Source organism: Schistocerca cancellata, chromosome 2 (genome assembly GCF_023864275.1).
Source record: "Schistocerca cancellata isolate TAMUIC-IGC-003103 chromosome 2, iqSchCanc2.1, whole genome shotgun sequence".
NCBI lineage: Eukaryota > Metazoa > Arthropoda > Insecta > Orthoptera > Acrididae > Schistocerca > Schistocerca cancellata.
In genome coordinates, this window is record NC_064627.1 from 365,239,250 (window position 1) to 365,311,338 (window position 72,089).

Below are 72,089 nucleotides of genomic sequence, written 5' to 3' on the forward strand. Positions count from 1 at the left end.
GACACATCTTGTGATCGAGCAGGCCAAGACAACATGTCGACACTCTGTACAGCGTGTTGGGTTATGACAGCGGTATGTGGGAGATCGTTATCCTGTTGGAAAACACTCCTGGAATGCAGTTCATGAATTTGCAGTCGGGATGCGTGGGATGACCACGAGAATGCACGTAGGTCCAGTGTGTCCAGCAAGCAGACAAGTCGGTTGCAGGTCCTCATCTGAGCTCCTTCTAATTAACACCCGGCGATTCCTAGCAGCGATGTAGAACTAGCTTACACCAGAAAACACAACAGACGTCCACCCTGCCCAGCAATGAACTCTCGTTTGACACTACTGCAGCCGCAAATGGCGATGATTTGGGGCCAATGGAATGCACGCTGCAGGCCGCTTGGCTCTGAACTCACCTTGAAGTAACCGATTTGTAACAGTTCGTTGTGTCACTGTGGTGCCAACTGCTACTCAACGCCATAAACAATGGTCTACCCTCCAGGTACTCCCATAAGACCGTCTGAATCTCGTTCTCCTTGCAGACCGTACATTCTCGTGACCACCACTACCAGCAGTCATGTACAGTGGCCTCATTCTTGCCATGTCTTTCCGCAGTATCGCAGAAGGAACATCGCTTCTCGTAGCCGTATTAGACGATCTCGCTCAAACTCAGTGAAACGTTGATAACGGCGACTTTGTCGCCTTAAAGGCATTCTTGACAACATCGTCACCACTAACAATCTCAAAGATAGCTAATGCACACAACCGTTACAGCGTGTATTCAAAGCAAACCTGATTTGCAGCCTCATAGTGATGCTACTAGTGCCTCTTACGTGACTGGTAATTTTAGTAGACATCTTTCAGATGGAGAAACATGCTCACCAGCTTTCATGTATGTCGCACAACTCCTTCTTGGTGTTTCAAAAAATTTTCCACACTATATACCGGGTGACTACAATCAAACCTTCCCTATTTAACACGTTATAACACGGAAACCAATAGCCGTACGAAAACCAAACTTGGTATCATGGACATGTCAAGGACATGGGGAAGACAAATAATGCAGAATCAGTTCAACTGAAACACTTTTAATGTGCTGCTACGGCACATCATACCATAACGTACTTGTACCATTACTGCTACAAAAGGAGATCATTATGGCACCCATCAGTGTCCAGAAGAGTCTGAAAGTGCAGGACTGCATTCTGTACAGCAGAACGAAACATGTCCGTAGGTATGCTGGCTATCTCTCTTGATATGCTGCGCTTCACATCAGCATATGTGCAAATGTTTCCGTGGTATATCCTGTCCTTCAGGTAGCCCCACAACAAGAAATCACAGGGAGTGAGATCAGGTGATAGTGCTGGCCAAGCGTTCGGAAAGAATCGGCTGATAATTCGATCGTTACAAATGTGTTTCGGAGAAGCAGGTGAACTTCACGAGTGATTTGCGGTGGGGCCCCATCTTGCATGAAAACTCTTGAGTTCAATGCGTCTCTCTGTTGTAGGGCGGGTGTGACAAGCTGGCGAAGCACATCGTTGTAGCGCTGGCCAGTCACACTGCACGTCTTCTGTCCTTGAGCACCAACCTATTCAAAAACGAATGGGCCAACGAAGGGCGTAGCCGTGAAGCTACACCGTACCGTGACACGTTCACCATACAGAGGAACTTCATGCACAGTGTCTGGAGGTGAAGATCCCCATACTCGGCAGTTCTGTGTGTTCACCTCATCCGTCAGAGAAACATGAGCTTCGTCTGTCGATAGGATGCTCCAGGGCCAGCCCTCGTCAACATCAATCATTGCGAGAATATGGTGAGCGAAGTCAACACGTTGTTGTGTGTCCTGTAGTGCAAGCTGCTGCATCTTCTACGGATACCATTTGAGAATGGTTCGAAGCATCTTCCGTACTGTGGACCACGTGATGTTCGACTATCGTGACAAAGCACGCACATTGCCTCACGATCGGGAATTGCGGGCAGTATTGTGTGCCATAGCAACAGTCCAGTCCAGTTGATTCGAACTTCACAGCTGGCGGAGAAAGAGGACCCTTCCATAATCCTTTCAGCCGGCGATATACTCTAAGTGCAGCTGCAGCATTACTGTTGTTTTGATAATAGAACTTCTCCAATAATGCCCTGATCCTTTTGTCCAAGCTCATGTTGACACCTCAATAAGTGCGACTGCTCAGGTGTGTGGGGCTATGAATCACGATGACTGATCATGTCACCTGGTGCCCATGTTTGCAACTAGACGGTGGCGCTGTGATGCTTGGAAATCATTCACCTCGTACTCTGGACATTAATGCTACCAAGTTTGGTAGTCGTACAGTAATTGGTTTCTGTGTTATAACGCGTTAAAGAGGGAAATTTTAATTATAACCACCCAGTATATAGTACGTAACAGGTATTGTACATATATTTCTATTGGTGACTGAGGACGGTGTACTGAATATGATTACATCTGTATTTACGTCGTTTGCAGACTAATTATTATAGCTATTAGGAGTAGTATGTTATTATGTTGGGTAATACCTCTATGTACATGAGTCAAGAGCGAGTCACTAATGCTTATTTTCCCCTGCGGTGTAGGCTAAAATGGTTCAAATGGCTCTGAGCACAATGGGACTTAACTTCTGAGGTCATCAGTCCCCTAGAACTTAGAACTACTTAAACCTAACTAACCTAAGGACATCACACATCCATGCCCGAGGCAGGATTCGAACCTGCGACCGCAGCGCCTGGGGTGTAGGCCAGGTGTTGAAATATGGACACGCGGACGAAAAACGGGTAATCTATACAGAATAGCTTAGTCCCCTTAGTGGTGCAGTTACAACTATGTAGGAAACATCAGGCCGTAAACTTGTGAAGTATTTGTTCAACGTAGGGTTAAAACGATCAACATACTGATGTGTGTACATGTTAAGGCATCATTTTTTTTTTTTAAGAAAAAGCCAGTACTTATACCTGTTGACAGCTGAGTAAAGTCTTCGAAATGGAACAGGGTGAACGAATACCTATTTTGTACAAGGATATTTTCGTCTATCGTTAATGCCAGTGTCCATATACGAGATTGTTTTCTTGCACCTGTGAGTTGTGACAGAAATGTTTATCCCCAGTTTTTTGTTGCCAAGCGGAGGTACTTGGTAGCGTGACGTCCTTGATCTTCAAAACAAGCTCTAGTGCGCAGCATTAAATACTAAAACTCTCCACAATTTCTCTTGACGGATATCCACAATTGTTATTCATCATCAATGATAAAATCCACTACAGTTATTTATTTCTAAAAATGAAACCGGTAAGTGTTCTCCACGATTTATCTTGCAGTGAGGACTCGTCGTAAGTCGCCCGCCCTTCCTCAACTATCTTAGATGTATCCACTGCGCCATCACTGCCTGTTGACTTTCACCATCTCTTTCTCTCTCTCTCTCTCTCACACTCGCTGTCTGTCTGTCTCTCTCTCTCTCTCTCTCTCTCTCTCTCTCTCTGTGTGTGTGTGTGTGTGTGTGTGTGTGTGTGTAATACATAGGCGTGAGAGCATCCTCTACATGTGTTCACAACAATCAACTGTACTAAGAGCACCGACGTGCATCGAGGGACTGAATGACGCCTTGTAACGTCGCACGCTTGTGCCGTGGTTCGAGAAGCGTATAACCGCAGCAGAGATGAATGGGGAATTGATTCTAGCGACGGTATGCGCAGTGAACGGGGAAATCCACTGACATAAACGATTTTGACAAGGGAAGATCGTCACCGCCCGACGTCTGGGAACGAACATTACAGAAACGGCGAACTTCATCGGCTACTGGCATGGTGCTGTGAGCACACCGCTCAGCAGTAATTGTTTTGTATGAGGATCCGCCGCGCAAAACCTACGTGGATGAAACTGCATCGATGATTATGAATGCGGCTGAGCACAAGGCCTTATTGATTGGACCGTGAATCATATCTACACCTGCACGGTTACTCTGCAGTTCACAGTTAACTCCTTGGCAGAGGATTCATCGAACCACCTTGAAGCTACTTGTCTACTGTTCCACTCGCGAACAGCGCGTGGGAAAACAAACACTTAAATCTTTCTGTGCGAGTGATGATTCCTGTTATTTTATTATAATGGTCGTTTCTCCCTATTTAAGTGAGTGCCAACAAAACATTTCCGCATTTGGAGGAGATTGTTGATGACGTCTTTGTTTTAATGACTGTCACTCCAATTTGAATATTATATCCGTGGCTCCCCATTTCGCTATACTATAAAACGAGCTGGCTTTCTTTGAACTTTTTCGATGTCCCCCTTTAATCGTATGAGATGAGAATCCCACACCGCGCAGCGCTACTCCAGAAGAGGATAGACAGGTGTAGTGTAAGCAGTGTCTTTAGTAGACCTGTTGCATGTCCTAAGTGTTCTACCAATACAAAACAGTCTTTGGTTCGCTTTTCCACGCAACATTATCTATGTGATAGTTCCAATTTACGTTATTCGTACTTCTAACCCGTAAGTACTTAGTCGAATCCAATGCCTCTAGATTTGTGTGATTTATCGTGTAACTGAAATTTATCGCGTTCTGTTTAGTACTAAAGTGGATGACTTCACACTTTTCATTAATGTAGAGTCAGTTGCCGCTTTTCTCACCATACAGATATGTTGAATTAATCATCACCAGAACAGGCGGAGCAAATATTACTGAATTCGAATCAAGATCAACTGCCGACATGAGTAACTTAGACACAGATAGCGTTGGTGTAGTGGAACAGCTTGAATCACTTAATAACGGCAAGTCTTCCAGCACAGACTGCAAACCAGTTAAGTTCCTTTCAGAGTTTGCTGATGTAGTAGCTCCATACTTAGGAATCACGTACATTCGCTCACTAGTCGACAAGATCCGCACCAGAAGACTGGAAAGTTGCACAGGTCCCACCAGTGCTCAAGGAAGGAAATAGGAGTAATCTGCTGAATTACAGACCCATATCACTAACGACGATTTGCAACAGAATTTTGGAACGTATACTGTGTTCTAATATTATGAATTACTTTGAACGAAACGATTTCCTGACAAATAGTCAATACGAATTCGTAGAATATCATTCTTGTAAAACATAACTAGATCTTTAATCTCTCGAAGTAACGAGTGCTTTCGGCAGGGGATATAAAATCGATTCCATATTTCTAGATTTCCATGAGACTTTTCAACACCGATCCTCCCAAGTGACTTCTAATCAGATTTCTATCATCTCAGGTCTGCCACTTCCTGTCACAAGAGTTACAGTTCGTAGCAGTTAACGAAAGTCATCGATGAAAACAGAAGTTATATCTAGCGTCCCCCAATGAAGTGTTAAAAGCCGTGTGCCGTTCGTGATCTATATTAACTATTTAGGGGACAATCTGAGCAACCCTCTTAGACTGTCTGCAGGTGACAGTGTTATTTCCAATACTGTAAATTAGAATTATACATTAATACCTTCAGCTGCTGACGGGCGTTAACATATATCAACGGGGACAGGTGAAAATGTATGGCCTGACCGGGATTAGAACCCGGACTCTCCTGCTTACATGGCTGACCCTCTATTCATCTGAGCCACCGAGGGCACAGAGGACAGTGCGACTGCAGAGACTATCTCGCGCACGGTTCCCACGAGACCCACATTCTCACATTATACGTCCACACACTGCATTCGTAGTGTCCCTACCCAACCACACACACTCATTACTCGTGGAAAACATTCTTACCAAGTCCCCTAAGAGTTCGGGTAATATGTGTATATGTGTGCGTCCACACAAAAGAGGAAGGTCACGGCCGGTATTGCCAGAACTATATACTTATGACACCATATCCATATAAGTATAATACTGTAAATGGATCAGTGGAAACGTGTCGCCTGTCACATGACTCATGTTATGGGGGACAGTTACCTTTAGTAACAACTGTAGACCCCAAGAAAGCGGTAGACAACACGAACATTACTCGGGACCACCTGCGTTCCTTCGAACTTGATGACTGCCCCTGACTGCTATGACTACTTCCAGCAGGGTAACTGTCCTAGTTGTAGGACCAGAATATTGCTACAGTGGTTTGAGAAGCGTGGTACAGAACTTAGTTTGACGTCTCGGCTGCCAAATTCGTCTGGCTACCCGACTAAATAAATCCTAGACTCTATCGTGCGACAAATATGCGCCCACATACCCGCGGCTCGTAAATTTCGTGACCTGCGCGGAGACGTCTGGTACCACATGGCTCCTGAGAGCTAACAAGGCTTGCCGAAACCATGTCGTGGAGAATCGCTTTTGTGTTGCGTTCGAAAGACGGATCAATACATTATGAAGTAGAATATCATCAAATTTGACTGATCAGTGCATGTGCACAACAGAAATGTTTTCAGTGAAAATTGCCAGCAATTATTCTGTCCCTGTAGTTTCTTAATCTGAAAACATATGAAGACAAATCTGCAATAGCAGACTGAAGGACTTCGCACTACACATGAATTTATGAAACGTGGAAAGTAGCATCTTTAGAACAGTGAAGTGCTAAAAATGGACAGTAGTATACGTATTTATGGACAACCAAATTTTTTCCTATTAACGAACACAGTTACAAGTTTAGCCAAACACATGGTCCCGTGGTAAGCATCTTACATTATTCTAGGGCAAAGGTAAAGCAGTATTTTCCCTCTATCGTCACTAACTACCTTGGACAAGGCATTCTGTAGTTCGCGTTACCGAAGATAAGAGGTCTCATACCTGTAACTCAGAGCTGTTATTCGAGAATCGTCTCGCGGTCAGTACGACTGTCGCACAGAACCCGTTCTCAGTAATAAAGGAGAGATAGCACTGCAGGCAATTCTCCACGCTCCTAACGGAAGTGCCGGAGCGCCGTAAATCGGAGGGTATGAGGACAGGTCCCAGCTGCGCACACCTACCTCTGGTCCCGTCTGAGTGCTAGTCTCCCGTCTTTAAGAATTGCTCATCACATTCATAAACGCCAACACATTAGAAACGTAAACGTGTAATTCGAGCGTTTTTATTAGTTAACAACCATTTACAGCGTGAACGTGACAATTTACTGCCTACACGTAAATATAAATGCACGACCAGCCCAGCAGTAAAATATCTCAGCAGCGGGAATAGAACAGAGTTTTTATTGTCTCTCGGGCGATGAGCTGTTCATCCGTACACGGTCAGGTGTCTCTTAACTTATCGTTCTCTGCCGACGAGGTCACATTCGATGGGTCCCAGAAATTGTCCGAAGCTGCCGTTGAATCACGCCCCTACTGTGTAGCCTCATAAACATAGCATTGTTCGGTTCTCCAGAGCATTTATGCTCTCTCCTGCCTCTTCAAGATCTTAGCTTTTTCTATGTTGGAACAGCAACCATCCGCAAATAATTTACTGAAATGAGTGAGATTCCGCGATGAACCGTGGTTCGTGAGGTCCAGGACAGTATGCGACAGGTTGTCAGGAAGTGGACACTGCAGGATGTACACAGTGCTTCGTGGTTCTTACTGACGAAAGACTGATGTCTTGTTGATGAGTTAATAGAGAACATAAATGGACTTAAGTTTTGTCATGTGGATGACATTGAGAAAAGACACGTCGCCATTGGATGCTGCTTTATGGCAATAAGGTAGCTGAAGCTCACGGAGAGTTTCACAGATTAACGTTTATTGCGGTCGAAAAATTATTTAATGCTATTAACTGGAAAAAACATTCACCGCATCTAATCAATATTTTAAGAAGTTTTTACGAAAAACATAACAATCTTTCCAGATATTACCAACTTAATAATTGCTCAAGGCAACACACGAAAATGTAACTGAGACGTAGACACCGAAATTTACACACATAAAAAAAGTTTTGCATCACCTCGTTCCGAGGGTTCCGGAACCTGTACACAAAATTAGAACAGAGATCAACATAAGAATCGTTTCCGCTCTTTTTATTGTTCATGAGAACCACCCATTGCATGTTGTACCACCATATAGCGAGACCTTCAGAGGTGGGGTCCAGACTGCACTACACACCGGTACCTCTAATACACAGTAGCACGTCCTCTTGCATGATGCATGCCTGTATTCGTAGTGACATACTATCCAAAAGTTCATCAAGGCACTGTTGGTTCAGATTGTCCCACTCCTCAATGGCTATCCGGGGTAGAACCGTCAGAGTGGTTGGTGGGTCACGTCGTCCATAAACAGCCATTTTCAATCTGTCCCAGGCATGTTCGATAGGGTTCATGTCTGGAGAACATGCTGGCCACTCTAGTCGACCGATGTCTTTATCCCGAAGGAAATCAATCACAAGATGTGCACGATGGGGGCGCAAATTGTCGTCCGTGAAGATGAATGCCTCGCCAATACGCTGCCGATATGGTCGCACTATCGGTCGGAAGATGGCATTCACGTATCGTACAGCCGTTACGGCGTCTTCCACGACTACCAGCGGCGTACGTCGTCCCCACATAATGCCACCCCAAACAGCAGGGAACCTCCACCTTGCTGCACTCGCTGGACAGTCTGTCTATGGCGTTCAGCCTGACCAAGACTGCCTCCAAACACGTCTCATCGGTGAAGAGAACGTGATGCCAATCCTGAGCTGTCCATTCGGCATGTTGTTGGGGCCATCTGTAACGCGCTGCATGGTATCGTGGCTGTAAAGATGGACCTCAGCCAGGACTTCGGGAGTGAAGTTGCGCATAATGCAGCCTATTGCGCTCAGTTTGTATCGTAACACGACGTCCTGTGGCTGCACGAAAAGCATTATTCAACATGTTGGCGTTGCTTTCAGGGTTCATCCGAGCCGTAATCCGTAGGTAGCGGTCATCCACTGCAGTAGTAGCCCCTGGGCGGCCTGAGCGAGGCATCTCATCGACAGTTCCTGTCTCTCTGTATCTCCTCCATGTCCGAAAGTCATCGCCTTGGTTCACTCCGAGACGCTTGGACACTTCCCTTTTAAGTGCCCTTCCTGGCACAATGTAACAATGCGGACGCGATCGAACCGCGGTATTGACCGTCGAGGCATGGTTGAACTAGAGGTGACACGAACCGTGGAATGACTGGAACTGATGGGCTGTCGGACCCCCTCCCTCTAAAAGCTGCTGCTGATGCTTAGTTGATCACATCCTTCGGCGGGTTTAGTGCAACCTCTGAACAGTCAAAGACTGTGTCTGTGATACAGTATCCACAGTCAACGTCTATCTTCAGGAGTTGTGGAAACCGGGGTGATGCAAATTTTTTTATGTGTGTATTATGCAAATATTTGTTGAATCTTATAGTACACGGAATAACCTCTGACGCTCACATGATATCAGGATTTTTTCGAAATATGAAAGCAATCAATAAAAGGTCACCTATCTTCCGAACAACTACACCTGTCTTGCGAAAGTCGGGAGTTAATTTTCAACTGAACTGACAAATAAAGATGAATTATACAATAACAGAGGGTATTGCTTATCATTGGTAACAACGTAAATGATTGATAATTGCAACATTTGAGACAGTCGCGGTCATAAGCTCTTTGAAACGGATACGAAAACTTCGTCCCGTTTGTCCAATAAAATGTTGTGTACAATCATTGCATGACACTGGACTTACGATTACCGAACCGGCAGCCAACTTACAGCTCTTATGTAACGGAAGCAAGGGCAATACTCTCAATATTCTCGAAGAAATACATACCATGCACTACCTAAGGCTACACCCAAACCACACGCTTCTACGAGTAGCCCCCTAATCCCAACTCTTGCAAAAGGATCCAAAATTCTTCTAAATCGTCCATACACCTGCTTACCAGGATAATTTGACGTAAATGTGTAGGTAACTTCTGTGTGTAGGTAATTTCGTGAGGCAAATTCTAATTAACTCAGTTGAGCGAAATACGGTATTGGAGGTGAAAATTCTCACTATTCAAAGTTGTTCAGCATGATTGTACTGTGTTTATTTCTAACTTGCTTTGATTTATACCAGTAGTCAGTTAAAAATTCCTGGTAAAAGTCCTCTTCTGATTGATAGTCTCTTATAATTGACCTCATTCTGACTCTTGGTTCATTTTCTAGGTATCCTCACACTAATTAAAGCTTGTGTTCAAGGAACCAATTTGGTGGTAATGCATAGGTAAATTGATGAAACCACGCCATACAGTAAATGGTATGGTATTAAGCATCTAACATTACTTCCATCATTATCCTCTTGTCCAAAATTATCGCCAGGATCATTGGATAGATCGTCAGTTTCTGATGAATTAAGGAGCTCTATAACTTCTTCTTCTGTAAGTGGCCTTCGTCTATTTAGACTCGGGGTATTGTGAAATCACCATAAAATAAATTGTAAATTTGTGGTAAGATCTTATGGGACCACACTGCTTAGGTCATCGGTCCGTAAGCTTACACACTACTTAATCTAACTTAAAGACGCCTTAGACCGCGCGGCCGAAATCACCGTAAGATGACTAAAAAGACAGCGAAGTAATGTATTAATTTCTATGCTATTACAACCTTTCAATCACAATGTCCTCATTTGGAGACATGTATAAAGTTATAAATATGTCACCTTTCGTTCTGAAAGACACCTTTAGTTTTCACCTTCAAGAATGCACCTTTCTATGCCCAAATATTTTTTTTTACCTAAGCTCAGAGGATATTAACCGGCTGATGGAAGGTACAAGGATTACTGGGAAGCGTCCACGTGACTGTGCGCGTTCAGTTTTGTTTTGTGGTACCACAGAATGACACAAGATGTTGACACCGTTCTCAAATAAACTCTCTGCTTGTGACAATATGAGGACAACAATCATGAATGGTAAAATTTAACGAATTTTAATATACTAAGCATTTATTTAGTATGTCCTTATATGAGGACGCCATGACAGAAAGGGTTAATGTCGGTTTCTGCAACTAGCAATCGGTTAGTAATACCGTCATTCGTAGAAAGTCTTCCGTTATTTCTTCGTTGAGCTAGCCATATAAGCTCTGTATCTTTTGTTGTGCTGTTTAAAATTCTCATGAGTTTGTTCTTGTGACTGTTTACCGTCTTCCCTCAACTGCAGGAACTGTGCATTATTTTGTTCTTGCGTCTGTTTGATCTGTTCGTTTGTTCGTTCATGTCGTAGTAGCGCCTGTTTAAGCTGTTGAAGTAACATTTCAAACATTAGTGTTAGCTCTGATCTGAATTCGTATTGTTCGACCTAGTCACAGAGTTCTATCTACCGGAAACAAACGATGCAAAACCTTAATCTCTATTGATGCTAAACGGTAATTGTTCATTATTAAATGAGTTAAATGATACGCTACTGCTGTGTTGCGTGGGGTTCTGTTGCTGCTCGTCACTACGCTGAAACGCTTCTGCCATACATTGTTGTAACAACGTGAGACTGACGACAGTTACCAAAGATACTAAAATCGCAATCTGAATTATCGCTCAGAATAAATTTCTAAGACTTGCACTAACTGAAAAATTGATGTAACTGTTGCCTAAGAGGAAAATCCAATAATCAAACTTTTACACGCAATGAAACTTCATTACAGTGCCGGTCGCTGTGGCCGAGCGGTTCTAGGCGCTTCAATCCGGAACCGCCCTGCTGCTACGGTCGCAGGTTCGAATCCTGCGTCGGACATGGATGTGCGTGATGTCCTTAGGTTAGTTAGGTTTAAGTAGCTATACGTCTAGGGGACTGATGACCTCAGATGTTAACTCCCATAGTGCTTAGAGCCATTTGAACCATTTTTTGAAACTTCATTACACGTACAGAATATTTGTCATGTGTAATGAATATTCGTCACATGCCAATTACTTGAAAACATAGAACATTTCACACATAACAATTACACAAAAAATAGCTGTAAAGCAAGGAACATCAAATAATTACTACGTAGACATGCGCTGTGCTGTGTTCTGTATCAAAAGAAAAACATGTTATCTGGCAGCTTTTCAGAAGTGTCAGAGGGCAGTCCGAAGCAGTGGTAGACAAATGAAAGTTATTGGTTTTGCCTTGATCGTTCGTTCGTTTTTATTCAAAAGTGAATCTCTGTCTTCAGTTGTAAAAAGGCTGAAATGAAATTAGTATTGAGAAGAGCGTGTCTCAGTACACACATTTACATTAAGACAAAACTAACTGGCGTTCACTGTGCAGGAGATCAAATTAAAACTCTTACTCAAAAAGCACTACCAAAGTTAAACAGTGCACTGCCTAAAAAAATTGAAACCCTGAAATTACGTAGCAACACTATGAAAAACACACTATTCAGTAGCCCATCAAAAATTTATTTACGAACGAAATGTTTTTATTTTCGCAATGGAAACTTGAGATGGGTAACTAAAAAACCAACAATATATGAAAAGAACCTCGCCTAAAACATTACAGCATAGTCAGCAGCAACAGCACAACATGAGGAAATCGCGCCAGCTAAAATATGCTAAAGTAAGACTAAACTACTGGGAGAAAGATTGGGATGATTTTCTCATAAAAAAACTTCTCACTTGATGTAAATACTCATCTGTTCATTATAATGACAATACGGTGTGTTAAACTCTTGTTTCACAAGAACGCAAAACTCACAGAAAACCAAAGACTTTACTTTCCTTACAAAAGTCTAACAAGGCAATGATTTACGATGAAGCAAAATGAAATGAATTAAACTGAAACGACCAAAACTGCGGCGAGTGGGTGGACTGTTATTTTGCAAAAATCGCCAACGTTATCAGTATGCGCCAGCAAAAATTATTACCTTAAAAACGTATCCATAATGCTAATCCATTCTCACTGTTCCATAAATGCTGCGTCTGTAAGTCTTCCCATCAGATTGATAATTCCTAACAGTTTTCTTCAGCAAAATCCTCCTCCATTATGTTACCTTACTCCAAGTCCACCACTCCACTACACTCCGCTTTACCACTGAACCAAGGAAACACAAGTTCAGAGATATTACTGTCACTGCCGGAAGTCGACTATTCTACAGATGTCACAATCAACTCCTTCGCTCTCGTAACGTAAAATTTCCACTCATTCTGAAACTACCCGTAAATAAACGTACAGTCCACAATATACATGTTCACCTTTTAATAGGTACTCTACGTTTCCCTTTACACTGCATGCCTGTAATAGCCTAATGAAACAATAATGTATTATTCTCCCTACTTATGTCCAATGTGCCACATATATTTATGTCACATTCCAACTTTCAGTATTTAATTTTGTCTTTTGTAATTCAATTATTTTTGCTCATTAGTTTGTATACAGCCGAGTTTTAATACTGTTGTGTAACGGTTTTGGTTTTGTGTATGATTTAGAATAAAATACAGAGTAGTATCTTAATGTTGGTGAAGAAGCATTGTCTTATGTTCTATGTCTTGAACGGGTTGCCAGTTTTGGGAGAAACCTTCGCTAGGAAAAGCAGGCTTACAAATATGGTCTTCTCGTTTAGGGGTGATAGTTCAGCAATTGGTTGGTTTAATTTTCTTCTGTGGATTGGTTCATCCATTATAGCAGGATTTTACGCACTGTTGGAGGAAATTTATTTAATAACTTCTTTTTTTTCTTTTCGTCTTTGAAAGTTATGCTTTTGATTTTTATTTGAGATTTTTAAATCAAGATAGTTGATGCCTTCTGCTGTTTCATATTCTACAGTTAACTGAATTTTGTTGTGTAATTTATTAATTTCTTTGGCTAGATTTTCTGTTTCTTTTATTGTTCCATCTAACAGAATGAAAGTGTCATCACCAATGTTTATAATAAAGTAGCTTGTCTTTCAGTTAGGTTTGGGATCTAAAAAAGGCATTTACAAGATCGTTAATGCAATATATGTCTGCTTGCAATCCTGCAGATCTACTACCCATTGCCTATCTATCTTCATGAATGTAAACCTTGTTGTAAAACAGGAAGTAGATGATAATATATGCACCAGAATCTCTATGCGTTCGTAGATTTCAGCTTTACTCATTGTTTCTTATCTGAGAATGTTATTTCTTATTATACTGATTGTTTCTTTGACAAGTATGTTTGCAGGTAAGATGACAATATCAAGAGTTGCAGATCTAACTGTAGCTGGGATGGGGATATCTTTTACACTACTTATAAACTCATAACTGTTTTTAACAGAGACGCTATTTTCGAATACATGTGGCTTTCAAATAATGTCATTACGTTTCCTGGTGATGTTACAGCTTGGACTGTTGATGGAGTTCGCAATATGGCATATTGGATATTCTGGTTTATGAGTCTTTTTTGATGCTGGTGGGTTCATCACTATACAGTTCCTTGCTTCTACTGGTGTTTTAATTTTTTCTTGGGATTTGAGAATAGGGTCATATGCCGTTTCTTTTATGTTATTATTTCTGAAGAAGTCATGAGTTTTGTTAACATAATCTGATGACAGCCGCTGTGCTGTCTTTGTTCACTCTGACAATGAGAGCACTTTCAGTTGTTAGTTTCTTGTTTATGTCACACAATGTCCTATTTTCATTATTCATCCTATTGCACTTTTTGTTTTGGTCTACATTTCTCCTAGTAATTTCGTTTGCCTTATGAGGAACAAAATTTTCGTCGTTGTGTTTTAGTTTAACAGTTGCGCTTGCAATTTTTATGCTCACTGTTAGATCCTTAATGTCGGTTTTATATAGTGTGGGGAAAACATTGTGCTTAAGGCCTTTGTTTAACAGATTTAATTCGTTACTGTTGAAGCAAATCTCTCTAGTATTTATAACTTGATCAAAAAACTTACTTTCTATTTGAGAAGAAATATTGGGGACTTTATGGCATCCTTTGAGACCAGGGCACTTACTTTTTCTCATGCGTAAGTCAGATGATAGTATGTTCTTTGTTGATATGAAAATTGACATAGTCTAGAAAAAGCGTGAATGAATGAGCAATAACGTTATGGTTTAGCTCTAGGTGCGTATGGCATAGCTGTGAGTTTTGTAAACAGATTTCATTTCAGTTTTTAACCAAATAATTTCACATTGTGCTTTTGCTGTCTTGACTGGTTTGCTTTAAATCGTTATTTTTATTCTGATATTTTTTGGGTCAAATTTTCTGAGTCACTTTTTGTTAAATCCTAATGCAGGAATGGTTTTCGTTAGTTTAAGTTTACATTTCCGAAATTCGTGCAATGTTCTAATTATATGGCATCATAGCAACAGATTAAACTTATCCATTACGGGTAAAGCCCACGTTTATTCAATATAAAAAAATCTGCAACTAGTCACATTCTTGAAATAGTTATTTAATCCATAATCGGTTTTCGAACATTTTCAGGAGGTTGTACAACTATTTCGAAGGGTAATGCTGGTACTGGCTCTGTGACAAGAAGATGGAAGATACTTTAGTGCATCACTGTGAGTTCTGTGTACATCCAAAATTTAATTTTGTACTTGCTGTGATAGTGTGAATCGTTTATGTTGTTAATATCCATCTGTCTGCTTCCGTTGGTAGTACATCACTCGCTTTTACAGAATAAGTTTACATATACACTGTAATAATGAAATTTTGCCAGCATCTGGCATGTGTTCTACAACTGCTGCTTGTTACAAAGATCTTCACAGGCAGATGGAAATGGAAATGAGCGTTTGGCGTCATTGGCCGGGAGGCCCCTCGCGGGGCAGGTCCGGCCGCCTTGGCGCAGGTCTTATTACATTCGGCGCCACATTGGGCGACCTGCACGCCGGATGGGGATGAAATGATGATGTACACAACACAACACCCAGTCCCTGAGCGGAGAAAATCTCCGACCCAGCCGGGAATCGAACCCGGGCCCGGAGGACGGCAATCCGTCACGCTGACCACTCAGCTACTGGGGCGGACACAGGCAGATATGATATAGGCTTACTTTGCTCAGATATATTGCTTGTTTTTGTTTGCATGTATTGAAGTCGATGTATTGGCAAATACTTTAATTAAAACTGGCATTAACATAAATGACCTAGATTAAATAAATAAAGTACTACAAGAAGAAATTTCAAATGATCTGGTGTCTTATTTCTACTGTTATATTAATATGTAATACAATCAATTTATGGACACATACTTTAATCAAGTCTAGCATTAACATGAAAGCTCACGAATGAAATAATAATATAAATTTATAATATTTTCAAGGAACTTCAGTTGTTTGTATCACTGTGAACTTTGTTGTTGTTTTTGTGGTCTTCGGTCTAGAGACTGGTCTGATGCAGTTCTCCATGCTACTCTATCCTGTGCAAGCTTCTTCATCTCCCAGTACCTACTGCAACCTACATCCTTCTGAATCTGCTTAGTGTATTCATCTCTTGGTCTCCCTCTACGATTTTTACCCTCCACGCTGCCCTCCAATACTAAATTGGTGATCCTTTGGTGCCTCAGAACATGTCCTACCAACCGATCCCTTCTTCTGGTCAATTTGTGCCACAAACTTCTCTTCTCCCCAATCCTATTCAATACTTCCTCATTAGTTATGTGATCTACCCATCTAATCTTCAGCATTTTTCTGTAGCACCACATTTCGAAAGCTTCTATTCTCTTCTTGTCCAAACTATTTATAGTCCACGTTTCACTTCCATACATGGCTACGCTCCTAACAAATACTTTCAGAAATGACTTCCTGACACTTAAACCTATACATGATGTTAACAAATTTCTCTTCCTCAAAAAATTTTTCCTTTCCATTCCTCTCTACTTCGAACATCATCAGTTATTTTGCACCACAAATAGCAAAACTCATTTACTACTTTAAGTGTCTCATTTTCTAATCTAATTCCCTCAGCATCACTCAATTTAATTCGACTACATTCCATTATCTTCGTTTTACTTTTGTTGATGTTCATCGTATATCTTCCTATCAAGACACTGTCATCGGCGAACCTCAAAGTTTTTATTTCTTCTCCATGGATTTTAATTCCTACTCCGAAATTTTCTTTTGTTTCCTTTGCTACTTGGGCAGTATACAGGTTGAATAATATCGGGGATAGGCTACAACCCTGTCTCACTCCCTTATTAACCACTGCTTCCCTTTCATGCCCCTTGACTCTTATAACTGCCAACTGGTTTCTGTACAAATTGTAAATAGCCTTTCGCTCCTTGTATTTTACCCTTGCCGCCTTCAGAACTTGAAAGAGAGTATTCCAGTCAACATTGTCAAAAGCTTTCTCTAAGTCTACAAATGCTAGAAACGTAGGTTTGCCTTTCCTTAATCTATCTTCTGAGATAAGTCATAGAATCACTATTGCCTCAAGTGTTCCAAAATTTCTACGGATTCCGAACTGATGTTCCCCGAGGTCGGCTTCTACCAGTTTTTCTATTCGTCTGTAAAGAATTCCCGTTTGTATGTTGCAGCCGTTACTTATTAAACTGTTAGTTCGGTAATCTTCACATCTGTCAACACCTGCTTTCTTTGGGACTGGAATTATTATATTCTTCTTGAAGTCTGAGGGTATTTCACCTGTCTCGTACATCTTGCTCATCAGATGGTAGAATTTTGTCAGGGCTGGCTCTCCCAGGGCTACCAGTAGTTCTAATGGAATGTTGTCCACTCCCGGGACCTTGTTTCGACTTGGGTCTTTCAGTGCCCTATGAACAAAAAACTTCAAATGACTAGACGATCTGGAATATTAGTAAAGGTAGATTCGTTTCAAAAATGGTTCAAATGGCTCTTAGCACTATGGGACTTAACATCCTAGGTCATCAGGCCCCTAGAACGTAGAACTACTTAAACCTAACTAACCTAAGGACATCACACACATCCATGCCCGATTCGAACCTGCGACCGTAGCAGTCTCGCGTTTCCGGACTGCAGCGCCTAGAACCGCACGGCCACCGCAGCCGGCGTAGATTCGTATATTTCAGCTAATGGTAATATGTATAAAATAATTGATTTGCTTTAATAGTATTATAGTGTAGTATGTATTCCGTGGTAGGCTACTTACATTGATATCACTGTAGATAGGATGTAAAGAGAAGGGTAGAGGGGGATCATAGGTGAAATTCTGAAGTAAAAATGAATTTATCATTTCACTCTGGCCATTGAGTGGGTAAACAGGTGATGTATTTGTATTGACGAAGATTTCGATTTCTTCAAGAAAATCAGCTATCATGCCTTGGTTGGCAAGGTCAATTATTGGTTCTATGTCGTTTGCAGTATGACTGTACTGGGAAACATGTCTGACAAACCCTTATTTGTTCACGTTGTTGAGATAAAGTGCATCTATGTACTCTTTAAATCTTGCTGTGGAATTTCTTCATGTTTGTTCAGTGTAGAAGCTTGGACAGGAGTTGCAAGTGAGTTTGTATAACCTGACTTCTGTTACTGCTCACAGTGGTTTTGGTACTGTGTATGATTTTATTCCGTATTTATTGTTGGCAAAGGAGCTTACTTTTATGTTGTATATCTTGAAGAGGTTGACAGTTTCGTAGAAATCTTCCGTAACAAAGGCAGGCTTACAAATGTGATCTTGTTGGTGTGGGTGGCTGTTAAGGGATTGGTTGGTTTAACTTTCTTGTATGGATTAGTTTAACCATTATAGCAGCTTCTTACTATCCAGACCAATATAAAAGAGATTCTTCAGAACAATGGTTAATCGCATGCCTGAAATCCGAATGGACACAAGTTAAAAAAAAAAAAAAACGGAAATTTTTAAATCAGTTGCCTCCAGCAATGGTTTCAATCCTGCTATAATAGATAAAGTAATACATATAGCAAAATTAAACGGAATTGTGTGTTGAGTGGTCGGGACAGGTGTTCATAGAAAAGGAAAGTGACGAATAATAAGAGAACGAGAGGTGCAAATGTGACTGAAGAACTGAATGTCGTACTTGTGAACCCTGTCAGCACCAAAACAACACGAAGGGGACTGGCTAAACTGGGAACTGCAGGGCGAGCTGGAACTGTGAACCACACATTTGTGACGTACATGCCTGTATCAGGAAAACCTGGTGCCGGAGCCATAAAATCTGTACTTTGAAGCAATAGACGAAATTAATTTGGTCAAATGAGACTTGTATCATACTGTTTCCTTCTTTTGACCAAATTTACAAGTGAAACATTGTCGTGGTTTAGTGATGGTCTAGGCAGACAGATCGTCGTATTCCATCGGCCTCGTGCAAGGTCGCATTACTGCCAAAGATTATGTGATCATTTAGGCTGATGAGGTCCATGCCATGGCACAGTATTTGTTTCCAAATGGTGATACTGCGTTCCAAGAGGACAGGGGTCTTGTTCGTACAGCTTGCATCGTCCATCAATAGTTATATGAGTACGAGGATGAATTGCATCTCCCCTTGCCACCACAGTAAACAGATATAAACATGATTGAGCCTTTGGTCTGCTTTGGAGAGATGGTTACGTGATCACGATCCACCTGTGTCATCATCACCTGAATTTTCCACTATTTAGATGGAAGAGTTGTAGAATATTCTCTTGAAAAACCATACAGGACCTGTCTTGATCCATTCCAAGACAAGTGGAAACTGTTTTGTACGTCAACTGTCTCCCTAATCCGCGTTAGGCACAGTAATGTGTTGTGTTTTTTGGTGTTTCCATATTTTTGTCCAATCCCTGTATATATAAAAGGGGAGGCAGCTAAGAAACGCCACTGTAAATATACCCATAATAAGTAAATATAGTGTGGCGAGAATTTCTCTAAGGTGTAAAAGAAATATGGCAAATTTTCTGACGTACGCAACTGATTTTTAACGTTTATAGTTACCGAATTATACCTGTGATAATGTTTCTTATAATTTTTTTAATGGGTATAGTTACGTGTTATGTGCAAATTTGAAATGTAACTCTCGCGAAAGGCAGAGATCGCAGGTTCGAATCCCGATTCAGCACACAGTTATAATCTGAAAGGAAGTTCCAAATTTGCTGCAGAGCGAAGATTAATTTTGGAAATAGTCAGAAGTTAACAGTATCGCACAGAAGAAATGTGCCAATGTTGAAAAGGTAGTTGCGTGCCTACGGAGTATCGCCTCAGTTGTGCGACTGGATTCGTGATTTCCTGTCGGAAAGGTCACAGTTAGTAGTAATTGACGGAAGGTCATCGAGTAAAAGAGAAGTAATATCCAGCGTTCCGCAAGGAAGTGTTACAGGCCCTCTATTGTTTCTCATCTATATTAACGACATAGGAGACAATCTTAAGAGCCGTCTTAGATTGTTTGCAGATGATGCTGTCATTTACCGTCTTGTAAAGTCATCAGATGATCAAAACGACTTGCAAAATGATTTAGATAAGATATCTGTATGGTGCGAAAAGTGGCAATTGACCCTGAATAAGGTAAAGTGTGAAGTTATTCAATGATTACTAAAAGAAATCAGCTAAATTTCGATTACGCGATAATTCACACAAATCTGAAGGCTAAATTGGAACGATCACATAGATAATATCGTGGGTAGAGCAAACCAAAGATTGCGATTCATTGGCAGAACACTTAGAAGGTGCAACAGGTCTGCTAAAGAGACTGCTCACACCACTCTTATCCGCCCTATTCTGGAGTACTGCTGTGCGGTGTGGGATGCGCATCAGGTGGGACTGAAGGATGACATCGAAAAAGTATAAAGGAGGGCAGCTAGTTTTGTATTATCGCGAAATAGGGGAGATAGTGTCACAGACATGATACGTGAATTTGAGTGGCAATCATTAAAACAAAGGCGTTTTTCGTTGCGACGGGATCTTATCATGAAATTTCAGTCACCAGTTTTCTTCTCCGATTGCGAAAACATTGTGTTGGCACCCACCTACATAGGGAGAAACGATCATAACGATAAAATGAGAGAAATCAGGGCTCGCACAGAAAAATTTAAGTGTTCGTTTTTCCCGCTTACCGTTCGAGAGTGGAACGGTAGAGAGACAGCTTGAAGGTGATTCATTGAACCCTCTGCCAGGTACTTTATTGTGAATAGCAGAGTAATCAGGCAGATATGCAGGGTGTTACAAGAGGTACGGCCAAACTTTCATGAAACATTCCCCACACACAAATAAAGAAAAGATGTTATGTGGACATGTGTCCGGAAACGCTTAATTTCCATGTTAGAGCTCATTTTAGTTTCGTCAGTATGTACTGTACTTCCTCGATTCACCGCCAGTTGGCCCAATTGAAGGAAGGTAATGTCGACTTGGGTGCTTGTGTTGACATGCGACTCATTGCTCTACAGTACTAGCATCAAGCACATCAGTACGTAGCATCAACAGGTTAGTGTTCATCACGAACGTGGTTTTGCAGTCAGTGCAATGTTTACAAATGCGGGGTTGGCAGATGCCCATTTGATGTATAGATTAGCACGGGGCAATAGCCGTGGCGCGGTACATTTGTATCGAGACAGATTTCTAGAACGAATGTGTCCCGACAGGAAGACGTTCGAAGCAATTGATCGGCGTCTTAGGGAGCACGGAACATTCCAGCCTATGACTCGCGACTGGGGAAGACCTAGAACGACGAGGACACCTGCAATGGACGAGGCCATTTTTCGTGCAGTTGACGATAACACTAATGTCAGCGCCAGAGAAGTTGCAGCTGTAAAAGGTAACGTTGACCACGTCACTGTACGGAGAGTTCTACGGGAGAACCAGTTGTTTCCGTACCATGTACAGCGTGTGCAGGCACTGTCAGCAGCTGATTGGCCTCCACGGGTACACTTCTGCGAATGGTTCATCCAACAATGTGTCAATCCTCATTTCAGTGCAAATGTTCTCTCTACGGATGAGGCTTCATTCCAACGTGATCAAATTGTAAATTTTCACAATCAACATGTGTGGGCTGACGAGAATCCGCACTCAATTGTGCAATCACGTCATCAACACAGATTTTCTGTGAACGTTTGGGCAGGCATTGTTGGTGATGTATTGATTGGGCCCCATGTTCTTCCACCTATGCTCAATGGAGCACGTTATCATGATTTCATACGGGATACTCTACCTGTGCTGCTAGAACATGTGCCTTTACAAGTACGACACAACATGTGGTTCGTGCACGATGGAGCTCCTGCACATTTCAGTCGAAGTGTTCGTACGCTTCTCAACAAAAGATTCGGTGACCGATGGATTGGTAGAGGCGTACCAATTCCATGGCGTCCACTCTCTCCTGACCTCAACCCTCTTGACTTTCATTTATGGGGGCATTTGAAAGCTCTTGTCTACGCAACCCCGGTACCAAATGTAAAGACTCTTCGTGCTCGTATTGTGGACGGCTGTGATACAATACGCCATTCTCCAGGGCTGCATCAGCGCATTAGGGATTCCATGCGACAGAGGGTCGATGCATATATCCTCGCTAACGGAGGACATTTTGAACATTTCCTGTAACAAAGTGTTTGAAGTCACGCTGGTACGTTCTGTTGCTGTGTGTTTCCATTCCATGATTAATGTGATTTGAAGAGAAGTAATAAAATGAGCTCTGATATGGAAAGTAAGCGTTTCTGGACACATGTCCACAAAAAACGTATTTTCTTTCTTGGCGTGTGAGGAATGTTTCCTGGAAGTTTGGCCGTACCTTTTTGTAACACCCTGTAGATGTAGATGGATACAACAGGGCATCAGAATATCGGCGATTTATGCATCAGGTGAGAGCTTGCGCTAAAATTAGGAACCGGAACGATTGCCATTTCTGAATGGAAGACTCGTTTTAAAGATCTTCTTACAGAAGGTAGGGAATAATTTCGAGAATAGTGAAATGAAGTGGAGATTTATCCTGTAGAAGAGATGGCTGACAATGAAGTTTCATGAGAACATTCAAAAATCAAAAAATGGAAAGATCCTGGAGGTATCTCTCTCTCTCTCTCGAGCGAGGTGGCGCAGTGGTTAGCACACTGATCTCGCATTCGGGAGGACGACGGTTCAATCCCGCGTCCGGCCATCCTGTTTTAGGTTTCCTGTGATTTCCCTGAATCACTCCAGGCAAACGCCGGGATGGTTCCTTTGAAAGGGCACGGACGACGTCCTTCCCCATCCTTCCCTAATTCGATGAGACCTATGACCTCGCTGTCTGGTCTCCTCCCCCAAACAACCCAACCCAACCAATCAACATATGTCCTACCAACCTGTTCTTCTCCCTGTCAGTGTTTTCCACATATTCCTTTCCTGTCTGATTCTGCGCGGATGGTACAGTAATGGAATTACTGAAGCACGAAAGACTTAAAATAGTCGTGGCACTAGTAACTATTTTTAGTAAAGTGGTTCAAGGAGATGAAGTACGCCAAGAATGGAAGATATCATACAGTACCGTCATATTTACGAAAGGGAGTAAGAGAGATCCGACTGATTACAGGGGAATAAGTGTAATGGATTCGCGAGTAGGTTTTTCAATAGTATATTAAACAACAGCTTGCAAAATAGAAAAGAGATTAACAGCTGCTATTTTTATAACTTTTTATCTAGGCTACCAGTTTCGAGTCCTTAATAGAGCAATTTTCAGGCCCTGTAGAATGAACTACAAATAGAGTGCAGTTTTACATCTATATAAGAGGGAACCAATATTGTTCTTACATTTATGAAGGGCACACATTGCTCGTGTAGGCCTCTATGGAAATCAGGCACAACAAATATTAGTTCCCCGTGGTACCCAAGAACGACTGAATGCTTTTTGTTGTCCATGTTACAGGGCATCAGGATGACTCTACTGAGGAGTTGAAAATGGTAGCCTAGATAAAAAAGCTACAAAACTAATGGTTGTTGAAATATTATTTTTACAGTTCAGGTTGGGAAAGGTTCCTCATTCGTTGTATCTCAGGAATAGTCAGGTTTCACTACTGGGATAAGCTGTGTTGATAACACCTTTTGCGTATGTCGGATGCGTCAGAAAATGACCGCAAAAAATCAAAATCAGCTTTTGGTGTTTTTTTGATGTAGAAAAGGTCTTCGATGAATTGCCAAGGAAGTTACTATGCGTAGCACTGGAAAATGTTGAAGAGTATGGTGCATTAATAGAGTTTGTGAAATAATGAAAAAGGTATACCACCAATTGAAGGCCGTGATGAAGTTTTGTGGTTAGACATAGGAAAGTTTTAAAAGAATTAAAACAACGATGATCTATGTTACCAACCTCCACGAGAGAGTAGGAGTCAGTAGAGGCCGAAGGCAACTTGTAGAGGAACACTATGCAAAGCCATCGAAATGAAAGATCTGTCGTAATAAGACTGGCAGAACAGAAGTTTGTGGCATCTGACAAAAAGCAACTGCTGATATCTGGAATCGCCTACTCAGTAAAGTAAGTGTAACAGTAGTGCAGGCTACTGTCCCGTCTTTAGAATAAGTGTACCATAGTGTACCAAATCTAAGAAAATACTTACCTCTGGTATGTTTTTTTCTTCATTTTCCTCGCAGATAAAAGACCAGAGGTATATAATTCTCATGAGCTTGTAGGCAATTTTTTCTCATCAGAAAGTCCGATCCAGAGACCTCCAAAAGTTTTGTTAACGTTTCTAATTATCCTTGAGGAATGGGCGCTACGTCCTTCATGTTGGTAACTCGTGGTTGCCTTATATACAGGTGGATATCTTCCAATAACTGTGGCACATGTTTGTAAGTAACTACAGATACTACAGGCTAATTACAGAAGCATTAATAGGTCTTGAATTTCCCGCACCACATGTTTTCTTCCAGGCTAGATTTTCAACTGACCAATTGTGCACGTTGCGAAGATTCATTTTCCCATGTCTTGTAAGGGATGCTTCATCCGTAAATGATCTTGCATCACTTGACCATATCCTGTTCTTCAGTCTTTCAGATTATTGCAATTCTTTGTGTGACCCTATGGTTTGTAGAGATATTACCTGGGTGCCTTGTTGCTGTTGAAAGTTCGCTACTGAATTGCAACTTCAAGAATTTAGGTTTGATATTATACAATTCAGTCATTTTCGCGTACTGATTATAGCAGAGATGCGATACTGTACAAAGTATCGACTGCAAACAATTCGTTATCTTTGGTGGTTAGCCCGTGAGGTCTGCAGGAAGCATGCTTTGCACTTTTTGCAGAACTTTGCCTACTGACAAGGTAGGCTGAGACTTGATTTTGAGTGATGTAGTAGGTTCATTAGTGTGCTGCGTGGTGTGGAGAAAATGTGGTTGGCTTGAATACCCCTGCAGGTAACTCAGTATACTGTATGTTAAGCTGGTATGAAATAAGATGCGTGCTGAAATGTAATATATAGAATTTTTTATATGAAAACTCTTAAAGCTTTATAAATAAAACCATCTTTATCGACATTATACATCTTTATTCATCGTACCTACATATTTATTTCTCAACATAGTCACTCTGCGGATGAACATACTTGTCACACCGAGAGACCAGTTTATCGATATCGTCACTGTAGAATGTTTGATTTTGTTAGCGGACCCACAACGTCATCTCTGCTTGCACCGCTACATCAGTATCAAAGTGAACTCCTGGAAGGTGTCCTTTAAGTTTTGGAAACAGGTGAAAATTGAACTGGACCAAGTGGGGACTTTATGGAGAACGGAGGACGATCGGTGACAGTGAACCAAAGACATCGGATTGCTGCAGATGTCGCAGCGCTCGTGTGTGGTCTGGCATTGTCATGCTGAAGGAGAGGCTGCTTCATGTTTGACGAATTCTTCGAATTCGTTCTTTCAGTTTTCTGAGTCTTGGAGAACACTGCAGAGTTTAAATGTGCCTTTAGGCACGAATTTCAAATGCACCACAGCTTGAACATCTCAGAACACTGTGAGCTTGACTTTGCCTGCTGACGTCATGGTCTTGAAATTGGCGTTGGTGATCCTCTGTCACACACGGTGAGGTTAGCACTACCATTTCCTTTGCAATGTGAATGAACAGGACGACGCCGCACTTTACATGTCGATAAAGTCGTCACCGTACACATCTTTCATTCTTCTATGGATTTCAATTGGAGGCACCTTTTCTGCGAGTAGAAGCTCGATTACGGCAAGCTGCTTCGCACGCACCGACATAGCTACGTTGCACATCGCCCTGTTACACGCTATAATTCGGAGGATTCTAGCGTCAGAGGGTTGCACCTTGCGTCAGCAAAGCGGTAACGTCAACAGAGTAATATGCACGATACACTATGTGATCAAAAGTATCAAGACACCTGGCTGAAAATGACTTACAAGTTCGTGATGCCCTCCATCGGTAATACAATTCAATATGGTGATGGCTCACCCTTAGCCTTGATGACTGCTTCCACTCTCGCAGGCATACGTTCAATCAGTTACTGGAAGGTTTCTTGGTGAATGGCAGCCCATTCTTCACGGAGTGCTGCACTGAGGAGAGGTATCGATGTCGGTCGGTGAGGCATGGCACGAATTCGGCTTTCCAAAACATCCCAAAGGTGTTCTATAGGATTCACGTCAGGACTCTGGGTAGGCCAGTCCACTACAGGGATGTTATTGTCATGTAACCACTCCGCCACAGGCCGTGCATTATGAACAAATTGTATTGAAAGATGTAATCGCCATCCTGGTATTTCTCTTCAACAGTGGGAAGCAAGAAGGTGCTTAAAACATCAATGTAGGCCTGTGCTGTGATAGCACCACGCAAAACAACAAGGGGTGCAAACCCCCTCCGTTAAAAACACGACCACAGCAGAACACCACCGCCTCGGAATTTTACTATTGGCACTACACACGCTGGTAGATGACGTTCACCGGGCATTCCCCATACCCACACCCCGACACATTGTGTACCGTGATTCATCACTCCATACAACATTTTTCCACTGTTCAATCGTCCAATGTTTACGCTCCTTACACCAAGCGAGGCGTCGTTTGGCATTTACTTGTGTGATATGTGGCTCATGAGCACCCACTCGACCATGAAATTCAAGTTTTCTCAACTCTCGCCTAACTGTCACACTACTTACAGTGGATCCTGATGCAGTCTGGAATTCCCGTGTGATGGTCTGGATAGATGTCTGCCTATTAAACATTACGACGCTCGTCAACTGTCGGCGGTCTCTGTAAGTCAACAGACGAGACGGCCCGTACGGTTTTGTGTTGTACGTGTCCCTTCCCGTTTCCACTTTATCATCACATCGGAAACAGTGCACTTAGGAATGTTTATGAGTGTTTAAATCTCGCGTACATACGTATGACACAGGTGACACTCAATCACCTGACCACGTTCGAAGTCCGTGAGTTCCGCGGAGCGCCCCATTCTGCTCTCTCACAATGTCTAATGGCTACTGAGGTCGCTGATATGAAGTACCTGGCAGTAGGTAGCAGCACAATGCACCTAATACGAAAAAAACGTATGTTTTTCGGGGAGTCCTGATAGTTTTGATCACATAGTGTATGTATCACATTAACCGATATTGCGAACAGAAGAAAAGATTCGGAAGCGTTCAGAATTTCTTTTCAGCACGACCCTGTAGTTGGGCTAGTTGTAGGAAATACGTATATGGAGTACGATTTCCTTAAACATTCACGACGTCCATGTATTTCACGGTTCAGCACCCTCGATTCAGGATGCGAAATTTCTGACTTACGCGTGTTGGACTCCTATTCCACGAGAGATTACTTTGTCAATGTTTCTTTGTGTGGGTAGTTCGTTACGAGACGTGACACAGAATCCATTTGAAATCCATTACTCTAGATGGTAGTACAGTCAGTTTGGTCACTTTTTATATCTATGAGGTTTTCTAAATTCTCTACGACGGATACTGAATTTCGTTTATATGCAGTTACCACACATCGGAACTTTGTTCAAAATCTTCAAGTGTGTGTGAATTCCTAAGGGATCAAACTAGCTGAGGTCATCGGCCCCTAGATTTACACACTACTTAAACTATCTTATGCTAACAACAACACACACACCCATGCCCGAGGGAGGACTCGAACCTTCGACACGAGAGGCTGCGAAATCCGTGACATGTCGCCTCAAACCGCGTGGCTGTACTTTGTATGTCACGGGTTGTTGTGCCCTGGTAGTATATGGGCTGCTATGATTTACTAGCCTTTTGAATTTAATTCTATGCAGTTATATATAAATACTCTCCACTTCAAAATCCCAGCTCATTTATTTATTATTCACATTCTTTAGAACAACTTGTAATCTGGGGTCAATACACGATGCCAGTTGTAATATTTGTCTTCAGCAATTGATGGTAACGTACAACATTACTACAATTTACATCAAAACTAGCACGAATCACTATGAATATTATCCATCGAATTATCCGCGTGATTTTCAACCAAAAAGATAGTTTTGGGACACAGATGGCAGAGTGACAGTGGTCTATTCTGTGAAAAGTGCAAATATGTACGACGCATTATATATGAGTGATGTTAAAACAGGCTGGGGCAGACATCCCTATGTGTACCACAGCTGGCTACTTTTCACACTGGTCAGACTCTTCAAGTCTGCTGAGGCACTAGATAGAATTTCTCGTAGTCCCTTAACTTTTTTCCTTCCTATGCCTGCTAGTAACCGTTGCACTATAAAGTAATTGTGAACTGCTCATGTAACTTTCTCTAATCCTATCTGTAGTCAGACTGCGTTCTTAAATTTGATGCACTGGTCAAAACTTTGCGCATAGTTTTTCCAAATCAGAGCACGTTCTTTACTTAGACCCGTATTCTAAATTTAAACTAAGCAGTACGTTTACAGCGTTTCGTCAAGTTACATAAATACCAGTGACAACTGTAACTTACTACTGCTCGAAGTGATGAACATAAAATAAGCAGCAGCAGCGAACAAGCCCCTCAGGTAGAAGAAAGCATTGCGCAAATGCAATGCAAGGAACTGCAACTATTATAAACAGATCATACTTTGCTTTTACTTTGTGCAGCTTTGTTCCGGTCCGTGCAGTGCGGCGACTCACATAATCAGAAAATAAAATTCATTAGTGAGGAGTGGTGCTAAATTACCAAAGGAAAATTGACCTTTCAAATCTGTATTGCAGAAACTGAAACTCATTGTCTATTACAAGCGTCATTACAAAAATTAATCTGTCCTAACAAATTTTACACTGCAAAGATTAATTACTGAAAATGATAAAGGAGCGGTAAAATGTATGACTTCTGAGTTCAAGCTAAGTGAATAGAAAACTTTACTATCTCTCGTCTAAACAAATAAAACAACTAACTCAAACCAATAAATAGAGGTTACACTAAAACTACACGCTATTCACACATCTCATAATTAAGCGCAAGCAAGCATTGCAGCATCACTTTACGTCAAAAAATCTTCACATGGCCAATTAAATTTTACAAAATCATAATTCACAATTCTTCCTTCTTTGTATATTTATCTCTATGCTCTGCAATCCATTTCCATCCGATCACAAGCATAGCCAACACCAGACTCACTAACTGCTCTTAGAATGATTGTTGTTGTTGTGGTCTTCAGTCCTGAGACTGGTTTGATGCAGCTCTCCATGCTACTCTATCCCGTGCAAGCTTCTTCATCCCCCAGTACCTACTGCAACCTACATCCTTCTGAATCTGCTTAGTGTATTCATCTCTTGGTCTCCCCCTACGATTTTTACCCTCCACGCTGCCCTCCAATACTAAATTGGTGATCCCTTGATGCCTCAGAACATGTCCTACCAACCGATCCCTTCTTCTGCTCAAGTTGTGCCACAAACTTCTCTTCTCCCCAATCCTATTCAATACTTCCTCATTAGTTATGTGATCTACCCATCTAATCTTCAGCATTCTTTTGTAGCACCACATTTCGAAAGCTTCTATTCTCTTCTTGTCCAAACTATTTACCGTCCATGTTTCACTTCCATACATGGCTACACTCCATACAAATACTTTCAGAAATGACTTCCTGACACTTAAATCTATACTCGAGGTTAACAAATTTCTCTTCTTCAGAAACGCTTTCCTTGCCATTGCCAGTCTACATTTTATATCCTCTCTACTTCGACCATCATCAGTTATTTTGCTCCCCAAATAGCAAAACTCCTTTACTACTTAAGTGTCTCATTTCCTAATCTAATACCCTCAACATCACCCGACTTAATTCGACTACATTCCATTATCCTCGTTTTGCTTTTGTTGATGTTCGTATTATATCCTCCCTTCAAGACACTATCCATTCCGTTCAACTGCTCTTCCAAGTCCTTTGCTGTCTCTGACAGAATTACAATGTCATCGGCGAACCTCAACGTTTTTATTTCTTCTCCATGGATTTTAATACCTACTCCGAATTTTTCTTTTGTTTCCTTTACTGCTTGCTCAATATACAGATTGAATAACATCGGGGAGAGGCTACAACCCTGTCTTACTCCCTTCCCAACCACTGCTTCTCTTTCATGCCCCTCGACTGTTATAACTGCCATCTGGTTTCTATACAAATTGTAAACAGCCTTTCGCTCCCTGTATTTTACCCCTGCCACCTTTAGAATTTGAAAGAGAGTATTCCAGTCAACATTGTCAAAAGCTTTCTCTAAGTCTACAAATGCTAGGAACGTAGGTTTGCCTTTCCTTAATCTTTCTTCTAAGATAAGTCGTAAGGTCAGTATTGCCTCACGTGTTCCAGTATTTCTACGGAATCCAAACTGATCTTCCCCGAGGTCGGCTTCTACTAGTTTTTCCATTCGTCTGTAAAGAATTCGTGTTAGTATTTTGCAGCTGTGGCTTATTAAACTGATTGTTCGGTAATTTTCACATCTGTCCACATCTGCTTTCTTTGGGATTGGAATTATTATATTCTTCTTGAAGTCTGAGGGTATTTCGCCTGTTTCATACATCTTGCTCGCCAGATGGTAGAGTTTTGTCAGGACTGGCTCTCCCAAGGCCGTCAGTAGTTCCAATGGAATGTTGTCTACTCCGGGGGCCTTGTTTCGACTCAGGTCTTTCAGTGCTCTGTCAAACTCTTCACGCAGTATCGTATCTCCCATTTCATCTTCATCTACATCCTCTTCCATTTCCATAATATTGTCCTCAAATGCATCGCCCTTGTATAGACCCTCTATATACTCCTTCCACCTTTCTGCTTTCCCTTCTTTGCTTAGAACTGGGTTTCCATCTGAGCTCTTGATGTTCATACAAGTGGTTCTCTTATCTCCAAAGGTCTCTTTAATTTTCCTGTAGGCAGTATCTATCTTACCCCTAGTGAGATAAGCCTCCACATCCTTACATTTGTCCTCTAGCCATCCAAGCTTAGCCATTTTGCACTTCCTGTCGATCTCATTTTTGAGACGTTTGTATTCCTTTTTGCCTGCTTCACTTACTGCATTTTTATATTTTCTCCTTTCATCAATTAAATTCAATATTTCTTCTGTTACCCAAGGATTTCTACTATCCCTCTTCTTTTTACCTACTTGATCCTCTGCTGCCTTCACTACTTCATCCCTCAAAGCTACCCATTCTCCTTCTACTGTATTTCTTTCCCCCATTCCTGTCAATTGTTCCCTTATGCTCTCCCTGAAACTTTCTACAACCTCTGGTTCTTTCAGTTTATCCAGGTCCCATCTCCTTAAATTCCCACCTTTTTGCAGTTTCTTCAGTTTTAATCTACAGGTCATAACCAATAAATTGTGGTCAGAGTCCACATCTGCCCCTGGAAATGTCTTACAATTTAAAACCTGGTTCCTAAATCTCTGTCTTACCATTATATAATCTATCTGATACCTTTTAGTATTTCCAGGGTTCTTCCATGTATATAACCTTCTATCATGATTCTTAAACCAAGTGTTAGCTATGATTAAGTTGTGCTCTGTGCAAAATTCTACCAGGCGGCTTCCTCTTTCATTTCTTAGCCCCAATCCATATTCACCTACTACGTTTCCTTCTCTCCCTTTTCCTGCACTCGAATTCCAGTCACCCATGACTATTAAATTTTCGTCTCCCTTCACTATCTGAATAATTTCTTTTATTTCATCATACATTTCTTCAATTTCTTCGTCATCTGCAGAGCTAGTTGGCATATAAACTTGTACTACTGTAGTAGGTGTGGGCTTCGTATCTATCTTGGCCACAATAATGCGTTCACTATGCTGTTTGTAGTAGCTTACCCGCGTTCCTATTTTCCTATTCATTATTAAACCTACTCCTGCATTACCCCTATTTGACTTTGTGTTTATAACCCTGTAGTCACCTGACAAGAAGTCTTGTTCCTCCTGCCACCGAACTTCACTAGTTCCCACTATATCTAACTTTAACCTATCCATTTCCCTTTTTAAATTTTCTAACCTACCTGCCCGATTAAGTGATCTGACATTCCACGCTCCGATCCGTAGAACGCCAGTTTTCTTTCTTCTGATAACGACATCCTCTTGAGTAGTCCCCGCCCGGAGATCCGAATGGGGGACTATTTTACCTCCGGAATATTTTACCCAAGAGAACGCCATCATCATTTAATCATACAGTAAAGCTGCATGCCCCATGGGAAAAATTACGGCCGTAGTTTCCGCTTGCTTTCAGCCGTTCGCAGTACCAGCACAGCAAGGCCGTTTTGGTTATTGTTACAAGGCCAGATCAGTCAATCAACCAGACTGTTGCCCTTGCAGCTACTGAAAAGGCTACTGCCCCTCTTCAGGAACCACACGTTTGTCTGGCCTCTCAACAGATACCCCTCCGTTGAGGTTGTACCTACGGTACGGCTATCTGTATCACTGAGGCACACAATCCTCCCCACCAACGGCAAGGTCCATGGTTCATGATTACTGCAACGATAATGCTACCAGCAATCAAGGATCACAGTGCTCGTACTCAGAATCTCTGTGACGTAGCATATCGAGTATTGAAAACCACTGTTTGAAAAACATCCAGTATACACATGTGAAACGTGACACATCGAATGAAAATAGAGCTTACATTACTTTTATTGAACACCATAAACAAGTTAGTAACCTTAAAACTCCCCTCTGTGGAGCGACAGTCTAGATGACTTTGATCGGTTCATTGACTTCGTAAAACTGCTTTAAGCGCACCTGTCGTAATAGATGTGCTATTTGTGGTTGATTCTTTGGGCCGGCTCTGTTCGTATCAACTGTAGCCACTCAACTGTGAACCAATATGTTGTGACTAGAACTTTGCTAGCAGGATAAAGAATAAAATACAAGGAATAAAGTAAAACTAACATTCTTCATTACCAATCGATCACATATTGCGTAATTCTTTGTATTAAAATACCCAGAAATTTTAAGCCGCTATTGTAAGGTAGGCCTAAGATATACTTCGTTCGTTTACAGTTCTTCTGAAGAAATAATTTCTGTTTTTAGTCCTGCAACGCATACTTGACATAAGTTAACTGAAATCGTGTGTCACGTTGTTGTGTTTGTCTGTGCATAATTATTATGATGAGTCGTGCGTGTCTACAGTTAGTTCATCTGAAGCCTTTTCATTTATTAGATAACGTATAACAAGCAAACTGTTAACATTATGCGGGTGAGTACGTATTTAGCTCTTAATTTCATATTTACCCAGGTGGACGGGGTACGTTACCGTAACCACGCGGGCATGCTGAAAAGTAAGGCTTCCGAATTTTTTATACGAAAGCTCTTAAGCTTTCTAAATGAAAGATACGTTATTAACAATCTTCATCTTTATTCTTCATGTCTCTGCCACTAGAGGACTTCGAATAGTATCGTGCAAAATGGCGGTGTGTAACGTAACTATGTCGGTGCGTGAGAAACAGCTTGCGGTAATGGAGATTAGAATCCGAAAAGTTCGTCCACACATGTAACACCTTCTCCTTCAGCATGAGAATGCCAGACCACACACGAGCGACGTGACATATGCAATAATTCGACGTCTTGGGCTCTTGGGTTCAACTGTTGTCGATCATCCTCCATACAATCCCGACATGGCCCCATCCGATTTTAGTTTCCCAATCTTAAAGAACACCTTCAAGGACTTCAGCGTTACTTGAAGCGGTGCGAGCAAAATGTTGTGATTTTGTAAAGGAAGTTAAATATTCTACTGTGACGTTATCAACAACAGATCTCTCGCTGGGAAAAATGTGTTCGTTGCCAGCGTCATTATGTTGAGAAATAAATATGTAGACGGAAATAATAAATATATGAAATGTTAGGAACGTCTCTTTTATTGAAAAACTTGTAAGAGTTTTCTCATAAAAATTCGGAGGCATTACTTTTCAGTACTCATTCTTGTCAGGACCAGATCTTTAGCTTACGGCAAATAGTGGAGAAGTGTTACGAATGGAACAGGGAATTGTATCTATGCTTTATAGACCTAGAAAAGGCTTATGACTCGGTTCCTAGGGGGAAGTTATTGTCTGTTCTACGAGATTATGGAATAGGAGGCAAACTTTTGCAAGCAATTAAAGGTCTTTACATAGATAGTCAGGCAACAGTTAGAGTTGACGGTAAATTGAGTCCATGGTTCAGAGTAGTTTCAGGGGTAAGACAAGGCTGCAACCTGTCTCCATTGTTGTTCATATTATTTATGTATCATATGTTGAAAACAGTAGACTAGCTGGGTGAGATTAAGATATGTGAACACAAAATAAGCAGTCTCGCATATGCGGATGACTTAGTTGTGATGGCAGATTCGATTGAAAGTTTGGAAAGTAATATTTCAGAGCTAGATCAGAAATGTAAGACCTATGGTATGAAGATTAGCATCTCCAAAACGAAAGTAGTGTCAGTGGGAAAGAGATATAAACGGATTGAGTGCCAAATAGGAGGAACAAAGTTAGAACAGGTGGACGGTTTCAAGTACTTAGGATGCATATTCTCACAGGATGGCAACATAGTGAAAGAACTGGAAGCGAAGTGTAGCAAAGCTAATGCAGTGAGCGCTCAGCTACGATCTACTCTCTTTTGCAAGAAGGAAGTCTACATCTACATCTACATCTACATTTATACTCCGCAAGCCACCCATCGGTGTGTGGTGGAGGGCACTTTACGTGCCACTGTCATTACCTCCCTTTCCTGTTCCAGTCGCGTATGGTTAGCGGGAAGAACGACTGTCTGAAAGCCTCCGTGCGCGCTCCAATCTCTCTAATTTTACATTCGTGATCTCCTCGGGAGGTATAAGTAGGGGGAAGCAATATATTCGATACCTCATCCAGAAACGAACCCTCTCGAAACCTGGCGAGCAAGCTACACCGCGATGCAGAGCGCCTCTCTTGCAGAGTCTGCCACTTGAGTTTGTTAAACATCTCCGTAACGCTATCACGGTTACCAAATAACCCTGTGACGAAACGCGCCGCTCTTCTTTGGATCTTCTCTATCTCCTCCGTCAACCCGATCTGGTACGGATCCCACAATGATGAGCAATACTCAAGTATAGGTCGAACGAGTGTTTTGTAAGCCACCTCCTCTCTTAATGGACTACATTTTCTAAGGACTCTCCCAATGAATCTCAACCTGGTACCCGCCTTACCAACAATTAATTTTATATGATCATTCCACTTCAAATCGTTCCGCACGCATACTCCCAGATATTTTACAGAAGTAACTGCTAGCTGTATTTGTTCCGCTATCATATAATCATACAATAAAGGATCCTTCTTTCTATGTATTCGCAATACATTACATTTGTCTATGTTAAGGGTCAGTTGCCACTCCCTGCACCAAGTGCCTATCCGCTGCAGATCTTCCTGCATTTCGCTACAATTTTCTAATGCTGCAACTTCTCTGTATACTACAGCATCATGCGCGAAAAGCCGCATGGAACTTCCGACACTATCTACTAGGTCATTTATATATATTGTGAAAAGCAATGGTCCCATAACACTCCCCTGTGGCACGCCAGAGGTTACTTTAACTTCTGTAGACGTCTCTCCATTGATAACAACATGCTGTGTTCTGTTTGCTAAAAACTCTTCAATCCAGCCACACAGCTGGTCTGATATTCCGTAGGCTCTTACTTTGTTTATCAGGCGACAGTGAGGAACTGTATCGAACGCCTTCCGGAAGTCAAGAAAAATAGCATCTACCTGGGAGCCTGTATCCAATATTTTCTGGGTCTCATGAACAAATAAAGCGAGTTGGGTCTCACACGATCGCTGTTTCCGGAATCCATGTTGATTCCTACATAGTAGATTCTGGGTTTCCAGAAACGACATGATACTCGAGCAAAAATCATGTTCTAAAATTCTAAAACAGATCGACGTCAGAGGTATAGGTCTATAGTTTTGCGCATCTGCTCGACGACCCTTCTTGAAGACTGGGACTACCTGTGCTCTTTTCCAATCATTTGGAACCTTCCGTTCCTCTAGAGACTTGCGGCACACGGCTGTTGGAAGGGGGGCAAGTTCTTTCACGTACTCTGTGTAGATTCGAATTGGTATCCCGTCAGGTCCAGTGGACTTTCCTCTGTTGAGTGATTCCAGTTGCTTTTCTATTCCTTGGACACTTATTTCAATGTCAGCCATTTTTTCGTTTGTGCGAGGATTTAGAGAAGGAACTGCAGTGCGGTCTTCCTCTGTGAAACAGCTTTGGAAAAAGGTGTTTAGTATTTCAGCTTTACGCGTGTCGTCCTCTGTTTCAATGCCATCATCATCCCGGAGTGTGTGGATATGCTGTTTCGAGCCACTTACTGATTTAACGTAAGACCAGAACTTCCTAGGATTTTCTGTCAAGTCGGTACATAGAATTTTACTTTCGAATTCACTGAACGCTTCACGCATAGCCCTCCTTACGCTAACTTTGACATCGTTTAGCTTCTGTTTGTCTGAGAGGTTTTGGCTGCGTTTAAACTTGGAGTGAAGCTCTCTTTGCTTTCGCAGTAGTTTCCTAACTTTGTTGTTGTACCACGGTGGGTTTTTCCCGTCTCTCACAGTTTTATTCGGCACGTACCTGTCTAAAACGCATTTTACGATTGCCTTGAACTTTTTCCATAAACACTCAACATTGTCAGTGTCGGAACAGAAATTTTCGTTTTGATCTGTTAGGTAGTCTGAAATCTGCCTTCTATTACTCTTGCTAAACAGAAAATCCTTCCTCCCTTTTTTTATACTCCTATTAACTTCCATATTCAGGGATGCTGCAACGGCCTTATGATCACTGATTCCCTGTTCTGCACATACAGAGTCGAAAAGTTCGGGTCTGTTTGTTATCAGTAGGTCCAAGATGTTATCTCCACGAGTCGGTTCTCTGTTTAATTGCTCGAGGTAATTCTCGGATAGTGCACTCAGTATAATGTCACTCGATGCTCTTTCCCTACCACCCGTCCTAAACATCTGAGTGTCCCAGTCTATATCTGGTAAATTGAAATCTCCACCTAAGAGTATAACATGGTGAGAAAATTTATGTGAAATGTATTCCAAATTTTCTCTCAGTTGTTCTGCCACTAATGCTGCTGAGTCGGGAGGTCGGTAAAAGGAGCCAATTATTAACCTAGCTCGGTTGTTGAGTGTAACCTCCACCCATAATAATTCACAGGAACTATCCACTTCTACTTCACTACAGGATAAACTACTACTAACAGCGACGAACGCTCCACCACCGGTTGCATGCAATCTACCCCTTCTAAACTCCGTCTGTACCTTTGTAAAAATTTCGTAAGAGTTTATCTCTGGCTTCAGCCAGCTTTCTGTACCTATAACGATTTCAGCTTCGTTGCTTTCTATCAGCGCTTGAAGTTCCGGTACTTTACCAACGCAGCTTCGACAGTTTACAATTACAATACCGATTGCTGCTTGGTCCCCGCATGTCCTGACTTTGCCCCGCACCCGTTGAGGCTGTTGCCCTTTCTGTACTTGCCCAAGGCCATCTAACTTAAAAAACCGCCCAGCCCACGCCACACAACCCCTACTACCCGTGTAGCCGCTTGTTGCGTGTAGTGGACTCCTGACCTATCCAGCGGAACCCGAAACCCCACCACCCTATGGCGCAAGTCGAGGAATCTGAAGCCCACATGCTCGCAGAACCGTCTCAGCCTCTGATTCAGACCCTCCACTCGGCTCTGTACCAAAGGTCCGCAGTCAGTCCTGTCGACGATGCTGCAGATGGTGAGCTCTGCTTTCATCCCGCTAGCGAGTCTGGCAGTCTTCACCAAATCAGATAGCCGCCGGAAGCCAGAGAGTATTTCCTCCGATCCATAGCGACACACATCATTGGTGCCGACATGAGCGACCACCTGCAGATGGGTGCACCCTGTACCCTTCATGGCATCCGGAAGGACCCTTTCCACATCTGGAATGACTCCCCCCGGTATGCACACGGAGTGCACATTGATTTTCTTCCCCTCTCTTGCGCCATATCCCTAAGAGGCCCCATTACGCGCCTGACGTTGGAGCTCCCAACTACCAGTAAGCCCAAAGTCAGTACCAAGACTAAGTTATCTGTGCACCGTGCAATCTTTCGACCAACTTTGTTGTATGGGAGCGAAAGCTGGGTGGATTCAGGTTACCTTATCAATAACGTTGAGGTTACAGATATGAAAGTAGCTAGGATGATTGCAGGTACTAGTTGATGGGAACAATGGCAGGGGGGTGTCCACAATAAGGAAATCAAAGAAAAACTGGGAATGAACTCTATAGATGTAACAGTCAAGGCGAACAGGCTTAGATTGTGGGGTCATGTTACACGCATGGGAAAAGCAAGGTTACGCAAGAGACTCATGGGTTCAGCAGTAGAGGGTAGGAGGAGTCGGGGTAGACCAAGGAGAAGGTACCTGGATCCGGTTAAGAATTATTTTGAAGTCATAGGCTTAACATCAGAAGAGGCACCAATGTTAGCACTGAATAGGGGATCATGGAGGAATTTTATAAGGGGACTGTGCTCCAGACTCAAAGCTGAAATGCATAATCAGTCTTAAATGATGGTGATAAGGATGATGACTCACTCCTAGAGCAGGTATAGTATAGTATCGTCCTGAGTTGGTAATTATGACGATGTTGGTGATAATGATAATGGTGATGATTATGATAGTGGTAATGATGATGATGGTGGTGATGATGACAGAAGAACATAACGGAAATTGCGTGATCGAATAACACCGGCCCATGGTTGGATCACCTTTAAAGGAGTTAGACGGCCTCATTACACGAAACACATCGTAGACATTTAAAATTTAAAGGAGCATATGGGCGATATATTTATAAACCAACAACCACATAAACAAGCGACCACATAAACAAGCATTAGCAGGAAAGGAGTTTGTTTAATCCTCATGACACGATATAATAAGATATGTTACAAATTCGGTGCATGACAACTACAGAATTGTTCGAGTCACTGGAAAAATAAAAAAAGTAAAGACACAAGAAATATTATCAGTATCCATTTGCCTTATTGTGCACTTAAAGTATTTTTAGATTATTTTTCGTATGAAATCAACTTATGGACTGCTTCCAAGTAGAATTGTTTTCGTGTGCGAGTGACTTAATATGCTGCTGAAATAGCTGACTAAGCAACCGTTTTGTTTAGTCGCTTGTTGCACCAGTAATAGCTCGCTGTTGGAATTCAGACACACGCATGTAGAAGCGTACGTGGAGCCCACCGACGAAGATAATTAATCTAAGCTGTCAGCAGTGTTTGGTGGGACCGCAGACAGGTTCCTCTCTCATGCAGGCGTTCAAGTCTCCCGGGGTCGCCCCGTGGTTCACGCTCGCTGGCGGCGGATGCGTTATTGCTGAGGCGATGATTTACGTGCGGCGAGCACGCACGGCAGCAGCGACCACCGCGCACCGGTAGGCAATAACGAGGAAAAGGAGCTAAAAGTGTTAAGGAGGTGTCTGCGGCTCCTTTTCATCTGCGGACCGCCGGCGGCGCGCCGCCACACACGCTCGTTCGCGTGTTACACAGAACACAACGAGTCGCTTCTGAGGCGGCCGCTGCCGCCACCATCTCTGGCCTAACCGCATGAAGAGCCTGTGGATGTAGGGCAGGGCTGGAATTCGTCTGAACATCCATTTGCATTGCACGAAGAGTGCCTGCTCCATCACAAACTCTTTCTGCTTTATCTCTACAAAATTGACTATATAGTTGTAGGAGAGGATATCAAGACGTTGTTACAAAATATAGACTTCATAGATAGTATTAGTTATGTTCGTCGATTACAGGAAAAAGGCTGAAGAAAAATATCATAAAGAAATATTCAATCTAATACAACTTTTTTTCTTTTTGTCATCAATCATCAGATTGTTTTGATGCGGAACGCCATGAATTCGTCTTCTGTGTCATGCTTTTCATTTCAGAGTAGCTCTTCCATACTACGTCCTCAGTTATTACCTGGATGTGTTCCGCTCTCTGTCTTCCTCTATAGATTTTAGCCTCTACGGCTACCTCTTGTAGCTTGGAAGTTATTCCCTGATATCTTTACAGGTCTGCTTTCATCCTGTGCCTTCTTGTTGGCAGTATTTTCCATACATTCCGTTCCTTGTCGATTTTGCTGCCTAGGTAGCAGAATTCCTTTGCTTTGTCTACATCGTCATCACTCATTGTGATGTTTAGTTTCTCTCCGTTCTCATATCTGCTATTGCTCATTACTTTCGTCTTTCTTCGATTTATTCTCAACCCATATTCTGTCCTCATTAGAGTATTCATTCCGTTCAACAAAAAAATGGTTCAAATGGCTCTGAGCACTATGGGACTTAACATCTCAGGTCATCAGTCCCCTAGAACTTAGAACTACTTAAGCCTAACTAACCCAAGGACATCACTCACATCCATGCCCGAGGCAGGATTTGAACCTGCGACCGTAGCAGTCACGCGGTTCCGGACTGAAGTGCCTAGAACCGCTCGGCCACCGCAGCCGGCTTTCCGTTCAACAGATCCTGCAATTTTCCTTCGTTTTTGAGGATAGCAATCTCATCAGCGAATCTTACCGCCAACACCGTTTCACTTTGAATTTTAATTCCACTCTTAAAGCTTTCTTTTATTTCCGTCATTGCTTCTTTGATGTACAGATTGAACAGTTGGGGTAAAAGAATACATCCCTGTCTTACAACCTTCTTAATTCGCTTACTTCGTTGTTGGTCTTCCAATCTTATTCTTCCCTCTTGGTTCTCCTATGTACTAGGAGTTCGCATATTCCCGTTATATATTTTTAGGACTTGTAGTGGGGGGGGGGGGGGGCTAGTATATAATATTCTAAATAGGAACCCAAGTCCGCAAACGTACCGTTACCGTTCTTCGACGGTTTCAGCTCGGATGTTTAAGTCATTGACTTCGCTTGAGGAGCTGGATTAGGCGTGACGTTGCTTATACTAATACTAAACATTCCAAAACAAAAAAGGCCAGTATACACTACGTACAGAACAGTGGTAATGCAGGACAACAACAGCTCGATGTGGCGACCACCAACGTTGTTGCAGACATTGTATCTACGAAGCATGCTGTAGTACACACTCTACATACCACCTGGTGTCTCTTCAGTTTCTAGGGCAGGGGCCACAACTCATGCCAGCAGATCTTCCTCTGTACAGGAGTCTCGTACGCACTAAGTGCTGTCAGATGAGTATTCGAGTACCACACTTCATCCTGTCTACCCTATCGCATACCAAGACAAGTAACTCTGAGACTTTTCTCCTTCCCTCAGCAGATGGAAATGTCTTGTGCCTAGGGCCTCCCGTCGGGTAGACCGTTCGCCTGGTGCAAGTCTTTCGACTGACGCCACTTCGGCGACTTCCGTGTCCATGGGGATGAAATGATGATGATAAGGACAACACAGCACCCAGTCCCTGAGTGGGGAAATTGTCCGACCCAGCCGGGAATCGAACCCGGGCCGTTAGGTATGACATTCCGTCGCGCTGACCACTTAGCTACCAGGGGCGGACTCAGTAAATGCGACCACGTTACATACCTGAACTGAAACTGCCGTAAAATTTTCCGGATTTGTGTTCTTATTCAAGATATCATATTCACTCCCCTCCACAAACCGTAGAAGTCTGTAACGCGAATTTCCGTTCACTCTGTTGTATATTACACGTTGTTTCCCTGTAGCTTACCCCTCTTTTTCCACAATTTTGAACATTTTACAGCACTTGACGTTGTCGAAGGTTTTTCCAGATCGACAAATCGTATGAACGTCTTGCTTATTCTTCAGACTTGCTTCTATTATGAACGGCAACGTCAGAACTGCCTCTCCGATGCCTTTATCTTTCCTAAAGGCAAACTGACCGTCGTGTGATAGATCCCTGGTTTTCTTTTCCATTCTTCTGTATGTTACAGTTGTCAGCAATTTGGTCGCATTAGTTGTTCAGCGGTTTGTGCGATAATTCTCGCGCTTGTCGGTTCTTGCAAATCTTCATAACTGTGTGGATATGTTTCTTATAAAGTTTGATGGTATATCATCAGTCACGTACCATCTACACACCACCATGAATAGTCACTGCATTGCCACTCCCGTCCTCCAATGATTATCGAAATTCCGATGGATCGTTATCTACACAATCTACATTACATGGTCTTAAGTCGTCCAAAGCTCATAAATCTTGACTCTAATACTGGGCTCTATGTTTCTTTCCTTGAAACTTCCCCTTAGAAAAATTATACAAGACTGTGCTTAACCTGACACACAATATTTTTAGCGCAACGCAATCTGACTTTCAGAAATCCCTACAAAAGAATGGCCCTGACTAACATTAACCTATGCGTTTCACAAATCGCTTACCTCACAAAAATCTTGGTTACTCGAACTACTGCAATACAGAGAGCGCCACTACTGCCAGCTAAATAAAAGATTCAAACTACGGAAGGCACTAACTACTGATAGGCATAGTTAGCAAATGAAAGATTTTAATAGAGAACAAACAATGTATTTACCTTAATAGTCATAATTGACATCCAATCTTACAAATTTCAAATCTCCGCCATCTCTCTCCCCACATCCACCACTGCTGGCGGCTCACCTCCAATTGTGCAACACTACGCGCTGTTAACATCCAGCTGCCGCTGCCCAACACTACAATGGCAGACAACAATGCAAACTAGCCACAGACTGCACACAGCACAGCCAGTGATTTTCATACAGAGCGCTACGTAACGTTGCGAATAAGAAAACATAAACAGCCTACTTACATCCTTTCTCCTACTACGTCATCAAACTTGTCCTTCCCCTCATAGAGACCTTCAATGTGCTCTTTCCACCTACCCGATCTCTCTTCTACGTTTAACAGTGGGATTCCCATTACACTCTTAATGTTGCAGCCCTTGCTTTTAATTTCATAGGGGGTTGTTTTGACATTTCTGCAACCTGAGTCCGTCCTTCCGACATTCATTTCTTTTTCAATTTCTTCACATTTTTCATGTAGCAATTTAGCCTTAGCTTCCCTGCACTTCCTCTTTATTTCATTCCTAAATGACTTGTATTTGGTTATTCCTGAACTTAACTGAGTATTTTTGTGCTTCCTTCTTTCGTCAATAAGATGGGATACTTCTTCTGTTACCCATGGTTCCTTTGTAATTACTTTCCTTTTGCCGATGTTTCTGATCCAGTTTCTGTGACTGTCCTTTTTAGAAACGTTCATTCATCTTCAACTGAAGTTATTCACTATCGCAACGTCTATAACCTCAGAGAACGTCAAGCGTATCTCTTCATTCTTTAGTACCTCTATAACCGACTACTTTGCTCACTGATTCTTCCTGACTAGCCTGTTAAACTTCAGCCCACTTTTCATCATTGCCAATATAGCTATGAATTCAAAAATTTTCAGAAATATTGTACATCGTAGCCACGAGTGGTATTGATGAAGTTTATCAACTCGAAAAAAATAAGTTATGTAATAAGCTTTTGTTTGGTCGTAGGTACACGACTGTAGTATTGGAGCGCTTGAAATCCGTGTGCCGCAGTAACTACAGCGCGCCGCTGGCTTGGAGGGACAGCTACTGGTAGCTGTCTGGCATTGTGTTTGCTGTTCTGCTCTTGTTATTGTTGTTGTTGTTGTTGCTGTTGTTGTGGTCGTCGGTCGGAAGACTGGTCTGATGCAGCACCCCAGGCCACTCTATCACCAGCAAAGCTCTTCAATTTTGAATAACTACAGCAACATACGTCCTTCTGAATCTGCTTCTGTGCTTATCTCTTCGCCTCTCTCTACGATTTTTGGCCTCACACTTCCCTTCAGTACTAAACTGGTAATCCGTTGTTGTCTCAGAATGAGTCCTAACAAAGTAGCACCGTATTTCAAAAGCTTGTGTTTTTTTCTTGTCAAAACTGTGTACCATCCATGTATCACTTCCATACGTGGCTACACTCCATACAAAAGTTTTTGAGAACACATTCTTACACTTAAACCTATATTCGAAGCTAGCAAATTTCTCTTCTTCAGATACGCTTTTCTTTCTATGTTTCCATAGTGTTGCATATGTGGCCATCATCTGAAAGTTTATGATCTTGTATCAGATGTCAGTTATAGAAACATATTTTTAATCGATGTTTTTCTAACTAACGAAAATTAAAAGTAACTTACGTCATGGACATAATGCCACGTACAATGAAAGTAATTGTTAATTTTTGTTTTCAAGGAACTAGTATCACGTGTTTCATTTCAGTGTATCAGACTGTTATGCTATTAAATACGATAATCATTCAAAGACTGGCTGTATGGATGATGTCCGAAAGCGATCAATAAAAATGGAAACGGTGGTAAAGTCCGATTCACCCTGTACGTCAGCAGAACGTAAATGAAAGCGACGTCACTATCAACTCGTGGCGTGTTCACTATCATAGTCACAACGCCACTTCGTTTAACCGGATACTGAAGTGAGATTACGCGACCGTCACTTATGCGAAAGTCGGAAATTATGAAATTTCTTGAAAGCTAAAGCGAAATTCCTAACGACTGTACTTGACAAATTTTGAATGGTAGACAATTACGAACTGACACACTAAGAGAAGTGTCGTTCTAGCATTTTAAACTACCGTTTAGTTGTTAGAGGAAATGTGTACATACATGACCAGAGCGTAGGGGAATGATGCGGGAGACAAGCACCACCATACTAGACAAGCTCCTAATGGAGGTGGTTTGGCGTTGCCTTTCTCCGACCGTAATGGGGATGAATGATGATGATGAAGACGACACAACACCCAGTCATCTCGGGCAGGTGAAAATCTCTCACCCCACAGGGAATCGAACCGTGCTCGGGAAGCGAGAACCCTACCGCGAGACCACGAGCTGCGGACACATACCAACATACTGAACAGTATTCACAATCCAATACTGGGTGCATTTTAACTTTACTCATTGTGTTTTGTTTCCTACCTAATTACCAAGTCACGTAAAAAAAACTGATTTTTTTAGGGTTCCACTTATACAATCACTTTGTTGTTGCCCGACTGTCTGTCTGTCCGGCTATTCAAATCCATTTCTCTCAGGAGCGGGTAGATGTCTCAAGTAGAAATTTATATCACGTACTGAAATCTATAGTGCTTTAATGGTGTAAGCATTTTTGACTTCTATGTCAATGCAAGCAAAAGATACGGCCATTTACGTCACATATTTTGATATTCGCAAAATCATTCATTAAAACCTACAGGGTACTTCCCTTTGACGTAAATTCATGAAATGTGATAAGAAGAAATTACAAATTAAGGGAGAAAACCTGAAAATTGTTAATGTGTAATTAAGTCACACCAAAAAGGTTTTTGTTTTGTCATTCGTTATGAATTAATGAAATTAAAACATTTTCCAAAGTCTTGTAATCAATGCGACCTGTATCTTACCCGTATCAGTGTCGATAACAGGCAAAAATCGTGGAAATCCTCGATCTCCGGAAGGGATGAACTGTCTGCATACATAATTAAGTCTTCACGGAACCCTAAGTACGTGAGTTCTGCTCGTCAGTTTCTTCCTCTAACAGAACTGACTTTTCCGCAGTAAAAAAGTTATTTAATAATAATTATTTCCTCGAATTACGTTCTTATTTCTACACATGTATTTCTTCATTTTCTGGATACTGACAAATCTAAAATTATTTTCTGCTTTCAGTTATGCGATTTGTTTTGCGGAAGGACACCAATGTAAAAAAAAAAAATCCTAGTAATCACGGAAAATGTTCAGTTTTTCACGAAAACAATGAAAATGATAAAATAAAGTCTAAGAAAGCACTAATGCACGAAATTAGCACTGTGGTAAGAGGTTAACTTTTTATGTTAGCAAGTGACGCCACCTCTCCCATCAGCAGCAACCCCACCACGACATCAAACTTTCTTCCTGAGAAATTCTGACACTAAAGCCCCTTCCCAACCAGTCCCATCCCACAATGTTTTATTTCGTTTGCGGGCTGTATAAACATTGCCATTTCAAAAGCGTTGTATAATGTTTTGGCATTCTATTATTTTTCGGCAAGTGTGAATCGACTTTTAGCTTAAAGTGTACCGATATGAAATAAAACACATGCACATCAAAAAATGTCTGTAGCTCTGTTGAAGACTGCTGAAGATGCATCAGGAGAGCAAGTAAAACAACTTATTATCAGATTCACTTGACGTGGAACCATTAGTGAAATGAAATTAAAGTAAGAAGAATGATACTTGGATCCCGCAATGCGACAGATAAACGCTGTAATGCGGCACACTGGAAGATCTTGACCAGATATAGACTATCAAGAAGCAGACTTCCAAGACACTAATGCTTCAATCAGATACTAGCTTATAATAAATCAAGTCCTCACGGAATTTCTCTCAGTTACAGGAACTTTCACCACCTGGTTTTTGTTTGAAATTATTTTCATATGTAAAGTACTTAATTCTTGATTTTGGGCATTTATAAAATTTTATAACACTCGGACGAAACTAGTGCCACATATATATATATATATATATATATATATATATATATATATATATATATATATATATATATATATATATATTTCCGTTTATATGTATATACTCTCAAATAACTCATTATAACATATATGGTGCTTCCCTTTGACGTGTAATGATGTATATGTATCAATAGTTACATATGCTACGATACTATAGCATGAAATATTAGTTTCCCAACAAATGGTAGAAAAAGCGTATAATACTGAATATTTCACTTATTCCTAGCGTACAAAGTAATTTTAAAATTATTCAAGACAAATTTTTATTGCTTTACCATCAATATCTGATTAAGGTTTAACATAAAGGCAATAACATCAGAAACATTTACATTATCTTTAGAATTCCGTCATTACCTGTAATTGTCATAAATCTCTTAAAGAATTTACACATGCAAAATACATCCATTAAATTGAAACTATGGTGAAACCTCAAACGGAAGTCACCTAGACATTAATTTGATTTATAGAACTTTCTGGATGCTCCTAGAACTGTACACAAAATACGTTTTATCCTTTTTTTCACCAAATCTGTCACTCCTGCTGCGGCTCCGACGATGAATAGTTCGTGGAAGTCTTTGACTGGCTAGATGTAGCTATGGAGACAATGTATGATTTCGTTATTTGTTTGATTTCTGGGGTGAGGTGGGCGGGTGTGAGGGGGGGGGGGGAGGGGGGACGGCGTATAGGACCAAACAGCGACGTCATCAGTCCAATCGGATTAGGGAAGAATGGCGGAGGAAGTCGACCGTGCCCTTACAAAGAAACAATCCCGTTATTTGTCTGAAGCGATTAAAGGAAATCACGGATGGCTGGAAGCGGATTTGAACTGTTATCCTCCATAAAGCGAGCGCAGTGTGCAACCACTGCGTCACCTCGCTTGGTGAACATTTGTTCTGTACTAGTTTGTGATTCCCTGTGAAACGTGACAGTGTTTGTGACTGTGTGGTAATTAAATATTGGTTGGAAATGAAACTTCAAAATCTGGATACAAATTGTTATGCTTCAGCCATATCATTTCCACAACCCAGGAGCTAATGAGCTGCATTAAGAATACACAGTTATTGCCACCAAGGACCCTGACTCCATCTGCAAGTTAAATAAATAATTAATAATATGTGCAAAGCTTCCTTTCTTGAATTTAGTCTACGTACAGTGCATATCAAGTGGTTTACACTTAGAAGCAATGCTACTTAAAATTATTTTGGCAAAGTTAAAAATTAAGGCACAATTTTATAAGCTGTCGAAGCTGCCGTGACGGATCTGTTAGGCAACCTTAGAGAGTTACAGGGTTGCACAAAAAAGTGCACTGATCAAAAGGCGTAACTTTTACAGTTAGGAGGGTTTCTAAGAACATATTACGTATTGTAGCTTATTTCCCTTTAAGTATATATTGTAAGATGGCAAGAACTATGCCCCTTACACGAAGTCATTAAAGATCACCTAACTCACGTTGAGCGAACAGTAGGGCTGAACAAAAATGACTGACAAGGCACAATGCATCTTGTAGAGGGTATAGTATGGACGTATTGGAATAATTAATGTCGGGTGATGGTTATAAAGTAATTCACATGACATGAAAACTTTGTGGAAACGCGTTGATTTACTGGAGGCTAGTTTACCCCAGGGCGCGCGGTTGGGGAGCGGCGAAGGGAAGCGACAATAGGCAGCTTAGGGTGGCTCAAACACTTGAGAAAGCGGTAACGGGGCGCGGCCTCCAGCTGCCTTAAGATGAGTGACAGTGAGGGGGTGGTTGACCCCATACTGGTGTACCGGGAAGCAGACAGAAAACTTGTACGCCTGTTGATAAATGTCCGTCATCCCGTTTTCAGTGAAACGTGCGAGAAAGCTACACAAAGCTACAGTGGAGAGGTCAACAGAGGTCAAAATATGCGTGTTCATGACCATAGGAACTTCATGCTGAATTCACGGTCTGCAGAGTCTTAAGTAAATCAGGTGAAGAGCGACAGAATGAAATCCGCCGGCCTCCAATGGGAACGTAGGACCAAGGAATTTGAAGTACTCTCCTGGGAGTCAGAATTCCGGAAAACTTGGTGTTTGTGCAGACGCTAACCTTGATGGGTAGCCTGGGAGGAGCTATATAGCAGAAGTTGAGAGGAAGGGAAATTTTGTGGGAATTTGTTCACTTCCCAGAGCAGGCATTGGTCGGCGCTGGGAAGCGACACATAATTAACGTGACTTGCACTGCAATTGGCGTAAATGATTTTGCTGGAGGGGAAACCGAGGCGAAGAGCGGACTGTGAGAAGTCTCCGTAGGGGTCTTCCGTTCCCAGCTTGTCTAGAGTGTGGACGTGGCGTTCTTTACTCAGCTTGCCTGAGAAAGAGTGAGCATCTCTGCAGTTTAGGACTTAGCAAATGGAACGATTGAGCTTGGAGATGGGAAGTTTTTGTTCAGCTATGTACTGAGCAAGATAAATATGAGTGAATGGACGAGCGCAGCCTTTAATCACCACGAGGTCGGCTGACGTCCGCACAATGACACTGCTCCGCCATGCTGAATTCGGTGATATTGCGCCCGCTCCGCCACTGATTAATTTGTTGGCTCATGTTGGCAAAGATTCCACAAGGGTTTCATGGGCCGTGTATTGCAGAATACTTCTCGCACATTACACTTGGGTCAGTCGATAAGAATTACTTTTGATTTATTGCGCTTTGCTCCACGCAAACGCCATTTATTACCACTGCCTGTTAGGAGAGTCATGTAACGTGACGATCAAAGGTCGTGAGTTAAAATAAATTTGTGCTAATCGACTGCATCTGTTTTCAATCAAGTAGTTGAAATCCCAAGCCACTTTTGCATCTGGTGTTCGGTAGCTGAATATAACATCAATGTGCACCCCTTTTTAACTAAAAGGGATCAATTCTGAACCAATTAATGTCAACATTGCCACTGCAGTTCAATCAGGAGTCACAGGGCTTTATTACTTTCTTTGCGTTATCTGACATTGCGGAAGTTTTGCACTCTCTGCAGATCTGTTAGTCAATTACCTGGGGTGAACACACACCAAAACCAGATAAGTGACGGGTGGGGTGTTACAATATTCACAAAGACCAGAATTTTAAAGTGGGAGAAATTTGATCTCATCAGAAAGTGAACGACAATCTGCCTTGTAGATATACCAGTATCACTCGACCCGACCCCTTTTCAGCATCATTTATACCTTCTATGAGAATGGGTGAATGTCTCCTTAAATCTGGTCTTCCTCATCATCTTCACTGTCTTCTTCTTCTTCATCTTCTTCTTCTCCTTAGTGAGCCGTTAGAGGAACGAACCTGTGGAACGATTCCATGGATGTGTAGCTGCAATATTGTGGCTGAGGACTCTCTTTGGTCAACAAGGACGTGGACGAGATGTCGGCTGCCACTGGAAGAGAACGTTGGAGGTCCGGCCCCAGAGCGCTGTGAGCAAGCGACTGGAGCAGTTAGTGGAAGGCATTCATCTCCAGCTTTGAATGGCGGGTGATGTGGTGGTGCCGGATATGCAGGTATGTGTGGGAGCGGTGGTGACATGCTACAGTATTTGTCAGCTGTGTTCGCAAGTGGAATTGGCCTGCAAGAAGTGGACAAGTAAATCTGTTTGCTCCTTGCCGGATCTCAGTGGTGTGTCTGTTACTTGTAAAAGAATATTAAGTGTGTTATTACTGCTCTAAGAGCGTAGCCGAGCGGCTGTAACGTGATTCAGTGCCTGAATGGTGTTCCAACGACATTATTATCGAACCTTCTGGCTTCCAAACCGCGTTGTTTTCTTAGTTGTGGCACTGGATCTACTGGTTTGGTTGCCTCCTACATTGAGATAATATTCATTTTAAACTGCACAGTTAGTTTAGTTTCGAGTTTAGTATAAGCTGATGAAAGCTCTGGCTTTAAGAAAAATGGCCAACTTTGTTTCCACACTTTACTGATGAATCAGTACAAGTTTAGTGTTTTGCTATTCATTAATTGTGAGGCAACTGTGTGTCTTTTAGACTGTAATATATTAAAAGAGGCATTATTTATCTAAAGTGATTTATAAATGTTCGGAGTATTATTGCCGCCAATATGCATACTATTTTATAGAATCAAAAAAAGTTTTGCATCACCCCGGTTCCCAGAACTCCCGAAGATAGAAGATAGACGGTGGGTGATGTATCACAGAGGCAGTCCCATCGGCTGTTCAGGGATGTCACTAAATCCTCCCAAAGATGTATACAACCATGCATGAGCAGCGCCTATTAGACGGAGGGAGTCAGACAGCTGATCAGTTCCAGTCATCCCACCAGAAAGGAGATACACGGCCCGTGTTGTCTGTAGTTCAACAATGCCTAGACGGTTAATACCGCGGTTTCGATCACGTCCGCATTGTTACTTTGTGCCAGGAAGGGTTTTCAGCAAGAGAAGTGTCCAGGCGCCTCGGAGTGAACCACAGCGATGATGTTCGGACATGGAGGAGATACATTAAATTACGTATTCAGATTGTTTAAAAAAATATTTCTCTGTTGATAACAATTAGTTTGAGCGCCACCTTTATAATTTTTCTAGCAGTGTAAAATTAACTGCTGAATAATGAGAATTCTTAATGGTTAGTTATAGGTAGATTGAATACATAGTTGGTACTCTGCGCAGCACAGTGGTGTGAGCCGAAAAGCGGGGGTGGGGGGCAGCAAGCTGGCCGGCCAGCACAGCGTGTTCTGTCGATCCACGTAAAAGCTCTGAACATACGTATGCAACACGAGAATTTTATTTAATGAACAAGGAATGTTTAGAAGTCGACTTCTGACTCTGGCAACCGCAGAAACTTCTATTAAATCGGAGAAGGAACATTCATTTGAACGCCATTTTTGAGCCCGAATGATAGGTTAAAGCTACTTTATGAGACTTCGGAGGGCAAGTTCACTCGGCGGCGGCAGTCTTTGACAACGAAGCGCCTCATTTGCGGAGCGGCAGCATACACTTCGACGAGTAAGTAGCTACTTCGTGGTGCGTCAATGCATCTTGTGTGTTGGGCGCTGGAAATTTTATAAAGAACGAATGTACATGAGGTAAATAAATTTTATTGCCACTTTGTCAGTAGTTGTTGCGATCTCGTACGCAGCGTTTCGTTATTATCGAGGCTTTTAAGGTCTCTTTTGTATCGATATGGATTCTAAAAGGAGCAAGGTTGACAGTGAAAATTTTTTGGAGTTTTTGACCGAGTGTACTGAGCAATACTGTCTTACGCTGGCTGATAGGCGTGGAGCTCTTCCAGTTTACCTCATGCGCAACAGAACTGTCGCTCTTGCTAAAAGTGCCAATTTAAAGCGACGCTACAAAGCGACTCATCACCAGTTCCACAAAAATGTTTGCTCTAGGTAGTGAAGTGTGGAAAAACTCCAGGCATACCCTGCTTCTTACAAAAAAAGCACGGGATACCTAGTGCGCTCTCTGAGCAAGTAAGAAAAATCTGCAGAAGCAGCGTTTCGTGTATGTTGGACGCTTATCAAACATTTTCAGACTCTGAGATAGTAAAAAAATGTATGCTGGAAGTGGCCGTGGCACTTTTTGAAGAGTAAAAGGACGTTGTTGCCGTAATTCAGGGTATTCCATTATCGGCAAGAAGTAATACAAGAAGAACTGAAATATTTGCAGCTGCCAATAAAAGTAGTTTGTTCGAACTTCTGAAGGAGGCGCCTTGCTGTGCCATAGCACTAGATGAATCATGCGACGTTGTTGATGAAGAAGAAAGGTCCATTTTCCTGCGATTTTTGGATACTGAAAGTGGAGACTGCAAGAAAGAATTACTAACAGTATTGCCGTTGAAAGTACAGAAGATGTCTTTAAGACTTTTGTCGACTTCATGACAAAATCAAACATTAGTTACGATAAAATTGTGCCTCTTTCGACTGACGGGCCCCAGCGATGATCGGCAAAGAAAAACGATTAGTAAAGAGAATCAAATATAAGAATTCTGAGCTACTATCTTATCAGTGCATAATTCACCAAGCAGCGCTTTGTGTAAAACTGACTCTGAAAGAAGTAATGGATAGGTTGATCAAATTTACTAACTTTACGAGGCCTCGTTCTACTCTTCAGCAAAGACAGTTCAAAGAGTTTTTTTTCTGAGCGTGATTCGGCGCATTCTGACTTACTGCAGCACAACGATGTTTATTGGCTAAGCAAATTTCTAGTGATTCAACGTTTCTGAAAAATAAAAGAAGAAGTATCATCCTTCCGAGAAAACTTGGTTCACGAGAAGCAAGAAACCATTTGGAGTTCCTGGCAAACCAACGCACTACGCCAGCTGCGGCTTTCTTGAAAGACATTCTGAAACATTTAAATGCGCTCAGTACCGGGCTACAAGGGAATATGGAAATGCGAAACTAATATGCATTTGTTACAAGGTGTGTCTTAGTTTCATCGCAAGCTGGATGTCTTTGAAAAATACATGACAAGTCACTTTCCAGCAATATTTGAACATAAAACATGGACGGATGTGGCTGCGAAGTTGTTCTGCCTTTCAAAGCCTATACTCCAAATGGAGATAATAGACTTGCAGGAAAACTTCCTTGCAAGAGTATAAAGCTACATCCGCTGAAGAATTTTACAGTTGGAATGGCACAGAAAAATATGAAAGCTGCAAAAAATTAGCTGGCTACTATGTTTGGCTCCACAAGTATTTGTGGAATTGCATTTTATAAATTGATTTTTTTGGAGAACAAGTATTGCTCAATATTAACTGCCGCCCACCTTGAAGACATTATTCGCATAACCTGTTCCCCACGTTAATCTAACTGGCTCAAGACCACAAATGCAATTTTTCCCATTGTTTTTTTAATACAAATTGCTCTGTCTATTGTATTTCATATTTTGTGACTGAAAATTAAAGTAAGTAATAGTGTAAGTAGGCTGTTTGGCTTTTTTTATAGGTAACGCCACGTATCGCTCTGTATGAAAACCACTGGCTGTGCTGTGTGCAGTCTGTGGCTGGTTTGCATTGTTGTTGGCTATTGTAGTGTTGGGCAGCTGGATGTTAACAGAGCGTAGCGTTGCGCAGTGAAGATGGCGGATTTTTGAGAGCGGATGATCTGGACGTGTGTCCATCAGAGACAGTACATTTGTAAGACTGGATGTCATGAACTGCTAAATATATTATGGCTTTTGAACACTATTAAGGTAAATACATTGTTTGTTCTCTATTAAAATCTTTCATTTGCTAACTATGCCTATCAGTAGTTAGAGCCTTCAGTAGTTTGAATCTTTTATTTAGCTGGCAGTAGTGGCGCTCGCTGTATTGCTGTAGTTCGAGTAACGAAGATTTTTGTGAGGTAAGTGATTTGTGAAACGTATAGGTTAATGTTAGTCAGGGCCATTCTTTTGTAGGGATTTTTGAAAGTCAGATTGCGTTGCGCTAAAAAATATTGTGTGTCAGTTTAGTGTTGATCAGTATAGGTAAAGAGCGAAATGTCTGAGTACGTTCAGTTTTGCTCAGCTGCTTGAAAATCAACTAATGTAAGAGATTTATCAGCACAGGAATTCAATAATTTTTCTAAGGGGACGTTTCATATGGCGACCCTTAGCCGAGGATACCTCACTGGAATCTTCTGATTTTTTCTTCTAGTTTGTGTAATTAGTGTAGCTTTTGTTTATTGCTAGCGCGTAATTGTAGAGAGAATCTCCATTGTAGTTGCAGTCTTTCATTGTTCTACAGTAAAACAGTTGTGATGTGCATGTAGATTTGAACAAAGTATTTCGCAGCTGCGCTTGCAATTAACTAGATATTATTTTCAGTGCTATGTTAACGTGTTTTCTTATTTTGCTCTTCAAATTGTGCTTTTCTGTGTTGTCGTGTGAAATATTGTGACAATAATGGCGTGTGAAAAACGTAACACTAGGCTCCAAAGTAAACTGAGAAATAATAGTGATGACGAGCGTAGCTTATCAGCACCACTGTGTAATGAATTAACAGACATTCGAAGTAGTAATTTGGTAATAGTGCATAGGGAAATGGAGCGGGCGGCAAATAATGGTGTAGACAGTGAAACAAATAGTGAACAGGGAAGCATTATCGATCGATCGGTCGGCAACAGCTCGCCTCAGGAATCCGAAATGACAGAACACAATGTTGCAAATACTGTAGACTCAGGTTTTGGGACCTCACCGTTTTCTCAAATGAGTCAAGACACATTTTCTGCTTGTCAAAATGTGAATGTTGCCGGTGAAAATGCACTGCCAAAAAGCATAGAGAAACAGATTCCAGACACTAACACATTATTATTGCAATTAATGCAACAAATGGAACAAAATCAGAGACAAACACAGCCAAAGCAACGGAACAAAATCTTCAAAAGTTAGACACAATGGAACAACACCAGAGACAAACACAGCAACAGTTAGACGCAATGGAACAAAATCTTCAAAAGTTAGACAACACACTTGAACAAACACCTGAAGATTTAACTACTATCGAATCGAAATGTCAAAAAGTCTGTAATGACGTAAAACACAAATTTGTGAGCATTTTAAACCTATTTTTTCGCGGCATGAAAATGCATTACAGAATCACGAAGCAGCCATAAGAGAACTGCAAACTATTGTTCTTGAAAATCATGAGACCTTGTAAGCTAAAATTGACTCAGTTGCATCTACTGATTCAGTTACACAACTTGCAAAAAACTCAGGAAAACTTAAAGGACACAGTAGATACTTTGAAAATTGGTTCAGAAAGACACATCTAGGAAATTAGTTATTTATCAGAGAAAGTAATTGAACTTTCGGATCAGCTAAATAATTTATCTACGAGGGTAGATGATAATCTGAATGACACAAAACCGGTAGTCTTTAATGACACAAAAGAGTGCGAACAAATTAGGAAATTCAAACAAAATCATAATCAAATTAATACGCAACACCAAAGAGAAATCCGGGAAGTACAAGACCAGCTGACACAGGTAATACAAGAATTACGTATTTCAGAGGACACTCGCGCTCCAATATGGGAAGAGGGACATAGAAATATGGAACAGCCACAAAATAATAACACGGGGCACTTAGGAAATTATGAAAGAAATTGGCAAGGTACACCGAATTTTGCTATGGAACAGCCGAAACGAAGTAACAATGACTTTATGCGACTCGCCGACATGATGATTTTGACAATAAACTGTTTATTACTACACATAAATTCAAAACGTTTAAGAATTCCGGCAACGACATTCATCCACAAGCGTGGCTTCATCAATTCTCTCATTGTTTTCCTCCCAACTGGTCATTAGAGCACAGATTAAAATTTATGTGTGGCTATTTAGAGAATGAACCAGCTGTAAGAATGCGATCGGTCATTCACGATTGCCACAGTGAAGAAGAATTTTATCATGCCTTCCTCTCAGCATATTGGTCTCAAGCTACACAAGACCGAGTAAAACATAGCATCATAATGATGAAACATTTCGAACAATCTGAATTTTCCACTCTTGTGAAATATTTTGAAGAAATGTTGCACAAGAATCAGTATCTGTCAAACCCATACAGCCCCTCAGAACTCATCCGCATTTGCTTAATCAAATTACCTGAACATTTACGACATCCGTCGCAATTCCGCGATGAAAGAAATAATAACTGGACACGACAAGGCTATTCTCACAACACAAATCGTGACCAAAAGAGACAACACCCGTATGACTACCGTTGGCGGAGTATTAATAATTACAGGGAAAGATCACCTCTCCGCGGTAATGACTATCACAGAGACAATCAGAGAAACAGACAATATGGGAACCAAAATAATTATTATCAAGGGAGACAGAATAACTTTAGATGCAACGGTCCAGCGCACAGTTATGATTCAGGGAGAAACTCTCCACCACGTGACCGACAAGAAAGAAACTACGGAATCTACCGACATGACGACAGACTATATGATCGTAACGACAGACCTGAATTGCATCAGAACTGGCGGGATTCAACAGGGCAGGGCCCTCTCAACAAGGTGAATTTGTAGAAGTTAAGTCTCTAAATCCCAATAACGACGCACGCCATCAGAGAGACAATAGGCAATGAATCATAGCGCTGGCAGCCACAAAACGTACTTATGAAACTGACGACGCAGCTGCCGTAGCTAGTAATTACGTAAAAATGGAAGGCATTAGGGACATCTTACACCAGGAACATGACGTAAAACATAACAACATTGCATATCCTGTGATTCACATTACAGTAAATGACGTAAAATTTACGGCAGTACTTGACTTTGGCAGTCCCATTTCAGTAATTAGTGAAACAGCCTTTAGCAAATGCAACAAATCGAACGATTGCCCCACACGTCCGTTACGTAAGATTAAATTACAAGGTGCAATCTTTGGAAAAAGTGTAGATGTACGCCAACAAACAATCTTAGAATTCTTTTGTCAAAGCCACAGCTTCTCTATGAACTTTCTTATTGTTCCATTATTGTCGACGGAAGTTATATTGGGAGTAGACTTTTTTAATGAATACAAAGCAATCTTAAACTTTCACGATGCAGAAATAAGTTTAGAGAAAGAAAGTAAGACAATAGCTTTGAAAATTGGGGATTGGCTCTCAAACCATGACGAAGAAATTAATTGGCTTTACCTCATGTTAGTCAACAGTTCGGAATTTTCGACGGAACTTGACACTAACAATCACTCTGCAAGTACTGACAGGAATGATATCGACGGCGCATTTGATACTAATGAGTTAATTCAGACTGAAATTCAAACAATTGAGAATTGTAATGACACTGATAGGCAAGACCTTATTGAGATTTTACAAGCACATTCCACAGTTTTTACTCATAAAACAGGAACAATCAAGGGATTTCAATACCAATTTCGTGTTCGTGAGCATAATAAATTTTTTGTTAGACCATAAGTAATTCCAGCACATTATAGGGACCGCGTTAGAACAGAAATACAATCTATGGTTGACGAGGGCATTATTGAGCCTGCTGTTAGCTCATACAACAATCCATTACATGTTGTTGAGAAGAAAAATGGATCGATCAGGCTTGTCTTAGATTCGAGACAAATCAATACTATCATCATTCCTGAAACAGACAGGCCGCAAACGTTGGAAGAACTTCTTCAAAATTTTAATGGTGTAAAAGCGTTGTCTTCTATTGATCTCAGATCCAGCTTTTAGCAGATCGAACTTCATCCAGAATGTAGAAAATACACAGCTTTCCTTTGTTTCGGCGTTTGTTATCAGTTTCGGAAACTTCCTTTTGGTTTGAACATTTCTTCGGCAGCATTCATTCGTGGGCTAAATTCCATATTACCTGAGTTCTTAAAACGTCACATCACCTTAGATGTGGACGATAGTCTGATAGCAGAAGCCGCATGGGAACAACGAAATCGCATCCTCAACAGCATGTTGCATATTTTTGCAGGATCTGGAATTACAGTTAACTTGGAAAATTCTGAATTCGGTAGGACAAAGGTGAAGTTTTTGGGACATATTATTTCTTCTGAAGGCATTCAGCCGGATCCTGAAAAGTTAGAAGCAATCATAGCCATTCCAGTTCCATCCACAAAAAGACAAGTCCGCAGTTTTCTAGGTGTCCTTAGGTTAGTTAGGTTTAAGTAGTTCTAAGTTCTAGGGGACTGATGACCACAGAAGTTAAGTCCCATAGTGCTCAGAGCCATTTTTTTTTGTTCTCTCACTTAAAAAAATACTATTTGGAACTGGGACGAACAAGCACAGTTGGAATTCAATTCTTTGAAAGAATCGCTACTTAACGCGCCAATACTAGCTCACCCAGATCTGTCACAAGATTTCTGCCTTAGCACGGATTCTTCTAAAGTCGGACTTGGTGCCCATTTATTTCAAGAAGCCACAGAAAATGACACTACTGTTCAGAAAACCATTGCTTTTGCTAGCCGAGTGCTAACAAAATCTGAAAAAAATTATTCCGTTACTGAATTAGAAGCTTTAGCTATCGTTTGGGTATTTAAAAAATTCCGTTTCTTTCTTTCTGGTAAGCACGTAAAAGTATACAGTGATCATCGTGCATTACAATTTCTTACGTCTTGAAAATTAAATCATGACAGGTTAAAATGTTGGGCATTGTTTCTGCAAGTATTCCACTTCACAATAGTCTACATTCCCGGCGAGGAGAACATTGCTGCGGACGCACTGTCACGCGCACCGGCTGGGCTTGAGAAAAGTAACACAGAAGGCAACCTCGAGAAAAATTTCAGTATTCTTTACATTCAGAAAGTCGTCTTCATCCCCACATCTTTAAAGAACATTGCTCATGAACAAGATAAAGATCCGATTTGGAAAGACAGCAAACGTAAATGGCGTGAAAAGACACACACTCAGATTCGACAGTATTATCTGGTTAGAAAGAACGTACTCTTCAAACGCTGCACTGTTGACGACAAGCTATGGGTACTTTGCATTCCAGATGATTTTGTTAATAAGCTCATTTGGTACATTCATATCAGCTACACACATTTTGGTCCACGAAAATGTTATCATATTCTTCAAACGACTTGTTATTTTAACAATATGGAAAAGAGAATTCGAAGAGTCTTGTCTATTTGTAAAATTTGTCAAAAGGCGAAACCATCTACTATCTCACATCGTGCTCCGTTGTTTCCTTTCATTCCTTCTAAATTAAAAGAATTTGCTGCTGTTGATCTCTTCGGACCCCTTGTCAGAACATCGAATGGATTTTCGTACGTTGTAGTCGCTGTTGAACTTACTTCAAAATTTGTTTCTTTCACTCCGTTACGTAAAGCCACTGGACAGTCTGTATCCAACGCATTTGTTAAAAATTTCTTACGTGAAGTTGGGCATGTTAGTAATGTCATTTCAGATAACGGACCGCAATTCAGATCTGCTGTTTGTTTACGCATGCTTCGGAACCATAAAATCAAACCTGTTTTTATTTCATTGTACTCACCACATTGTAACCCGTCTGAACGGATTATGAAAGAAATCAATAAGCTTTGCAGACTTTATTGTCACAGAAAGCATCAGCATTGCGACAGATGTTTACACCTACTTCAAAATGTGCTGAATGAAATGCCTCATGACTCCACTGCTTTACCACCTACTCTTGTACTGAAGAATGAAGAACCACCGAACAGAATCAGAGAGCTTGTACCTTTCCCGAATGCACGTAAACTTCGACACAAAGACATAATTGATTTGCTATTAAGAATATAAAATCTACAGCTGACAAAAGGAGAAAACTACATGGTAAAGCAAATGCAAAGAAATTATATATTGGTCAGAAAGTTCTCATTAAAGCTCATTCATTGTCACATAAGAAGAAACACTTGAGTCACAAATTCTTACTAGTTTACAATGGACCTTACAGAATCCGACGTATACCACATGATAATTGCGTTGAAGTTGAAAGTCTGCGTACTAGGAAGAGTAAAGGTTTACACCACATTTCACATGTAAAACCGTTTATTGAAAGATAATCTGCTTTTTAACTTTGTCTTTGCCATAAAACTTTTCACTTCACATTTCTAGTATGCTTTGTCAGACTTAGAAACTGTTATCATGCAACAATGTTTGAAGTTAAATATCCAGTCAAGAACCAAGAGAACTTATTTAAACAGAAATTACGAATGCATTGTTATAGTGAACAGACGACACAGTGTTGTTATTTGTACATTCTTGCTTGTTAGTTGCACGATTACGTAACGACTATCAGGCTTACATACTTAGAACATATACTGCTAATGAGATTTTAATGCAACATTTTGGTTTCCTTGAAAATACATTCTGAATTTAAAGTACTTTCAGAGAAATATGAGATGACACAGTGGTTAGTTTATTTGACAGCTACACGATTATATCACGACGCTACTAATGAGTGACACAATTTATATTATTGCTTTTGCGCTGTATCTGTTTTATTTCTGCACAGTTTTTCTGAATTCTTCTGGAAAGGAAAACATGTTTTAGTAGTAACTTATGTTGTATAGCTACAATGAGACAGCCATTTCTGTAGCACAACAATACGTTACAGTACAGTACTTACTTCGTCACGGCAATAAGCGTAACAACTACGATATCTATACGCATAGCAATTCACTTCGTTTATTACGAGGTAAGTACATTGACTTCTACAGAACTTTGCTTATGGACGACGATAATTACGACTCTTGGCACATTTTTTACCCTCAAGTAATGACAGAGATTATGTTACAACAAGACGCACAATTTAGCGCCGCAGTACACGTATTTGAGTGATTAATTTTGTACTTAAAAGATTTATTTTTAAAGATTTTTGAATTACAAAGAAAGTTTTCCGCGATAAATTTCATTCCATTGCTGTAATCTGTAACACCTGAGGGTATAATTACATTAATCCTCAGGGGAGTACACGCTTTCTTTGTGCACCATGTGTTTGGCAAGCACAAGGAGCCCTAGGTAATATGGTATTTGCTTATACAACTTTCCATATCGGTACCATATTTCTGTAACACATAAATTACACAGCTATCTGATCATTTAACTGAAAGAGACAAACATTTATTTTACTACATCAGTGACAGATGTTTACATAATTACATCATTGGATAACTTCACACTTACGAAATTGTATTTTGTCTGTACTTTGTGAACTGTTCATATTTTTTCGGAACCATTCTGATGCTATGAGAGCTTTGAATGATGTATTTGGTATGGGATCATGATTTTTAAAGTACGTTTGAGGTAGATGACACTATTGAAATGAGCAGACAATATTTTTTTAGGTTTTGAAATTATTGGAGGAAGCTACAACGATTTTGAGACTTGACTGAGATGTTATGATAGTATTATGATGACGATGTGTATTATGCTGTTGAGGTATGTTTATGATCAATAAGCTGAGAATCGTACTTTAAGAGTTATGAAATGTGTGTAAATGCGTGAATGTATCACAATGAAGGCAAAAATTTCATAGGATTTTGTTTCTACACATTTGGAATGCAAATTCTCGACCTGTGAAATTTTTATATGAGACTGTCACTGTAGTGCAAACTGGTGTCGTAAATATTTCGGTAAGAAAGTTAAGTGACCACCTTCATGTAATGCGTCGTGGGCACCCAGCTGCGTGACAGTCGCCTGGAAAAAAGCCGTTAGCGTGTGCCTTTCAGAGGCACAGGTGGAGAAAAAAAAAGAGGCCATTATCCTCGCTATTGACATCTCTTTGTAGAAATCATCGCAAATACGACACACTCAAACTTGAAAACATATGATTACACTGTGGAGCTCTTCATTTATGATATTTACTAAAATGCCTAATTAAATGATGAGAAACATTTTTACGTCTATTGTCTTTCTAGTTGAGAGATTGCTCAATTTGTTTAATATCTAATTTCTAGCTGCACTGCATTATTGGTGAAAATAAAATTTTATAGATGTACTAATATAGATATTTTATGCCTACAGATCCAGTAAATAATAATTTTATGATTACTTCCAAAAAAACCAGGGAGCACAAAAAGACATATCCACTTCACAGGAATTGCATACAAAATTTTTCTCAGTGACTTGGTAACTTGTCTGCTAGAGTAACTTCTCGTGATGCATCACTCTAGTGTTAAGATGTGACACAGGTATTAGACATGGCCATTTTTACTGTAATATTTTTTCTGCTTGAGCTTTGTCATGTTTAGATATAAGTTATTGCATTTGCTGCTGCTGTTTGCCAGGCATAGTGCTACTGAATTTCACTTTGTATTACTCTGTTAAGCCAGTTTTACTACTGATTTAATTTTCTTGTTGCTGCACATTGCCGTGTATTAGTTATAATATTGCAATTGCTTTCGTAATTATATATACAGCTGCTTGCTTTGCCAATTTGCATTTTTTTGTCATTGCTGTTTGTGTTAATTTGTTATGTGCTGCTGCATTGCCTCGTCCTTTGGTATATATATCTGAGCTCAGTAGATTTAAGTTAGCTTAAGAGGGGGTAGACTATATAAGAGAATGAGTTGCGATGAATTGGAAGAAATGCATTGAGAAGTTATACGAAAAAAGTACAGAAAGCAGGTAGAGATAGGACTTTTTGGAAATAATGAAGAATGAAGGGAGATCTCTGAGAAGTAAAGAAAGTTTTGTTTGCAAAATACTGCAGTAAAACAAACCCTGTCCTTTCCTTGTGTTATCCCATTACATGTTTGTGTACCCTTGGGTATTTGGGTTCTTCCTGTCTTTATGTGTTTATCTGATGAGAGTTACGTTGTAGAATGTGGTATTTCCTTTGTAAAGATGTTTAGACATTATTTATTCTGTTTTGTTTTAATGCTCATGTGTGAAGTTGATGTTTCAAAAGTTATTCTGATCTTTTATGCATGCACTTATGTCATAATTCTTGTGACACTGATGTATATGTTTATTTCTATTCTTTTGTAAAGCCCCTATTACTACAAATGTTATCTGTAGTGTTATGTTCTTTAATGATGTATTTTGTACCTTTGATATTGTATTCTTATTTTATAAAATTGTATTTGACACCAGTTCATCAAATTAAGTAACTTGTAAGTTACATTTCACTGCCCACGTGTCTGTTGGTCATAGTATATGGACAATATGTGAGAAGTATTGACTGATAGTGTTTGCACGTGTGTTAATAATTCAGCAAGGCACTGGATAACAGCATTGCTGGTTCTAAGGACAATTCCAAAAACTTTGTGTGTGCACAAGTGGTGGTATTTGGACTTGCTATATTCTCTACAAGACTCTTTGATGGTGATTGTGCACCTGCACAGTCGCAACAGATGGCTGCTGCATCTTTGATGGCTCACCAATACCATTATTTCTACTAGGACTGCAGTGGGTCTGCACCTCTGGTGGCCCACCAATACCACACACTCTGCCAGGACTACAGTGGGTCTGCTCTGTGATGACCTACCTACCAATATTCTTGAACTTTGACTGACTCTGCTGTGGGTTTGCTCTGTTGTGGCCCATTACCTGTCTGCATGACAAGAGTCAGCAGTGTCTTTCCGTTGGAAGGACAACACTACTTGTTCAAGACTGCATGGAAATCCACTACTTCCGTGTGCATTTTCTTTTACTGCTCAGACTTTGAAAAAAAAAAACAACACTGCATTTTACTGTGATGGATGATCAGGACTGTCTTAATGGACTGTGAGAAAATTTTAGCTTTTGACCAACATTGTATCAATAAGTGTGTGCATTTGATTACTTTGTTATTGCAACTACGAAAAATCTTTTCAAATCTGTATTGGCCACTGCCCAAAACAATTTGTAAAATTTTTTTGTGGGGAGCATGGGGGCTATGTAAGTAGGCTGTTTAGGTTTTTATAGTGGTAACACCATGTAGCGCTCTGTATGAAAATCACTGGCTGTGCTGTGTGCAGTCTGTGGCTGGTTTGCGTTGTTGTTGGCCATTGTAGTGTTGGGCAGCTGGACGTTAACAGCGCGTAGTGCTGCGCAGTTGGAGGTGAGCCGCCAGCAGTGGTGGATGTGGGGAAATGAGATGGTGGATATTTGAGAGCGGATGATCTGGACGTGTGTCCGTCGGAGACAGTACATTTGTAAGACTGGATGTCATGAACTGCTATATACACTCCTGGAAATTGAAATAAGAACACCGTGAATTCATTGTCCCAGGAAGGGGAAACTTTATTGACACATTCCTGGGGTCAGGTACATCACATGATCACACTGACAGAACCACAGGCACATAGACACAGGCAACAGAGCATTCACAATGTCGGCTCTAGTACAGTGTATATCCACCTTTCGCAGCAATGCAGGCTGCTATTCTCCCATGGAGACGATCGTAGAGATGCTGGATGTAGCCCCGTGGAACGGCTTGCCATGCCATTTCCACCTGGCGCCTCAGTTGGACCAGCGTTCGTGCTGGACGTGCAGACCGCGTGAGACGACGCTTCATCCAGTCCCAAAAATGCTCAATGGGGGACAGATCCGGAGATCTTGCTGGCCAGGGTAGTTGACTTACACCTTCTAGAGCACGTTGGGTGGCACGGGATACATGCGGACGTGCATTGTCCTGTTGGAACAGAAAGTTCCCTTGCCGGTCTAGGAATGGTAGAACGATGGGTTCGATGACGGTTTGGATGTACCGTGCACTATTCAGTGTCCCCTCGACGATCACCAGTGGTGTACGGCCAGTGTAGGAGATCGCTCCCCACACCATGATGCCGGGTGTTGGCCCTGTGTGCCTCGGTCGTATGCAGTCCTGATTGTGGCGCTCACCTGCACGGGGCCAAACACGCATACGACCATCATTGGCACCAAGGCAGAAGCGACTCTCATCGCTGAAGACGACACGTCTCCATTCGTCCCTCCATTCACGCCTGTCGCGACACCACTGGAGGCGGGCTGCACGATGTTGGGGCGTGAGCGGAAGACGGCCTAACGGTGTGCGGGACCGTAGAGCAGCTTCATGGAGACGGTTGCGAATGGTCCTCGCCGATACCCCAGGCGCAACAGTGTCCCTAATTTGCTGGGAAGTGGCGGTGCGGTCCCCTACGGCACTGCGTAGGATCCTACGGTCTTTGCGTGCATCCGTGCGTCGCTGCGGTCCGGTCCCAGGTCGACGGGCACGTGCACCTTCCGCCGACCTCTGGCGACAACATCGATGTACTGTGGGGACCTCACGCCCCACGTGTTGAGCAATTCGGCGGTACGTCCACCCGGCCTCCCGCATGCCCACTATACGCCCTCGCTCAAAGTCCGTCAACTGCACATACGGTTCACGTCCACGCTGTCGCCGCATGCTACCAGTGTTAAAGACTGCGATGGAGCTCCGTATGCCACGGCAAACTGGCTGACACTGACGGCGGCGGTGCACAAATGCTGCGCAGCTAGCGCCATTCGACGGCCAACACCGCGGTTCCTGGTGTGTCCGCTGTGCCGTGCGTGTGATCATTGCTTGTACAGCCCTCTCGCAGTGTCCGGAGCAAGTATGGTGGGTCTGACACACCGGTGTCAATGTGTTCTTTTTTCCATTTCCAGGAGTGTATATTATGACTTTTGAACACTATTAAGGGAAATACATTGTTTTTTCTCTATCAAAAACTTTCATTTGCTAACTATGCCTATCAGTAGTTAGTGCCTTCAGTAGTTTGAATCTTTTATTTAGCTGGCAGTAGTGGCGCTCGCTGTATTGTTGTAGTTCGAGTAACGAAGATTTTTGTAAGTGATTTGTGAAACGTATAGGTTAATGTTAGTCAGGGCCATTTTTTTGTAGGGATTTTTGAAAGTCAGATTGCGTTGCGCTAAAAAATATTGTGTGTCAGTTTAGTGTTGATCAGTATAGGTAAAGAGCGAAATGTCTGAGTAAGTTCAGTTTTGCTCAGCTGCTTGAAAGTCAACTAATGTAAGAGATTTATCAGCACAGGAATTCAATAATTTTTCTAAGGGGACGTTTCAATAGTACTGAATACAAGTTATTTCTGGGTTATTGGAAACAAATATTCCTATCTATTGTACTTCATATTTTTTGTGAGTAAAAATAAAATTAAAACATAGTGAAGACTATAAGCTGTTTTCTAATTTTTTTAATACAAATAAGCCTGTCTATTGCATTTCATATTAGTCAGAGAGTGACAATTAAAAATCACTAAGGAATATGACGTTTCTCTACTATAACTCGACAAAAATTTTCATAAATATCCTAACCGAATCTAAAATTGCTTGTCGACCCTTGGTCTTTTTTTCGCAGCAGTAGTAGCTGCAGACGATGCCTGTCACCTGGACGCGGTGTTGGCTGCTAAAGATGTCGAAATATGAAACTCGAGAGAGAGAGAGATACACAGTCGAATCATAGATGGCAAGTGGCAGCACTGCCAGTAAAGAAATGTAAATCGTATTTGGGAGACGAGATCAAACAGTGCAGTCGATGTCGGGATGCAGAAACGGAGCGATTTATCTAAAGTTCAAAACGTCGTGATAGTTGGCTTTCGAGCCAAGGGTAGAAGTAGTTTAGAAACGGCTAAGTTTGTAAATTGTTTGCGTGCTGCCATAATTAACGCATACAGCGTACGGCGAAATGGCGTTATCCAATATCGGCGCCGAGACAATAGTGGTACACCATGGGCCATAGATGTCAGTGGTTTACGTTGACTGCGGAGATGTGCAAGGGCGAACAGACATGCAGCTGTTGCGCAAATGACCGCTCAAATGAACCAATTACATACAGTTTCCGCCTCAATGGCGGTTCAGCGAATGTTGCAAAGTATGCATTAGTTAAAACTTCCGGGCTGGGAGACCGTGGTCAATTAGTTCAAAATGGTTCAAATGGCTCTGAGCACTATGGGACTTAACATCTGAGGTCATCAGTCCCCTAGAACTTAGAACTACTTAAACCGAACTAACCTAAAGACATCACACACATCCATGCCCTAGGCAGGATTCGTACCTGTTACCGTAGCGGTCGCGCGGTGCCAGACTGAAGCGCCTAGAACCGCTCGGCCACACCGGCCGGCGGTCAATTAGTAAAATTACTTCCTCCTGACGTTTCGATGCCAACAGCGGGAAGCATCTTCGTAGGTGAGTCAACGAAACGTTAGGAAGAACAAGTTTTACTGATCGACCATGACCTCTCTGCTCGAAAGTTCTAACTAATGAGACGCCGGCCCTGAAAGCCTACGCGTTATGGTTGCGAAGTACGTGCCACAGCAGCAGCAGGCGCCTTATTGATGCACCCATGCTGTCTGCTGTTCATTGGCGATGAAGTGAAATGTGAAATGATTTGGGTGAAGGTCACGGTTAAAGCAGGCTCAGACATGGTAATTGGATGTCTCTATAGGCCCCCTGGCTCAGCAGCTGTTGTGGCTGAGCACCTGAAGGATAATTTGGAAAATATTTCGAGTAGATTTCCCCACCATGTTATAGTTCTGGGTGGAGATTTTAATTTGCCGGATATAGACTGGGAGACTCAAACGTTCAAAACGGGTGGCAGAGACAAGGAATCCAGTGAAATTTTTTTAAGTGCTTTATCTGAAAACTACCTTGAGCAGTTGAACAGAGAACCGACTCGTGGCGATAACATATTAGACCTTATGGTGACAAACAGACCCGAACTATTTGAAAAAGTTAACGCAGAACAGGGAATCAGCGATCATAAAGCGGTTACGGCATCGATGATTTCAGCCGTAAATAGGAATATTAAAAAGGGTAGGAAGATTTTTCTGTTTATAAAAAGTGACAAAAAGCAGATTTCAGAGTACCTGTTGGCTCAACACAAAAGTTTTGTCTCAAGTAGAGACAGTGATGAGGATCAGTGGACGAAGTTCAAAACCGTCGTACATTATGCGTTAGATGAGTATGTGCCAGGCAAGATCGTAAGAGATGGAAAAGAGACACCGTGGTACAACAACCGAGTTAGAAAACTGCTGCGGAAGCAAAGGGAACTTCACAGCAAACATAAACATAGCCAAAGCCTTGCAGACAAACAAAAATTACGCGAAGCGAAATGTAGTGTGAGGAGGGCTATGCGAGAGGCGTTCAATGAATTCCAAAGTAAAGTTCTATGTACTGACTTGGCAGAAAATCCTAAGAAATTTTGGTCTTATGTCAAAGCGGTAGGTGGATCAAAACAAAATGTCCAGACACTCTGTTACCAAAATGGTACTGAAACAGTGGATGACAGACTAAAGGCCGAAATACTAAATGTCTTTTTCCAAAGTTGTTTCATAGAGGAAGATTGCACTGTAGTTCCTTCTCTAGATTGTCGCACAGATGACAAAATGGTAGATATCGAAATGGACGACAGAGGGATAGAGAAACAATTAAAATCGCTCAAAATAGGAAAGGCCTCTGGACCTGATGGGATACCAGTTCAGTTTTACACAGAGTACGCGAAGGAACTTGCCCCCCTTCTTGCAGCGGTGTACCGTAGGTCTCTAGAAGAGCGTAGCGTTCCAAAGTATTGGAAAAGGGCACAGGTCATCCCCATTTTCAAGAAGGGACGTCGAACAGATGTGCAGAACTATAGACCTATATCTCTAACGTCGATCAGTTGTAGAATTTTGGAACACGTATTGTGTTCGAGTATAATGACTTTTCTGGAGACTAGAAATCTACTCTGTAGGAATCAGCATGGGTTTCGAAAAAGACGGTCATGTGAAATCCAGTTCGCGCTATTCGTCCACGAGACTCAGAGGGCCATAGACACGGGTTCACAGGTAGATGCCGTGTTTCTTGACTTCCGCAAGGCGTTCGATACAGTTCCCCACAGTCGTTTAATGAACAAAGTAAGAGCATATGGACTATCAGACCAATTGTGTGATTGGATTGAGGAGTTCCTAGATAACAGGACGCAGCATGTTATTCTCAATGGAGAGAAGTCTTCCGAAGTAAGAGTGATTTTAGGTGTGCCGCAGGGGAATGTCATAGGACCGTTGCTATTCACAATATACATAAATGACCTGGTGGATGACATCGGAAGTTCACTGAGGCTTTTTGCAGATGATGCTGTGGTGTATCGAGAGGTTGTAACAATGGAAAATTGTACTGAAATGCAGGAGGATCTGCAGCGAATTGACGCATGGTGCAGGAAATGGCAACTGAATCTCAATGTAGACAAGTGTAATGTGCTGCGAATACACAGAAAGATAGATCCTTTATCATTTAGCTACAAAATAGCAGGTCAGCAACTGGAAGCAGTTAATACCATAAATTATCTGGGAGTACGCATTAGGAGTGATTTAAAATGGAATGATCATATAATGTTGATCGTCGGTAAAGCAGATGCCAGACTGAGATTTATTGGAAGAATCCTAAGGAAATGCAATCCGAAAACAAAGGAAGTAGGTTACAGTACGCTTGTTCGCCCACTGCTTGAATACTGCTCAGCAGTGTGGGATCCGTACCAGATAGGCTTGATACAAGACATAGAGAAGATCCAACGGAGAGCAGCGCGCTTCGTTACAGGATCATTTAGTAATCGCGAAAGCGTTACGGAGATGATAGATAAACTCCAGTGGAAGACTCTGCAGGAGAGACGCTCAGTAGCTCGGTACGGGCTTTTGTCAAAGTTTCGAGAACATACCTTCACCATAGAGTCAAGCAGTAGATGTAGATGAAGGATGGAATTTGTACGCCAATATCGCAACTTGATGTCCACTGTATGGCAACAGATGACCTTTTCTGATAAATCATGTTTTATGCTACATCAGACAGATGGCCGTTCGCGTGTACAGCGTGAAACATCTGAAAGGAAACAGCCTGTACCAATCGTCGTAAGTGTCCAGGTGGGAGGAGGGAGCGTTGTGGTCTGTGGAATGTTTTCGTGGGTGATCTCGTCATTGCGGAAGGCACAATAGATCAACACAAATAAGCGTCTGCCCTTGGGAATTATGTCTACCCCCGTATGTTTCATTTCTTGGTACGGTGGCATCTTCCGGTAGGACAATGCGTCGTCTCACATAGCTCGCAATGTACATGCATGGTTCAAAGAGCACCAATATGGGTTTGCTGTACTCCCGTGGCCAACAAATTCTACGGATTTAAACTCAATGCAGAACCTGCGGTACCACCTCAATCGAGCTGTTCGCGCCGTGGATCCTCAGCCGACCAACTTAGACCAGCTGGCCACGTCACAAGGCTCTGCGTGGCTCCACTTCCCTATCGGTTCCTTCTCGAACCCCACTGACTGTCTTCTTGCACGACTCGCAGCGATCCGCGCTGCTTAAATTAGTTATTCAAACTTTCGGCAGGTGGTCACATTAATATGACTGCACAGAGTATTATGGAGCAATATACACTCCTGGAAATGGAAAAAAGAACACATTGACACCGGTGTGTCAGACCCACCATACTTGCTCCGGACACTGCGAGAGGGCTGTACAAGCAATGATCACTCGCACGGCACAGCGGACACAACAGGAACCGCGGTGTTGGCCGTCGAATGGCGCTAGCTGCGCAGCATTTGTGCACCGCCACCGTCAGTGTCAGCCAGTTAGCCGTGGCATACGGAGCTCCATCGCAGTCTTTAACACTGGTAGCATGCCGCGACAGCGTGGACGTGAACCGTATGTGCAGTTGACGGACTTTGAGAGAGGGCGTATAGTGGGCATGCGGGAGGCCGGGTGGACGTACCGCCGAATTGCTCAACACGTGGGGCGTGAGGTCTCCACAGTACATCGATGTTGTCGCCAGTGGTCGGCGGAAGGTGCACGTGCCCGTCGACCTGGGACCGGACCGCAGCAACGCACGGATGCACGCCAAGACCGTAGGATCCTACGCAGTGCCGTAGGGGACCGCACCGCCACTTCCCAGCAAATTAGGGACACTGTTGCGCCTGGGGTATCGGCGAGGACCATTCGCAACCGTCTCCATGAAGCTAGGCTACGGTCCCGCACACCGTTAGGCCGTCTTCCGCTCACGCCCCAACATCGTGCAGCCCGCCTCCAGTGGTGTCGCGACAGGCGTGAATGGAGGGACGAATGGAGACGTGTCGTCTTCAGCGATGAGAGTCGCTTCTGCCTTGGTGCCAATGATGGTCGTATGCGTGTTTGGCGCCGTGCAGGTGAGCGCCACAATCAGGACTGCATACGACCGAGGCACACAGGGCCAACACCCGGCATCATGGTGTGGGGAGCGATCTCCTACACTGGCCGTACACCACTGGTGATCGTCGAGGGGACACTGAATAGTGCACGGTACATCCAAACCGTCATCGAACCCATCGTTCTACCATTCCTAGACCGGCAAGGGAACTTTCTGTTCCAACAGGACAATGCACGTCCGCATGTATCCCGTGCCACCCAACGTGCTCTAGAAGGTGTACGTCAACTACCCTGCCCAGTAAGATCTCCGGATCTGTCCCCCATTGAGCATGTTTGGGACTGGATGAAGCGTCGTCTCACGCGGTCTGCACGTCCAGCACGAACGCTGGTCCAACTGAGGCGCCAGGTGGAAATGGCATGGCAAGCCGTTCCACAGGACTACATCCAGCATCTCTACGATCGTCTCCATGGGAGAATAGCAGCCTGCATTGCTGCGAAAGGTGGATATACACTGTACTAGTGTCGACATTTTGCATGCTCTGTTGCCTGTGTCTATGTGGCTGTGGTTCTGTCAGTGTGATCATGTGATGTATCTGACCCCAGTAATGTGTCAATAAAGTTTCCCCTTCCTGGGACAATGAATTCACGGTGTTCTTATTTCAATTTCCAGGAGTGTATTATTTGGCTCAGCGTAGTAAGAAAACAAAGCCAGCACCTTTGACCTAAAACTATTAAGATGGTGCCAATAAACTGCGCGATCATTAAGGAGGCCGTGATTTCGGCATGGAGCAGCGGACAGCATGCCACACGAGAACAAAAATGATAAAAGAGACTATTTTTCTCAAGTTATGGCAGTCGAAAATAAGGTTCACGTATGTGTGAGTTCGATGAACCCTCTATACAACGTTAGATTATGATTGTAGGACGTGCAAAAGCGATAGTGATACAAAAATAAATGAAGCGTTAACACGTAGATTTTAATCCATTTCAGTAAACATAGACTTACGAGGCAAATCATCAAGATCTCTGCCCACCGCGAGTTTGTGCCTGGTGGCGTTGCAGACACCTGACGCTGTAGGGGAAGTATACATGGAGAGCAGAG